Here is a 72,089-nt window from a genome sequence, read left to right on the forward strand (position 1 = left end):
TTCGTGGGTAAAACACCACTTCTTCAGATGCATGGAGGAAAAATTACAGATGCAGGCATTATATACCAATGCATGAAGAGAAGGGAGTTACCTCACAAGTGGAGAACTAGTGTTGACAGGGCCAATTTGATCAGGGTGGATAAAGACCACTCCCAATAATAGATGAGGAGGTGTCAATTCCAGGAGAGACAAAGCTGCTTTTGTAATGAGCCAGCCACTCCCAGTCCCTATTCAAGCCCAAATTAATGATGTTAAATTTGCAAATGAATTTTAGTTCTGCTGTTTGTCTTTGAAGTGTGTTTCTGAAGTTTTTTTGTTCAAGTATAGCTACTTTCAAATCTGTTATTGAATGTCCAGGAAGATTGAAGTGTTCTCCTACTAGCTTTTGTATGTTACCATTCCTGATGTCCGATTTGTGTCCATTTATTCTTTTACATAGGGACTGTCCGGTTTGACCAATGTACATGGCAGAGGGGCATTGTTGGCACATATCACATTAGTAGATGTGCAGGTGAATGAGCCTCTGATGGTGTGGCTGATGTGGTTGGGTCCTCTGATGGTGCCACTAGAGTAGATATGGGACAGAGTAGGCAACGAGGGATTGGTTCCTGGGTTAGTGTTTCTGTGGTATGTAGTTGCTGGTGAGTATTTGCTTCAGGATTGGGGCTATCTGTAAGCGAGGACTGCCTCCCAAGGTCTGTGAGAGTGAGGGATCGTTTTCCAGGATAGGTTGAAGATCGTTGATAATGTGCTGGAGAGGTTTTAGCTGGGGGCTGTACGTGATGGCCAGTGGTGTTCTGTTATTTTCCTTGGTGGGCCCGTCTTCTAGTAGGTGACTTCTTGGTACCCGTCTCGCTCTGTCAATCTGTTTCCTCACTTCCCCAGGTGGGTATTATAGTTTTAAGAATGCTTGATGAAGATCTTGTGGGTGTTTGGAGAAAATTCGATTGTATCTTAGGGCTTGGCTGTGGACAATGGATTGTGTGATGTGTCCTGGATGGAAGCTGGAGGCATGTAGGTAAGTATAGAGGTCAGTAGGTTTTCAGTATAGGGTGGTATGTGACCATCACTTATTTTCACTGTAGTGTCCAGGAAGTGGATCTCTTCTGTGGACTGGTCCAGGCTGAGTTTGATGGTGGGGTGGAAATTGTTGAAATCCTGGTGGAATTCTTCAAGGGCCTCCTTCCGGTGGGTTCATATGATGAACATGACATGGAGTCATGGGAAGGAGGCCCTTGAAGAGTTCCACCTGTGACAGATTGTAACCCCCTTCTGGATGAAACCTGACGTACTGGGATTTCACTGAGCCTGTCTGCTCCACTAGCCTGGGCTCCCTCTCCCTGTTTTGCTGAATTAGGCTCTCCGGCCTCTGGCAGCGCGCACGCACGCACACACACAGGAAGGGATGCGCCAACTATAGAATCACACAGAGTCTGCAAATAGCTCTCTATGAGAAGACTCAGCTAGAAAATCGCCCAGCACTCAAGTGCAGCTCCCCTCTGGAAAGCACTCTCAAAATAACATTGTCTTCCAATGTAGAAAAATCTATAATATGTAAGCTCATAAATTTGCCCCTTCCCTCAATGTGGAGGAAGATAAGCACAACTTCTTTCCCCTCAGTTAGAAATTGTACAAACTGGGTTTAATAATAAACAAAAACAAGTTTATTAACTATAAAAGGCAGATTTTAAGTGATTATAAGGGATAGCAAACAGAACAAGGAGATTACCAAGCAAATAAAGCAAAACACACATACTAAGCTTAAGATCTTAAAGAAACAGGTTTTAAGAAGTAATTTCTCACCCTTGTTTTAGGAAAGTTGCAGAGTTTCTGTAGCTTAGAGTTCCAGTTATTTCTTTTTACATACTAGACTCCTGTCTTAGTCTGGACTCAGCCCTTGCCTTTCCCACCACCCAGTTCCTTTGTTCTTCCAGGTACTTTCAGCAGTCTTTCTTCTTGATCAGGAAAGCAATGGAGAAGAGTCCTATTTGCCTTACTCCCCAGCCTTAAATAAGATTTACATAAGGTGGGAATCTTTTGTTTCCTGGTCTTGACCTCCCCCTACATTTAGTGGGAAATTACTTAGAAGTCCATGATGGTGTTTGTTTCCAGGTGACAGGACCACCTGACCTAGTAGTGTCACAGCTACATCCCAGGACACTTCTCAGGAAGGAGAGAGATTAGTATCTTCAAAGTCTTATTGTTTCTTCCTAATAGTCCATCAAGGCTGATGGCCTGTTGTCTGATCGGTGTCTCTGAAATACAGACACAGTTGTAATTGTTACATAGTTAATATTCCTAACTCCAGATACAGAAATGATATATGCATACAAATTGGACAATCACATTCAGTAAATCATAACCTTTCCAATGATACCTTACATCTTGCATAAAATATATCTTAGTTATGCCATATCCATCACAGCACCATCCTAACGTACCTCCCTTTGCCAGGGACAGGGCAGCCTACAACTGTTTCACACTGTGCTTCTGCTGGGGCAATTCTTCCCAGTTAATGGGCTTTTAAGGTCCCTATAAAATCCACCCCCAAATCCATTTCCTAATCTTTAATGCTTAGTGCCATAAATAGGTATAGTGCTTTGCGAAAATAAAAAGACAGGCGGGGATGCTTAGGAAGAGTTTTAACATGCAACTCAACATACATATATGACTTGAAGTGGGAAACAAGCGATACCAACATATTAATATATTGAACTATACCTAAGAGGTTAAATGTAATAAATATTGCTGTGATAAGTATGATCTCCCTTGTAAATAATCAGTCTCATATATTGCAGCACCACATGAAGCCTCAGAGCAGTAGCAAGTAAACTTGGTTTGAATGTGGCTTTGAATAGCTGCAGCGTTTCTGTTTTGATGAGTGGTACTCTGAATAATGCTCCAGTCTGAAGTATACAACTTTGAATAAATACAGTTTGTTGCAGCTTTTAATGGACACAACTATGTAGTCACAGCCTCAGAAGATGATGCTATTCACAGCTTTGTATTCCTGGACTGCAGTTGTTTATAAAGGCAGCAGGCTTCTGGTATTTTGTTTCTCTGGAGACCAGGAAGCCTCAGACCATATGTTCTGCTCCTAGGAAAGCATGGTTCCCTTCTTCACTCTCCTCCTTAAACTACTGTTTTCTGTCGTTGTGTGTGCTGGTGTCCCACCCAAGCCCTGGCTGCATTTCGGTAGTGGGTGATGTGATCACTGCTATAGTTTCTATATCAGTTTATTTAGTTTGTATAATTCTGTAGAAATCTGTTAAAGTGAAAGTAGCTATCAAAATGTATGTTTTGCTGTACACTTCAGTCCTCTGTGTCAGTAAATAACTAGGGTTTACACATGCATTATAAGACACTGCTAAATAGATGTATATAGAAATGATGGTAGATGTGTAGGAGTCTAGAATAGTGAAATGTTAGCATAGTGATAGTCTATCATTATGAATTCTTATTTTCAGATCACATATAATTTGCTATAGAAATGTCTTCCTCACTGAAAAAGTGCCATGTTTGGTGCCAATTTGGGAGAAAATATAGAAATATGGGAATGACATACTGGATCAAATTGATTATCCCTCCAGACCAGTGTCCTCTCTCAGAAGGTAACCAGTACCAGGTGCTTCAGCAGAAGGTGCAAGAACCCTCATAGTGAAAAATTATAAAATCTCACTGTGTGAGAGGTTTCTTCCTAACCCTAAGCAAAAAAGTTGGCTTATGACCTGAAGCCCCAGGATTATATACCTTTATTTATTTATCTAATGTTAATGTGGACATTCTAATTATCCATAACAATGTCAACTGTTTTTAATCTTGCTGTTAGTTCCTAAGATTAACTACATAATATGAGTTCAAGTTATGCAGTTGATAATCCACCATCTAGGCCAGCAGGAGCTGGGAGTGCCTTGATACACACTGGGGGCTTGGCCCTGCCCCTCCTGTAGTCAATGCAAGCCTTACCATTTACTTCAATGGGAGCAGGTCTGTAAAGATGTCTGGGCCTTCATGTGGAAGGGAATGTGCTTCATTTGCCTTCACCAGAGGGTCTGTGGATACAGGAAGCCTGAGTGTGTGGGAAGAAGAAAATAGATAAGGGGATATCAGTGGATCTCCCGCCCCCAGCACCAACAATAAGAGAGGGATAGGTCAGAGTGTGCATAAAAACTGATTTGAAAGCCATTACAAAAATTCATTTGTTCATCCATAGATAAGCCTGTAGTCCCTTTTATTTCTTTCCCTAGCCATAACAGCAGTTTTCATGATGGTTTGTTTTCTCCCTCATGACTGCCTAGCTGTCAGATGAACAATTACATTGTTTACTGGAGTCCATTATTACCCCATTGTCTCTCTGTGCTGACCTGCAATTATCTACCAACCACAGCAGCAGTGAGGAACACCCAAAATGAGACTTTTGAAACTGAAACTGATCCACAGTTAACAGCTAGAAACAGAAATCCCATAGCAGAAAAAACAACCAACTGCTTCCTATCTCACATGAAGAAAAATAAAACCCAAATGCCAGGAGCTTGTGCCACTAACAGGAACAAGAAGCTAATGTGCATAATAATGAATGCTTAATTCCTTCCTCATTGTCTTTCAAAGAAGCTGAGAACAAAAGTAGCTTTATATCTGTCAAGCACATTACAGAAAGCAGTAACAGCAGCCTGGTATTATCCTCTCCTCAAGAGATTTAACTAGTAAATTGGCCACTAGAAAGGCTAGATTTTTGGAAGACAGGAGGATAGAAAATAGCAGACTAATGTTAAATCATTAGTAAAAAATAAAAGTGGTATTGTTTAATGAGGGACATCAATGATTGCCACCATTTAATAGCTGGGGTTATTCCATATAGATAAGAACACTTACCACTGTATATTTTAAAGAGTTAAAGCACAGACAGGTCTCTTATATTTATTGAAGTTGGGATTTGGTTATAATGACCTTACCAATTGAAGGAAAGTTGGCAATGCTTTCTTGACAATGCCATTATATGTGTTTGTATTTTCTTTTGCTGAGCCCATTATGAATTTTGATGATGCCTCAAACCCGATTCAGTGCTGTTTATTAATTGAGCTGGGAATACCTTCGTTCCCAGTGCAGCAGATATCTAGCTCATCAGCATTAATTATATACTTATTTTAAGTAGGATTTAACTGTCACTGCTCATTTTAAATAGCTGCTTCTCTAATGTATTGTATTCAGTGGTTGCACTTAAGTTTCTTTCATTTAAAAAAAAATTCCCAGCTGGAGAAATATTTCCTGTACTTAGAATGAGAAAAACTGATCAAAGAGTTTCTCTTTCAAAACAGCAGAGACTTTTTATGCAATCACTGTATATGTAAATAAAGAAAATATTGCAGTAGTATTCTTTTCTACAACTAAGGACAACCAATGAACAGATTCAACAAAATCTTTGCTTTTAAATTAAAATTAATTCCTTCCACCTAGAATCCGTTAACTAACCACCTTGACTTTAAGGCCTACCATTTTATAAGCAGAGAGCATAATGATACCTAGAGTTCAAGTGTTTCTGTTCTAAAGGGCTGCATCATCAAGGTGACTACTGAATGGTCATGGTATTGGTGCACTAAATAGTCAGGATATTGCAAGCAGTTTGTCATGTACATCTTGAGTTATAGTATATGGAACTAAAGTAAGAGTGGATCAAGTAAAACTGGAAACAAGCTCCATTGGAATTCTTCAGACTTTGGTTGTGGGAATAATCCCTGCAGATTTCTATTGTCTCCATCTGTGGTTCCATTTACCCTAATAGAACTACTGCCCCAAATTAGGAGCCCCATCTCAAGTCTCATCTATGCTAATGTGAAGGATGAACATGAAGTAATCTGGAGAGTGTGCCAATTGGTTATATCTGCCTTTCGATCAGGCCACTAGTTGGCAGACTACAGTCTAATATTGATTTATGTAAGTAGCTATTTCCTCAGCCCTGAGTACCTTCTCTTTGGGGAGTTCTGACTAGTGATGTTACAGATGTGGATACATTTTCATTCTTTAAATCAAAACTAAAGACAATTTATCTTTGCTGTAAAACTCTAACTACACTCAGTAGACTATTATTGAATTATTACACTGCTTTGTTACAGCCCCTTGATGTCTTCTCTGAGAAAATATTATCTTCATTGAAGTTGTTGTTAGTTGATGAAAACCCAAACCTTTGCATTAATGGAAATAAGTATTTTAGAAATCTTTAGCAGCCTAACATGAAGTATTTATCTCTGCAACATACCTATCCACCCATAACAAATGCTCTGAACGCCATATTAGCTAGACACCATATACATACATTAGGAAACACCAATCTATCATTAACATTAAAATCTCTCCCCCTCCATCATTTCAAATAACTTCTTGAGTTAAATAAGCCTACAAGACTGGCATTACAGGGGGAATTACGCTGGTCTCCATTCTAGTTTTATTATATAGGGTTTGTTCAAGGCAAATCTCGACTTTTAGGTTGTTCATGTTATTGTGTGTGTGTCTGTGTAAATAACATTCAGGTAACTACTCTACTTTTATTTTCTTTCCCCAAGTTTCTTTGAGGTGTTTATTGTACTTCCATGACTGCACAATCCTCTTTGTGGACTCTATGCTAGGGGAAATGGGTATTCGGATTTGCAGAAAGAGGTTATGGGAATAGTGACTTCATTTCCAAGAGCATCCATCCCCACTCATTGGATTGCACCACAAAGCAAATATGGAGAGCTCTTCTGCAACTTCTTTCCAAGACTACTCTAAGGATGGTCTAGCCATAGGAGAGACTATGATATGGGGAGTAAGAGGCTACTATGCATTGTCTCATAGAACAGCAGTTCTCAACTGAATCGGGTTGATTTTTTTCCTCTTTTTCTGTGTGCTGGGAGAGGGAAATGGTCTGGCTGCTTTTTTTTTTTTTTTTACACTAAAATTCAGCATATTTTCTTGAAAACAAATGTGTTTTTAGTGGCATTGTTTTTAACAAATCATTTCGTAACTAGCTGTATTCTTGACCTTCATCATACTGTGACCCACATCCCATTTGGCAACATAGGAAGGACAGAGAGGTCACACACATCCAACATTGGCCTTAAGAGTATAATATAATATTTTAATAATGGAGAACAGTAAGAACATTTTAGATGACTTGACAGTGTCCCCCTTTTTAAAACTGGCCATTGTTTTTTTATGAAGAGTTCTAAAACTAGAAATCAAAACTTGAGTATCTGCAAAATGACAGCCATGAGTCAAAGTAATAGTAACCAATGTGAAAGAAAACAGAAAATAAAGTGGTATTGATTTAGAAATAGCCCTATTATTCTTAACTTTCCATTTTGGCAACTAAGCTTTCTAGATGCTTTCACAGCACACCTATAAGGTTAAGAAATTATCAGTGTTTTTAAACTTACATATGCAGTAATGCTCACATTGTAAAAAAGAAGTGAAGAAACAAAGAACTTTAAGTAGGCATTTTCATTCTGTTCATAGCAATTATTCTTGCTGTCAGTAGGTGTAAAATGTAATACCACAGGAAAGTGCCAGGAGCCAAATGTATTCCAACACAAAACAACGTACAATACATGCAAATTAAACATTGCTTGAAAATAGTTCCCGGTAGCTACTGGCCTACAGAAACTTACCAGAAACCATAGGCTGTACAACTGCAGAACCTGTTTTTGGTAGTCATCTTTAACTAGACCCCCACAACTGTGAGCTTCAGATCTTTTGCTGATATTTGCTGTGATGGTGGGGAGCAGACAGAGAGATGGCCTTTGAGGCAGCTGAAAAGGAAATTCAAATGTACTTACAATAGTGAAGAGCAACCACATTTATTATCTGCCTAACAAAAAATTATTGGGATCCATCATAGAACAGTGGTGAAGAGTCTTATTAATTTATTCCCTGTTTATTGACGAGATGGCTGCTACATTGGTTTTAATTACTTAAACAGTGCCCAAAACAAGTGATAGAATTTGTCTCTATCATTATAATAAATAAAATAAGCCTTCTAAAGTATGGTCAACTTAGGATCTTGCAACTGATAGCACATGCCAAAACAGCAGCCTGTCGTGTACAATTAGTAGCAAGATCAAGGCTTGAGTGTACAAGTCAATTTCAAAATGTCTTAGATTTGAGTGGCTGGCTAATTTGGAGGTAAAAACAATAATATGTATTTAAAATCAGTTTGGTTTAAAAGCTCCTCTCCTCTTCCATTTGAGCTGATGGGAAATAAAAGGAAAAGATGACACATAAAAGGAATTTTTAAATGTTTTTTCAATTTATTTTCTCTCAAGAAAAGCTTCTTTTGTTACCGCCATGTCTAATCTGCACTAAGCAAAACATATAAAATATATAGTATTTCTACATCAGTTCCACTTCCCTCAAGCACTCTGGACTGGTGAAGTTCATTGTGAAGGGGACGCACTCGGAAGCATATTTGTTCCCACTTCCTCACTTTGCCCTTTATTGTGGGCAATGTTAAGAATTTAGAACATTTTCTTCTTAAAAAAGGTATGTTATAACCTGAATTTTTTCCTGCTGTCCCCCACAAAAGAAACCTTTGAAGTACAATAATAGGAGAAAATACATTTTTGCTTATTATGTTCACCTTTTTCCAGAAACGATTACAAGTCAGGGGAGGGGAAAAAACAGTAGAGGGCACTAACAGGCTGCTCTGAGTGTGCAACAGAACACTTCTCATGCTGAATCAATGCTAAATAGATGAGAGGATCTTGTTCATTCCCCCCACCCCCGCTCCCTATTTGACTTTTGCAAATGAGAGAAGGGTAAGAGATGGGGATGGGTTATGAGATTTCAATACACATCACTGTGCAAAGTCAAGTTTAGCAGGAGAAAGCACAGGTAAATCTCAACCTAAGTGAAGTCAGTATTAGAAAAAAAAATTAGCTCTCTGGTACATATCAAGTTATTAAATTAACTGAGGTCATAAAGTTAGGTGGTTTATATTTGACTTAATCACATACAATTCTATTAATTAATTAATGGCAGTTTTCTTGTTATGCTATAAAAGAGTAGTAATCCTCAGTACTAAGTAATGCTTGGAGAAAATGGGCACGTCAATGATCAGACTTGGCTGCTGCTGCTTCCTGCAGTCCCCTTTGGCCTGAAGCGGCGAACCGTGGCCAGTGGAAGCTGTGATCGGCCGAACCTGCGGACGTGGGGGCCAAAGTTTGCAAATCCCTGGATGGGAGCATGTGGAGCCAAAGGAAAAGTCTGATATGGGATACCATGCCATCCAATCGTCACCCTTCTTGGCAATCTCATCAGAGAAATCAAGGAATGAATATACATGGAGATCTCACAGCGATGCTTTAAAGTCTAGGTTAAAAAAAAAACCACTGATAGAAGAAAGTGGTTATTTCTGTTGACCATGCTATAGATTTTATGTGAATCTGGAACTTTCATTTTCCAATGTAGCAAGTTTATTAATTTTAAAAGAGCAGAGATAGGATGGAGGAAGAGTTGATTCCATAACCCAACACTATTTCTTGTATTTAAGCCATCTTGATTTTTGATAGCCAGCAACTGCCATAGGTTGTAGAAAGATCCACAGCCAGGTGCTCCAGGAGGACTGTGATGTTATCTTTATTATTGTTCCAGCTGACCTAGCTCTTTGTTGTGATTAAGTTGTCCAATCAAATGAGACCTTTTTTAATGGTTTGTGATTTAGCCAAGAAGAGATCATGGATTTTACATGTCTGTTTATTTGCAATTGTTCAGCTAACAGTTTGTGCAAATGATGTTAGGACTGTTTGTGAACTGCTCGCTGTGATCTTTCGCTACATAATTGGCCAGCTCGGTCACACTGTATACCTTCTGGTCCTTGATAGGATCAACTAAACTTTAAAAACTGGAAGAATTCTCTTTGTTGTTTGTAAAAGTTATCAGTGAACATACATAGGCATTAGACAAAATTATTGTGCAAATACTAGAGATCTTCTCAAAATGGCAAAGGGATGTTGTTGTTTTTCCAGGGCACCTTTTCTGCATGTGGTCTCCCAACACATTCATTCCTTAGTTCCTCTGCTGAGATTTGCAAGAAGGGTGCTAATCAAATGGCATGATATCCCAGGTAAGTCTTTTCCTTCACCTACTCTGATCACTGCCATGCTCATTTTCTCAATTAAGAGAATGTTTACTTGAACTGATATTTGAGACTTTTTTTGCTTCCTGAAGACAGTCTTGCAAACAACTTCCCCTTACCTGAATATTCATGAATACTAGTAAAGTGAACTAAAAAGAATGTTCAAATTCTGTATTTTACTCAGAGTTAGAAATGGTGTGAGGATTGTTACATTATGTTACATCATTTCTAAGTTTTGCTGAGATACAGACAGCTACGACAAATTCTTCACATGCCAATGACGCAGAGGATATTTCCTTCCCTCCCTGCCTCATTTAAGGTCTTTTACTCTCACTGTAGTATCTCAGTTTGACAAGTTTCTGTTAGCTACTCCTATTGATTATAGAACCAATCACCATCCTGCAAACACACACTCTGTGTAAGCATATCTCTACTCATGAGAGTTAGTCATATTGATTTCAAGAGGGACTATTCAGGTGATTATGTAGATGTGCAGTGTTTGTAGAATAGATGCCTTAAAATACACAGTTCAGAAATTTCCAAACAGATAAAATATACTAAATAAGTCACCACCTGCCTGATTCCCATAGATGAGTTCTATGCTCCACTGATTTCCCAAGGTGGATATGATAACTGCAGAGAATGCTGGGGCCATCACACTGAAAGGAAGGCAGTGATCCATGCCTTTGTTGTAGCTAAAAGAATGAACAAAATAACAAAAGAAAGAAAGAAATAGTTTCAAGTCTGAGTGTCTCTTGCACTGTTGACAGTGTATTTGGTGCATTCTGTATATTATTCTAGAGTTAATGGAGTTTTCTGAATCCTATTTGCAAATCATCTTTATGAGAGAGAGACTACAGGACCCTGAGTGTAGTTAGATGACTAGGACAAACCAATATGGCATACAGACAGCATTTTAATGCTTGGATATCACGCTTTCTGAAGCTCCTAGACACCTGCTGGTGGTTCAGCATTTTAAAACAGAAAGGAAAAAAATGTATTTTTTTCTCTGGCAAGAGGTTACTGCTGCTGTTCACCTGGGTAGCAATTTGTCCATTTGCATCAGTAGATAATTAACTTTGGGAAATGGCTTCCTCAGTGTTCTCTCCCCTTGATATTCAAAGCAAAACATTTAATTTTAAATTGCAAAACAGCAACGACGACTGTGATGGGGACAATTATGATACCCTATACAGTTAAACTCTGTTTATATTAAAGAAGAATGATTGGGCCACATTCATCACCATTGTAGCCGAAGGAGCAGGGAAGTAGAGGAGAAAAGTCTACAACAAATTCTGCATAGTTTAGAGAATAAGGACAGTGCCACATTCTCTCCCCGATAAGCTGGACTAACAGAGACACGTAAAAGCCAGAGGATGCATCTCAGAGCTGTGAACTCAAGGATCTGCAGAGAAATTGGGTACCAATCACACTAATCTTGGAGCATCCAGGTAGAGTATCTGTCCTTCTGCACTGGTGGTTGGGATTCCCTCCAAGACTTTTTCCACTTGGCTTATCCAGAACATCTTGTCCAGTTCTGGGAGAACACTTCATCCTGTTCTCTGGGACCCAAAATACTCAGCTTGACTCCAGAACATCATTCAGATTACTTTATTAGCCACGTAAGACCTCTTTGCCCATGCTGGCCAGGCCCATACACAAAGGGATTGGGTACAGGGTGATACCACAATTCCAATCCATGTCACACATTTATACACATCTTTCCTAGCTACAAACATCTATGCTATGCAGATTGGGTACAGCAAACTTATCAGCGAAGAGTGTTTGTGATTACTTTGTTTACACTAAGGACGCCTACAATAGTTTAGCTAGTTTCTGCCTCCCTTAGTTACTATGAACATTTTCACAATAGTTAGTTGTTTCAGCAATTACTTGTTTAGGTTAGTTCATTAGTTACTTGTTCAGGCATGTCCTGTCTTAACTTTGCCCTGCTCATGTTAGTTAAGCCAGCCTTACATTGATCTCCAGACCCCTCTCTTCACTGGCAGCACGATTTATGAATTAGCTATACACCCGACTCCCCCAGTATGTCTATACATTATTTCCGACCTCGAAGGGAGGCAGAAGCTTCAAAGAAGGGGTCAGTTTCTGCATCTAGTAACTAACAAGTTTTCCCCATCAATTAGAATGTGTTGGGGAAGGATGCTGGCCAGCTTTTCCCCTAAAATCACTCATATTACGGTGCTGATTGCCAAAGGAGAGTATGCCAGAGGTTAGTAAGGCAGAAGGATGCCATGCTGTGACCCATTCCAGGTACAATCTATGGCCTCATTTTGGCATGACTGAAGAGTTTTTCTCTGTTCCCTCCATATCATAAAGCCAATATAATGGCTCTGGTTTTGAATGAAACAGTTGTACAATAAAAATCACATGTGTATTTATCCTCTGCCCCTGCTAATTACATTTATGTTTTATATTTTCTACTCATTTCTATTTGTGCTACTAACTCCAAGCTTACGCAAATCAATGGGAGCTTTTCCATTGTGTCTTATATGCCCTATATCACTATACAATCTGAAAACCTGCCAAATATTTTAAAAAATAAATAATCTTTCTTCTGAAGCTATAGCTTGTATAGTTTATACAAGCTATAGCTTGTATAGACATAGCTTGTTTAGTTTATTCAGCTTCATTTTTTTGTCTGCATGCATATAGTTTATTGAAGAAAGCAAAATGGAAGCAAATGTTTTAATTCCTCCTCTTTCCAGGTAGCAAATGGGACCCCAGAATAGCACCTTTTTCTATCTCCTTTTTGATAAAATAAACTGATTGAACCCTAAGTCTCTGACTAAGGCATTTTCTCTGTCCCTCAAATAATTTTTGTGGCTCTTTTCTGAATTTTTTCCAATTGTTCAATATAATTTTTTAAAATGAGGATACCAGAAATGTACACAGTATCCCAGCATAGTTCTCACTAACGCCATATACAGAGGCCAAATCACATCCCTACACCCCTTGAGTTATCCCTTTTGCCACAGCATCACACTGGAAACTCATGCTGAATTGTTCATCCGCTGTGACCCTTACATCCATTTCACAGTCACTGGTTTCCAAAATACAGTTCCCCATTCTGTAGGTATGGCCTGCATTCCTTGTTCTTTGATGTATAGCTTTGCATTTGGCTGTACTTAAACACATTCTGTTTCAACAGACCCAGGTTACCAATTGATCCAGATTGCTCTATGTGACTGCCTTATCCTCATCATTATTTACCACTCCATCAATCTTTGTGTCATCCAGAGATGTTATCAGCAGTGATTTTCCAGATCATTTAGGAAAATTGTTGACAGTTGGGCCAATTTCTGATGACTGAAGAATCTCACTAGAAACACCCCCATTTTATGATGATTCCCTATTGATTACTACTTTTTTGAAAATGGTCAGTTATTCAGTTCTTTCTCCATTTAGTATGTGCTCTATTGATATGGTATAGTGCTTTTATTTGCTAAATCTGAACATACTGTACTAAGTCAAACATCTTACAAAAGTCTAAGTATATTACATCTTTACAATTACCTTTATCATACAAGCTTGTAATCTTAAAGAATGAAATTAGGTTTGTTTTACAAGATCTATTTTCCATAAACCATATTGACTAGTGTCACTGTGCCTCAGTGGGAAAGTTAAGGAAAAGTTAGCACATGTGACTCCATTTTGGTTTGGGGCCCACCATTGTTTAAATGCCAGCACATCATACACCAGGAGGAGTGATCCTTAGATACTGAATCCCTGTGAAAATCCTCCTCCTTGTCTCCAGCCTGCCTTGACTCCCAGTATCTGGTTTTCGTTAGTCTCTAACTCCCTGTCTCTTGGCCTTGATGTGAGGCCTCCCATCCTGATAATAAAAGTTACTGATGCATGGCTTTAGGACCATGCTGTGTAATTAACATACTGGTATAGCACGAGGAATGCACCAAGCAGGGATAGGTGGTAGATAAGACAAGGGTTTGTTTATTGGCTAAGGTTTCTGATGCACGAGGGCAACATGCTTTGCTAAAAAGTATATAACCTTTGTATAATCTGTATTCAGGGTCCCCTCCTGGCTAGCAGGGGGGCACCCCGCTCGAGCGTAATAAACTTAGTGTCTTTTGGGAACTCTGCAGTTGTGGACTTTGTTTCTGTGCCTCAGCCTAGATTTGAACTGTGCGTGACCTACGAGGTATAATTCGCAGCACTGGTGTGCGTGTCCTACCAGGTGTAATTCGCAGCAGGTCACAGCTGAGGAAGCAGATTCAGGACAGACTGCTGAGAGATAGGGCAGACTCACACCAAACTGGTGGTTATTCTATTATTAGATATTCCAAGCCAGAAACAAAAATAAACTTCTGTCTAACCACACTTGTTAACAAGAAGTCCAAACTGCAGTCTCCTTAGGCATCCCAGCCCTTGTTTCACCACCCAGATGCTACACTTTATGATTAATGGTTACTGAAAATCAATTTCATCACATATAAGGTCTTTTAATCCCAAGAACTCAGCTACATAGCTAATATCATAACTTCTGATATAAAAATGATATATGTATATAAACAAGATAAATCATACTCAGCAAATCATAACTTTTCCACTGACATCTTACATGATATACTTTGTAAAAGATTTGTTGCAATTGTCTGACAGTGGCAATATTGATGATATAAATTGTCGTGTTTCAATCATACAGCATCACAACTAGCATTAAGTATATTCCTATCCTTTAGTTCTTTATCAATTGAATCCTGTATCTTCTTTTCCATTATTTTGCTCAGGACTGATGTCAGGCTAACTGGCCTATAGTTACCTGCATCATCCCACTTGTCCTTTCTGAATACAGGCTGAACATTAGCACTCTTCTAGTCATCTGGAGTTTCCCAGACATTCCAAGGTTTATTAATAATTAATATTGAGCCAGAGATCTCTTCAACCAACTCTTTTAGGACTCTTGGATGCAAGTTACCCTGGCCTGGTGCTTTAAAAAAAAATTATCCCTACAAGATGATGTCTAGGATCTCAGTTACTAATGAACTGCAAAACACTTCATTATCCTCATATGATAAAAGTATGTCCTCCTGCTTCTTGCCAAATACAGAAGACAAATATTTATTAACTACTTCTGCCCTCTCTGCATCTTTAACCGTTTTCCATCTCCTTTTAGTAACAGGACTATCACATTGTTCCTAATATATTTCAAATTTCTTGTTATTGTATTTAAGTCTTAAATATCTTAGAACCTAAATCTTACTGGCATTCAATGGGACAGACTCCTAAATTGTTTAGGTGCTTTTGCAAATTTTATCCATAATCATTATAGTAGTGTGTTGGATTGGAGGCCAAAAGGCAAAGACAATTCCCCTGCTGTAGAAAAATAAGTTAATGAATCAGAAACCATATCATTCAGGAAAAAAAATGGTCTTGTCTATGAATTGTACAGTAAGGAATGGAAGCAGAACATTGCACATATGATATGTTTCCCATAACAAAGAAAAGTGTCAGATAAGAATAGGATTTCACTCAATACGTATCCATTTTGGGGAAAGAAATTGTAACAGTGAGAAATACAAAAATCAGCTGAGGAATTATGGATACTCACTGATGATATGATTTAAAGTCTCTGGCCAAACACTGGAAGAAATAGATTCTCTCCCAGACAAGAGAGAAGAAAGCTATCTACCCATCTCCAATGTAAATTAAGTAGTATGGAATCAGAATAATGCATAGAAATATACATATGAATCAGGAGGAGGATGGACACTGCACTCCTAAGAAGCCTTCCTGCATCTTGAAAGAGGGCCAACACATTTTGGGAAGACAGCACAGCATTTACACCCCATTAGGCTAGAGGCTTTGCCTGGGCTTCCTTTTCAAAGAATATATTCCAAAGCTTTACTGGACGATAAAAAGAAAGGGAAGGACACCCTATGATTGTCCATCACTTGCGGGCTACACGGGGCCAAAGTTTGTGAGATCACAGAACACTGGGTCCTTCAGCCAACAGGATTAAAGTCTCTAGAAACTGAATATAGGTGAGAAAAGTGCTTAGGGAAAAAGAGAACTTTCTGAAGTTTTAGTCTTAGAAGCGTATGTTATTTTTGTCTATCCTTACTCCTTGTACTTGGGATCACTTAAACTGATCACTTTTCGGTTTGTTTAACAAACTAGTTTTATTTTTACTATAAACCAGTTCAGTGCTGTGATTGAAATAAGAGTGTTTGTCGAACACCCATTAAATTAATGAGCTGCAGAGTACTGACTCTTTAAAGGAGCAACAAACGTAACTTCTGAGAGTGCTCCAGGAGAAGGCCAGACACTACAGATGCAGGTGGTTTTGGGGAAACTCAGGAATGGGGGCAGGTGTTGGGGTCACCGCAAAAAGTAATGGTTGGTGGAAGCTAGGCTGTGATCTTCATGCTTGTATGTTGGCTGCTGCTATCAAAACTGTGAGCCACAGCAGCATAGCATTTAAGGCACCCGGAGCTGCAGGACTGGTGGTGACACAACCCTTTACTGGTCTGGATGGAGCCCCAAAGCATCACAGGTCCCTAATCCAATTAATGCTAATGGCAGTTATCCATATTAAGTCCCCCACATAGTGGTGAGAAACCTGAACTTTAAGTTTATTGCACCACCCACCACACACATGCCTGAATTATAATTACAAACAATATATACAATGGAAGTGCCTAGAGATCTCCACCAAGATCAGCACCCCACTCTGCTGGGCATTACCTATACAAGTAATACAATTCAAATAGACAAGACAGACAAATGATGAGAAAAAAGGAAGTACTATTATCCCCATTTTACAAATGGGGGACTGAGGCAAAAGTTCAACATGAAATATGTAGCAGAGCTGGAAACTAAACTCATTTCTCGAGTCCCCGTCTAGTTCCTTAACCAAAAATCACTGTCTTTCTGTGTTCTTCTGTACTATACAGGGATAATATAATGTATATGTGTGTGCACGCACTTACACAAAGTAGTCATATACACATACACTATGATTTTAACATGTATAACTTGAACCTCACATTTAATTTTTCATGTTTAGTAAATTTGTATTAAACACCTCTTCTTTTGAGAATGTGACAGGCTTGCAAACCCAAGTGATATTAAAAACTAAGTATATGGTGAAATATAGCATTCAATTACACTCTTGGATAAATCAAATTAACAACAGATAAGTTAACTTATTAATAGATAACATTCATATAAAAACTATGGGAATGTGGGTATTAAATGTACAATAACAGCAGAATGTCACTGCAATAATGAGAGTGACCATTTTCTAAATCTCAGTTAATAGCTTTCTCTTCATACGTGTTTTAGGACTAGGTATCATTGGTCTAACTGACCAGTCCTTTGCCCAAACTCCAGAGCTCCCTGTGTCCTGTATTGACTTCTAGAGATTAAAATTCAAGGATTCATTCATTAAGTCTTTTCCTCCAAGGGATAGAAGCAATTTTTATAATCTCCCAAAGGAGTTCAGTGATGATATTTTGTCAATCTGTGATAAGGAAGGGCTAAACTGCTTTCCTCATTGCTGCTTTTCAGAGTATATCTGTTTAAAGTACACAGTAATAGCCCAAGGGTTATAGATCTCAAACCAGGAGGAAATGAGGCCAAGGGCATATCCATCATTTATGAACTGAAGGCAGAGAGCTACAAGAATAGTGCTTATATCTTTAGAGTTTGCAGGAAAAAGTAAAAGATCAGGTTCAAGATTTTGGTTTCTAATTGTGTAGTGAAATTCAAATAAATATGAAACAGCAAAAGGCACAGCAGTTTTGAAGGAGAAAGATAGCTCCTAAATAATATTTTTGTTCAGGTGATTCAGATGGAGTCAATACGAAAAAGCCTAGTAAACTTAACTTCAACAGAAGCAACATCTTCACTCCCATATATAATTAGAATGATCTCTTCTGTTCTCTATTGCTAATCAGCACCTACTTTGGGAAAGGTACCATTAATTCTTGGGTAATTTAAAATTTTCATGTTTACCTATTTTATTACTTCAACAAATAAACAAAATTAATCTTATTTAGCCTCCATATAGCCAGAACCCTTACATTATAATGTGTTGCCTATTACAATCACACTGATGACACTTTAACAAAGATATTATGCTAGGAACTAGTATGTTTACCCCGATTGAATGATAATTTCAAATGTAAATAACACTTAGTTTAAGGTGGGTGGGAAATCTGCTACCCCAAAAAACAGCAATATAGAATCATCACTCAGAGAAGTTTCACATTTAACCTTGGCTTTTTAGATAATTTTTTAACCTGGTCTCTTTCTTTGAATCTACAACAATTTGCAGGTGATCTAAATGTCTTATCTACTACCTGAACAAGAGCTCTGCATAAATTCAAAAGTTCGTCTTTTTCACCAACAGAAGTTGGTCCAATAAAAAAATATTACCTCACCCACCTTGTCTCTCTATTACCTAATATTCTAACTACAGTGGCACCTAAGGGCTCTGGTTGGGGCTCCATGATGCTAGGTGCTTTACAGACATTAGCAATAAAAGATATATTTATTTTCCCAAAGATTGATTGTGTCTACATACTGTGCCAAAATTTTGGACATAAGACGAGAGACCAGGAATGAGTCGGGTTGAAAAATCAGGCATTTTACATCAGAAGCTACCATGATAGAAGTAATACCGAGAAATCTCTAGTAAAATTTGAGCAAAGTTCATAATTCTGCATACAGAACACTGGACCCTATGAGCCAAATGTCCCCTTTGCAATGAACAGGCCCAGAAAGTACTACGGCCCACATCTTGCCGCAGGATCCACTAGCACAAACCCTACCACCTGTATTTAGTTCCATTGAAGTCAATGGGATTATAGCAGCAGATCCTGAATGTCAACAACTCACTTAAGAATTGGCCTTTATGTGGGAATGCCTATCATGCCGTTCAGATATGAGGAAAAAAAAAATCTATTTGCAGCAGCCAGGTATGGAGATTACTAGAAACACCCACTGTGAGGTGAAACAACAACAACAACAACAAAACCACCGCTGTGGATGTGGTGCTGAAAAAGATACAGAGCACAGTACTATTATTACATGTATGGCAGTGCTTGCAATGGCCCTGTAGTATGGAAATGTGTAGCAACCTTTTCTGAGTCCCAGACAGAGCTAGTCAGGAAATAGGGATTTTCCCCCAAGGAACATTGTCAAAAATATTTAGCTCAAAATGGAAAATTTCTATCAGGAAAATCAAAATAAAGTATTATATTAAATTGATTTTTAAAGGTAATTTTTCTTAGATGACCTAGCTTTAAAGCAGTCTCGCCTTCCAAATGTATATTCTTCTGTGACATCAAGAATAACTAATCTAATGCATAAGCTTTCAGTTTTCTGTGATACTAAACTCTGTGAAGAGGTCTTCTAAAGAGATCATGAGGTTTTGTAAGTGGAAGAACACCAGTAAAGTTTCACAAGTATAAACATGGCTTTCATTCCATAGTTTTGGGAGGAATATGGACTTTACATATTTTAACATCAAGTAGGGAGATAATCAGTCTAGGAATTTTTCTTCTTTTTGTGGTAAACAGAATACAAACCCTGCTGAGAGTATTTGAGGGCTCAGATGATGGATCACAATGCCGTAGCTCTGTTATGGTTGTATTATGCAAATACCTTTTATACAGTCTTTTAAAAATGTATGACAAATATGTAATTGAGGATTTACTGTATATAAAGACAGATTCTTGACTTAATGCAACCCAATGCCTTCTCCAAAGCTTTTTGCATTTATGATGCAAATATATGTTAATGAAATGCTCATTGCACTGTGTGCGCTAATTTAGTGTTTGTGAATGGTGCAAGATTGAAAGTGCTGGACTGAAGTCCTCTACTTATCCATTTTTGCATGTGCATGCGTGCACACACACACAGGTAAGTACGTACTGGCAACGGTATTGCAAGCCTCAGCCATGTAACTAATCCCTGTTCTTGGTGACCTTGTTTAAGTCTGAGCTGTTCTACTTCAGGCCCACCTAATTTGGATTCATGGCCAGGAGAGATATTCTGCACAGTGAACCAACTAATCAAACCTAGACTGCACAGCCCAGACACCAGACCCAAGCATTGACCATTGTGAGGAGCTGTCAACATACTTCACTGATAAGATCAACTAATTATGATGGCACTTACTGGGAAAGAAAATTCCACCTCTGACCAGTTTATATTATCTGCCCCACTGCCTCTGACTGAGTATGGGCCCATCACACACACTGAAGCTGAAGAAACTGAAAAATATTAGAGCCACACCACGCAAAACTGTCCTTCCCGGCTGGTAAAAGCCAGTGAAAAACAATTATGCATACTGCTAATGGACTACTAACTATTCACTAGAACAGGTCAGAAAAAGTCTGACAAAACTTTCTTTCGTTGAAATTTCTCTGTTCATTGAAATTGAAAGATTTTGTGGAGATGGTTGGATATTTGGGCAAAATAATTAAGAAAATTACCACCAAACTCCAACATGTGACAATACTCAACATTGTGTATGCCTGGCAATCAGGGTCTACAACACAGTCACTAGTAGCACAAAAAGAGGATCTTCCCATGACCATGGGTAATATCTTCATGCTCAGACTGACGGACCTCTACAGCCTTTGAGCAAATGGACTACTAACATTACCCATCACATAGCAAAAGTAGAATGCACAGCATTACAATGCCTCCAATCAGTCCTCTCCAGCAGAACTGACAGAGTGGTGATGGCTAACTGCTCCTCTTCTCCAATGGCCTTCACTTGCAGGGTCCCACAGCATCCATACTATGACTACTATATCATGCAGGCATTGAAGAGAAGTGAGACACCATAGACTAAAAACAATATGCCAATGACACTGAACTGTACATTTCATACTCAACTGATGCTATCATCCCACTTCTAAAATGTCAGAATGCGTACAGGAACTAAGCTCTTGGATGAAAAGCAGCTGGCTCAAGCTGAACCCAGGCAAAACTGAAGTGGAGCTGGTCAGAAAAGGAAAAGATTTCTAAGAGCTGGCTGGCCATTCAGCCTCCATTTGTCAAAAGTGGTGCAAAACCTTTATCTTCCATTTAACTCCTCACTAAGCTTAGGTGACCAGAGAGCATCAGTTTCCAAAAAATGGCTTTTTTCACCTCCAGTTTGCTAGGAAACTTTGTCTCTTCCTCCTGACCAAGGACCTGGACACAGTAATTATGTGTTTGTCATGGGCAGGCTGGATTAGTGTAACTCACTGTACAGATAAGGTATAGGTTCCAGCTGGTACAGAATGCATCTGCCTGTCTTCTCCATGGTTCAAGCTATCATGAGCATATCAGGCCTGTGCTTCCACTGTCTCCCCCATCAGCCTCTGATGGCAGTTTAATAGCCTTGGTCCAAATTCTCAGGGAAATTAATGGATCAATCCCCAAATACATCAAAGACTAAATATCAATTCATGAGCCATTGAGAGAACTGCTCTCCTGTGGCACAGGATAGACCAAAAAGCTCAGGATGAAGCATCAGAGAGGTGGGAACAAAGCTTTCGTAGTCCCAGGGATACAGCTATGGAACAATCTTCTAGAGGAGGTGGAAGAATCCGGAGTCTGGGCAACTTTAGGAAACATTGCAAGACCTTTTTCTTTGGGAAAGCCTCTCCAGCAGAGGGACACTCACAATACAAACACCCCCTTCTATCCCCAAACTCCTACCAACCCAGTCCTCATTACCCCCAAAAAGCTACCCCAAGAAGAGTTTTTACTCTGACTGTGGAAAAATACCCAAGACGCAATGAAGTCCACTAGAGATTACACTATTGCTAATGATTTTACATGGAAGATGCTGAGATATTATAGTGAATGTCAGAAGTATAAAACCATAAGATAGAAACATATTGTTTGTGGCTACATTTAACTGAATATTTGAGATAAAGGTTAGGAAATTATTTTAATTAACTATTACTATACCCTGGACTTAGTGCCCCAACCCTCCCAAACTCCTAGTTGCTTGGACACATTTCCTCCAGAATACATCTGGCTGTGGGGAGCTCTGGTTTTCTAGTTACACCCCTAAGGGATGATGATGTGACAGAAAAGCAAGTAAACACACGCCACTTGCTTAGCAAAGGAATTTCTTATACCCACATTTTACTCTTAAAAAGCAAAAGTGTTACAGATCTATGCAATCCGATGAATCTAATCCCAGATTTGATCCGAGTCCTTTAGGCAATTGAAACCTTCCGTGCTTCTTGTTCTGACCATCCTGCTTCTGGCAGCGGAGTGGTTCCCTTGGTTTGGAGAGCTTTTCTTTTTTTAAAACAGCCTCTATCTTTTTTTTGGGGGGGAAGGAGGCTTGGGGGGGGTCATCTGCTTCTGCTGAGGAATTTCCAGGCTCCAAGCCCTCATCTGCTTCTGGGCAGAGAGCAAAAGTTGATGACCCTGCAGAGACAAAACCCATTTTTTCCACTGGGTAGAACCATTCAATGTTGGTGGCCCTTGATTGCTCCATCACAGCTTCCCAGATGCACTCTGTCCATGGGCTGCCAAGCTCCTACTGCACAATGAATGCCCAAAGCCACACTAAAGGTTACATTAAAAATGGAGGTTGAAGTACAACACAACATTCACAAAACAAAATGGGAGTTTTAAGCTGAGACAGACATAGTCCCCAAACTGTTATACCATTGTCTATTAATTATTCCCTTGGCTCATTCCATTCACCATCATCAGCTGCTTATTACTGATGCAAAGTACCTTATAATGATATCTTTACTGACTGCATAGAAGAACTCTGATTGGTATTGTGGTCATTCTGCCAGAGACCTCAAGGAGGGGATGGCAAAACAGATGCATGAGTCCTGCATACTGGACCACAAAGAGCAATATCCAGTCTTCAAGACATGAGTGATATACAGTGTCATTGGGCCACACGTAGTTTGGGCTTGCAACTTTCAAAATACTGTTCGGAGAATGTGGATGTACACATATAAGTTGCTTTGGAGCCTGCAGTTTCTAATGCAGACTGTGTTTTTCCCATGTAAAGCCAAATTCTTTCTTGACCTCAGTTCTCATCAACAGGAATAGCATCTACACATGTGAAGTTAGTAATTGACTCAAAGCTGGTCTTAGTCCATATCCTGGTATAACAGATATTATTGCTAGTCAATATTTATGAATCCTGTCCTGGACTCAAGAGGCAAAAAGAGGGTAATGTTAAACTAAAATGCATGAAAATAGACTAGAGCTGGTTGATACTTCATAAACAGTGTTCGTGGACATTTGGTCAAATTCTGAAAAAAAATTCTTTGGCTATTCACAAATGTGAACAGCCATGTGAAACAGTCAAATACCCATATTCACATGGAAGCCAAGATATTTGTGAATGAAGATGAATATTTATTATTGACTGCTATTTTAAAAGTTACAATCATCCAATCAAGGAGAAGAAACAATACTGTGTGACTTAGGTGACCAATCACACACTATGAATCAAGAATAATCAAAGTGAACTGTTCTCAAACAGTTTCCATAAATTGTTACCAAAGAATTATGAAGAGTGAATGTTTGATTTTTACAGAGTTAGCAAATTATTCAAATAGAAAAATGAGATAATCTGGTAGCAAAGAATAATCTGAACAGTTCTAAGGGAGACCTAGAGTACAGGCTGATCACTGTTCATCTTTGGCAAAAGTATATTTATGGAAATTTTATCTGCCTGCAGATGGGTGTACACAGATCCACCAAGACCAAGAGAGCAGAGTTGGTGTTGCCCTTTTAGGAATAAATTCTGAACAGACTTACCTCATGTACAGTATTACAGGAGAGCTGGTAAAATATTTTAATTAAAAGTATGCCCTATTCTTTTTGACTAGCTTTATAGAATGGAGTTGCTTAGATGTCAGACACATAGGGCAGAATTTGACCCTTTTGTTTACCCCTGTGCAATCCCCATTGTAGTTACTGGGATTCTGTGGGTGAACAAAGGGATGAAGCTGGCCCATAATGGGCAGAGTACTTCACCTTTTTCTAGTTTTGTTAGTAATAAAAAAATAAAAGTTCAGTACTGAGCCTTTAATATTTTTGTGGCTCAGATATTTAGGAAATGTTATATATAATCTTCAAAGGGATTGTGCATGTGTTTGTTTGCAAATTATGCCCCACATATGCAAATATATTGCAGCATAAAGAAATTGAAAAGCATGCTATTTACAATTTTTAAAATAATTGAATATTGGTGTAAACTTCCATGCTGATAGCACTGGCAATTGAAATCCTCTATTCCTTGAATGGATAATCATAAGCTACAACTGTGCAAAATGCCTCAACCTTGATTTTGTGGGACCACTTCTAAGGGAAAGGATAAGTTACATCTCCAGTCACTAGTCTTCCTTTCAACAAGGATGCCGATTAGTACCAACTGTGATTCAGACATTTGTCAGCTGAGTCTACCATGCTGTGGCTAATACCTTTCAGTCACAACCAACCTGAGCTGGATATAAACAGATGAAAGGCTCCATATTCTATTACTGATCCCCTGAGTCACCCTCTCTGAAAAGCAATTTGCCATGTACTAAATTGAAAGTATCATCTGATTTGCTGAGACATCAAAACTTCATTTCATAATACCACAAATTTCTTCAGTGACAGCTGTGATGAACTGGTTGCTACACTGTTACATTGCCTTAGAGAGGTGAAAGAAGAAAAGGGGAAAACGAGAAACAAGAAGAGGGTCAGTAAGCCAAGAGCTAAAGGAATATTCAGAGTAAGAAACATTTGTTTTTAAATTTCAGTTTACTGACCCATCTATGAAAAGCAAATATTTAACATGACAGACCCAAGATGCAACTGGTGAATCCTTCTGTGCCCTGTTAGAGTCTTCACATGAGCTTACTTACCCTTAGCCATCTGTTAAATGTAATTGTAGCTGAAAACCATGTTTTTTTCTGACTCTGGTCCTAATATTCCCTTTTCCTGTACAAAACAGAGGGGAACAAACGTGTGAATCCAGGGGGGTTGGGAGGGCTCAGTTTGTTGGACACTGGTCCTAAATTGTCATTATGCCTTTATAGTCAGTGCTCTGGGCACACATACATTTAATAGACACATTTTTAAAACCTGACAAAGTAAATAAAATAGATATGTGAAATAAATACATTTGATTGGATTTCTAAATCATTCATTACCATTAAAGTAGCATTTAAAGACCCTTAAACACGGTGCAAATACAGAGTAAGAGATGGCCAATCTCTTACTCTGTATTTGAGAGAAGCATCTAACGTAAAAAGATAAAACAGACAAATGCTGGGCAAAAGGAAGTATCATTGTCCCCATTTTACAGATTTGGAACTGAGGCACGGAGAGATTATATGATTTACTCAAGGTTCCATTGGGAGTCTGCATCACACCTAGAGTGCTAATCCAGTACCTTGATCTCAAGACCATTCCCCATCTGCTTCCAATACCGTGGACGCACACGTATGTGTGTGTATAATTAAACCACCATTCAGTGAGTCCAAACAGACTTCCCAAATTCTTCCAGACCAACCCATGAACTTCCAATAGCTCAGCCCTGACCTCCAGTATAAGCCCAAGTGAACAATTAGGCCTTGCAATGTGACCTGAAGGTCAACAAGCTCAGGTCCTGTGGAACCAAGACATGAAATAAGGCAGATGACTTCATTGAAAACAGCTTGCTTGTAGACATCTGGAAATTAAAGTAAGGGGGTGCTAGCTCTATCACCTTAAATGAACAACAGTCACAGTAGCACACCGGGAGAGAAACAGCACGGGAAAGTACACGGAAAGCAGAGATGATAACTGCCTGGGTACGGTGTTCTGAGCTCACAGCTCTCCACATAGCACTCACTCTTTGTGAAAAATGCACACTTGGGACTTTGTGAAAATATGGGAGGCATGGCTAGCTGAAGCAGAGGCAGACCTGGCAAGGAGCAGCCCGAGTCTCTACCCTTGGATAAGGTAGAAAGGTGCAAACATAACAGAGGAAATAGTTGCAGCATGGACAACAAACAAGGTGTGCTGCCAGAGTGAGGGACAGAAGAGAGCATGGGAAGGTTGGCACTCCGCAGAGATACCCCAAAATCCTCAGGATTGGGATTAGGATTGGAATTCTTCATGGATCCTCAATCTGTGCGTTGTCAGATATCCCCTAAATCCCTCCTGCCCGATACCCTCAGAAAGGTAAATGGTTCATGTTCTCCACCCTATCAACCTGTCATTTTCAACATAAAACACCTCAGAGAGGGATGAAGTATGTGAAGAGAAATGTTTGTCCCCATATGTTATGTTTATTATGAAACCTACATTCTTGACAGTGCAGGACTAGATTGTAATTTTACAGTCTACCCGGAGAAAGGGATGGGGCATTGCTAAGGTGCCCCAGTAACAGAGCAGAAAACTAACTGTGACAGAGTCCCAGTTCCTTCCCTGATCCCCCCAGAGAGAAATATTACTTCACCCTTTTCATGGAGCTTCTGGGACCCAGCTGTACACTCAGCCAGCTGCCCTGGCTAGTGAATACAGAGGGAGTCAGAGCTACTCCCACTTCCCACCTCCTCCAAACCCTCTGTACCCACTTGCTCACAATTGGTAGAAGGAGGTGAGTAGCCCGTGCTCTCCACACCACAATCTCAGCAGGAAAAAAGGGGGTAAGAACTGTGACAATCTAGACCATAACATCTTTGTAGATGAGTATCCCTGTTCACTGAGTGCACACCACCTTATAATGTTTCAGGGCTGCTTATCCCAAATACCACATTTCCCCTACTTTTACTGTCGCCTGTGCTTTTTAAAATCAACATCCTCAGAAAGTTCTCAGAATTTTAATGCAACATTATGCTGGCTAGATAATTACCTCTGACAGTTAGTGTAAAATAGACTCAGAGTAATTTCCCTGCATTGGTTCTGCTTCATAAATTTCACTGGCAACAATCGGGAACACATTCTTCTACAAGTGCCTCTGGAGGGAGACACAGCCCAAAAAGTAGCTGGTGTCTGACAGAAAAAAAAGATATCCTTGGAGTTCCCAGAACACATTAATACTGCTTTAAAACATGAACTAAAATATACAAACTATGTTTTAGTCTAGCAGGACATGGCTGCAGTTGAATTTTGCAGTATTCCTTTAACCCTTCATTTACCTTGCATTTCAGTGCAAATATTTTGTTGAAAGTGAAACAAAATGAATTTTAAAAAAAATCCAGGGTTAATCAACTACATTTTTATTAATACAACCAACCTTAAGCTACAAGAGCTTTAGATGCTGCATTACATAATCCCACATTAGAAGTAGGGATACAGATGTTTTAAAAAATAAAAAGGCAGCTCATTTAATGCATCCAGTGAAATCTGATCACTGGTTCTGAATTACTACAAACCAAAGCAAGAATAAAATCCAGGGCAGAAGGCTATTGACGACATTCTCACACTATGTAGTAACATTGCAAATATAGGGCCTCATCCTGCTCTCCCTGAAATTAATGGGAGTTTTGCCAAGGACTTCACTGGAAAAAGGATAGAGCCACTGGCAACTGTACAGAAACCCAAACCATAAAACTACACCATTAAAAAGGGGGAGGAAGGTGGATTTTTTTTCCATTTTCTATCTACTTTATCAAAACCTAGTCTTTACTTTAAAAAATGTTGATTTTGCAATTGGTTGGAATCAGTATCCCCAGCTCCTGGTCACTCTTTGTTCCTGAGGAAGGAACATTTGAAGCACCTGGAACAAGTCTGGTATTTTAAGCAATATAATTAGACACTATCAAGTACTGCATCTGAACTCTGTTTTATTCCAAAATACTGGCCTGCAGCCATTCCTAATTATTTTATCACCAAACATTTGACTTAATATCTTCCTCTTCACTTTCTTATTACGAACCACTGTACAGTGGTGACTCAACTGATCTACCCCATAATGTCTCTTTGCAGGTGAGTGCTACAAGTCTCTGTAGAGTTGTTGTACTTTCTAAAGGAGCTGCTGTGTAGGTAGTCTATACAGCAGTCTCTGTGAAATGCCACACAGTCTTTCAAGGGAACACATTAAGAAAGTTTGGCTACCACTATCCAGGTGTAACATGGGAATGCACTATGTAACTAACTCTCAAATGCAAAGGGCCAAATTTAACCATGATGTAATTTCACTGGAGCCAATGAAGATATGGGTTTGGCCCAATGATTTAAGAAAGCTCCTGTATACACATCCAAAACAGTTTCTCACAAATACAAATGCTATGCTCACCCATTTGTTCACATATAATATTCTTCACACACCATGACCTCTTCTTGTCTCTGAGCTCTGTCAAGAACAGATGATCAGGCACAATCATGGGTAAACATCTATAACTTGGTAACGAAGACACTGGTTGCCAAAAATGCTCTAAAATTTCTTTTTCTGCCTGGCATCTGAATCTCCGGCTAGATTCCCTCCTACTTTCTCTGGATCTTGTCGTGTTTCTCTAACAGTCTGTGGGCATGTAGATGGTCAGACCTCTTCTGGATTGTTTTCATTTCCATCTGGGGCAGTTTGCATTGTAAGAAATATGATAAACCTCACTACATGAGACCAGTGTCCTGTGATAAAATATCATGGGATCTAGTGCTTTTGTCATCTTTCATAGCAGCAAAGGGATGTCACAGAACGGACTGTCAGCTTCAAAACACTGTCCTTTGATCATATGCATACCCTTTGCAGATCGTGCAATACAAATTCTCACAGGGACATGGGACTCCCCCCCCCTCCTCCATGCAGCATCATTAACTTCATCTCAAAGTTTGGTTATTCAGACATATGAGAGTTCACTTTTTAGATGATACCACTGGATAGGTTTCCTAACACAATTAGAGGCTTCCAATCCATGCATGTCACTCACTGTGAACATGACTATGGATTTTTCTCTCTCTCTCTCTCTCACTCACACTTACTTTTTAGGGGGTAGAAGCTGAGTTACTGCAGTAGCAAGAGCCATATTAGGCAAGAGATAAGATTAACAGATGAAAGAGACAGCAACGTTTTCCTCAACAGAAGGGATACGGAGTACCTGAGCACAGTAAAAAATGAATAGGTGAGCATAGCATTTGTGCCTGTGAGATGTGTATTCAGTAGCTATCTTAAATCACTGGGCCAAATCCATATCTGCTGTAACTCCATTGGTTCCAGTGAAATTACATCATGGTTAAATTTGGCCCTTTGCATTTGAGAGTTACTTACACAGGGCATTCACATGTTACATCTGGATATTAGCTGCCAAAATTACTTAATGAGTTCCATTGAAACACTGTGCAGCATTTCACAGTGACTGCTGTATAGAGTAGCTACATGGCAGCTCCTTTAGAAAGTATGACTACTTTACAGAGACTTGTAAGTACTCACCTTAAGGTTATAAAGTGAGTTTCTACAGCAGTTTTTTAATACTGATGAACACACTGTGACACACAGGCCCATTGGTGCAAGCTGGTTCATTACTCTGTGTCAGCAACTCCTAACAGGCCTAACAAACTCATTACACCTAAAACACTGCTGTTATAGTATTTATCTATAAAGAATGCCATGTGAAGTCTTAAATGAAAGCCAGGATCATGCTGGTCATTAACATCATTGCAAGATCTATGTATGTCTGTTATTTAAGGAGCTGCATGTACCTACCGAAAATGTGTTTTAGAAACTGAGTCCCAAGCAGAGCTGACAAACAGGTTTCTTCTGGACAGGAGAAAGTAATGTATGCATCTGTCAAATGTAGATTAATCATTGTAAGACAAAAACAATTGGACCCCTATTTATATATGAGTCAACAAGGGGGTGGGAAGTCAACAGGCAGAGAGGAACAGCTGGATGTGTGTGTGGGGAGGGGGAGCTTTGTCTAGACGTGCACTTGAAAGGTTTACTGTGCTATAACTGGGGGACAAGACAGACACTTTGTCTTCCATTACTGAGGAACAGTGGATCCCAGCCAGGTGGGTTGATGATGCTGGGAGTTTACTTTAGGTGCAAAATACTTTAGAAAAGATTTTGGCCTATTAAAGTTAGACTCTAAGAAACATTACTTTGTTTCCACTTATTGTCCTTTCTCGCTACTTCTTTTATTATAAACTTATGATTGTTTCACTATTAATATATTTCAATACTGTAATTTTATGAAAGACCTGATCCTGAGTTGTGCCAGTTAAGCTATGTACATACAGTCCTTTTGGGGAGAGCTTACCTGATAATTTCTGTCAGGGCTGGTCTACACTTGAAAGTTAGGTCAGCTAAACTACATCACTGAAGACTGTGAAAAACAGCATGCTCCCGTGAGGTTAATTAAACCAACCTAAGCACTAGGGTAGAGACCACTAAGTCAATTTAGCTACCACTTCTTGGAGAATTGGATTGACTACAGCAACAGAAGGAGTGAAGTTTTGGAATAGCCTTCCAAGGGAAGCAGTGGGGGCAAAAGATCTATCTGTCTTTAAGTTTATCCTCGATAAGTTTATGGAGGAGATGGTATGATGGGATAACATGGTTTTGGTAATTAAATATTCATGGTACATAGGCCTAATGACCTGTGATGGGATGTTAGATGGGGTGGGATCTGAGTTACCCAGGAAAGAATTTTCTGTAGTATCTGGCTGGTGAATCTTGCCCATATGCTCAGGGTTTAGGAATTTTTCTCCAGGCCAGATTGGAAGAGGCCCTACAGGTTTTTCACCTTCCTCTGTAGCATGGGGCATGGGTCACTTGCTGGAGGATTCTCTGCTCCTTGAAGTCTTTAAACCACGATTTGAGGACTTCAATAGCTCAGACATAGGTGAGGTTTTTCGCAGGAGTGGGTGGGTGAAATTCTGTGGCCTGCGTTGTGCAGGAGGTCAGACTAGATGATCATAATGGTCCCTTCTGACCTTAGTATCTATGAATCTATAACCCCCTCTGTCACTGTAGTAAGTATCTACACTACAACATTGCAGCTGTGTCACAGTAGCTTTTGTAGTGTAGACACACCCACAGTGTCCAGCGAAAGAATGCTGAATACTGCAGGGAGCACCCTGAGGACCCTGGAGTTGGTGTGTGTCTATCATCAGCCTGCACAGAGAGACTGAGGTTTGCAGGTCTCTGAAAGTTACTGCTTATGTGTGGCCAGAGACTATTGGTTTCAGGGAGTTGGGCTACAGAAGGCAGCAGTAAGACTGCTTCATGCTAAGGGTAGGTAGTGGTGAGGTGCCTCACAGCCTGAGGTGTCCCTGGGAAGCATCACATATGTACTTGCAACTTCAATGTGCAAAGTAAATTGGCTGCTCTCAATCCTGGGCCACACTGGACAATTGTTCAAAGAACACCCCCGCCACACTCTCACCTTTCTCAAGGTACTTTTGCCCAATTAATAATCTCTACTGCAGTGAGGCACTGTATTAAAATAATAAGCAGCATAGCAAAATGGAGGTACATTAGCAAAGATGTGTAAGGAAGCTTTCATGGTATCTCTTAGTAGCCACTGCTAACACATTCTCAGTTTCCTGAGTGTCTTAAAATCAACCCGAAATGTCATTTTAAAGGAAAAAGTACCTTATTACTGAAGTGTGCTTGGGAAGCCGGTACACTCCTAACCTAGAAGGCTATAATGATCACATAATAGAATAACATGACAGAGTACATCTCAGAACACATCTCACTCATTCAGAAATGAAAGGTTTTCTTGTGGAATTTATCTGACTTGTTTTATTCCTTTTTTCATTCATGCAATGGTTCCCCACAGAATAAAAAAATTTAAACAATACAGACTGTTACTGAAACATATAATGATTCTTATAGCACATATATGGTACAATATTATAAATAGAACTCAAAATATTTACCCAAAGTCTATTGCTAAGGGACTAAACCCACCCAATGTCTAATGTTAGGTCCAATGCTCAGATGTGGCTGAGCTGTGCTTGGTATAGGACCTGGGGAAAGGGGTATGAAAATGGCAGATGGATATCTTTATTTTGGTTCAGTGCTGGAGCATTCCAAATCCAAATCAGTCACAGCTAGTGCAAGTTAGAGCTGCTCTAAGACTGCTCTAATTTGTGCCTGGCTCCATCAGCGAGCCAGAGGCCATTTTGGAATCTGGGGACCGTTGGAGTGCACTTGCTTTCTGGTCACAGCTCAGTTTCTAACACACTTGTAAACCGAGGCTGGGGGCTGGTATTGAGTTGGCTAGAACATCCCTTTGTTTCCCAGGAATTTTCCTATGGTGGGGTAATTTCCTACCAATTCTTAAACTTCTACTGCGGTAGCAATGCAGGTGGAATGTGGGCATAAACTATTCAGCCAGCCAACCCCTACTTTGAACTTTCCTTGCAAAGTGACAATCACCTGCAAAGTGATGATCCCCACACTCATTTGAGCAACAGAAGGTGGGGAATACATTTTCAGGTACCTGTAATATCTGCTTTGTTGGTTCTACCTACCATAAGGCAGAGGGGAGAAATTCTTCATTCTTTCTTATACACTTATTTACACTTGTGTAAGGAATTAATAAAATATTACCATTTTGGGGCTGATAATATTTTTTACAAACACTTCACAAAAGTGTAAATGGTTTCACATGGTGCATACAAGGTGTTTTGGTCACACACAAAACAGATAAAATTTCTAAGAACAAGGGGCTTCACTGTCCCGCACTTTGTGCAGCCATTTACACTTGTGCAAAGTGGATTTAAAACTTAGACCAAGTCTGAGTGGTAGCACCTTACATTCAGTTTGCACAAATTCTTCATAGGTGTAAGCAGATGAAAAGCAGCAAATTAGTAGGTCCCAGAAATACAAAGAGAACCTGATTCGGATCTCATTTATAATAGCTTTAAACTGGTGGAATTCCACTGGTTCTGATTTTCAGCTGTTTTTGTACTGCTTTCAGTATAGGTCAGTTGGTGACCAGTTTTGCCCCAGTTAAAGTTAGTGCAGCTCAAAGGCCGTTGTAATTGATGCTCAACTTCCCACAGCCCTGAATATCCAGTCCAGCAGTTGGCAGTAGCTAGAATGAGAAGTTCCTTGGCCACCCCATCTATACTGGGGACAAAGTGGGTCACTGGTACAGAGCACACTGTACACCAGATCTATGCCACCTGCTATCCCTGATGCTGGGCAAATGCACAGATAGCCAGTTAATCTGGCATTAAAACTTCCAGAGAATCATAAAGTAGCATACATAACTTTGAATTGGATCCATTGACTTCAGATAAGTTGCTTATGACTGTGACATAAGTAAGGTCAAAATGAGGCTCAGTCTTGAATGCTATTAGTTTTGATTCATCATAGTAAAGTAGTACTTGCTTGGGTCCATCACTTTGCCCTTAAATCAGAGGATGTGTGTGTGAAAGCCTATTAACTTCAGGTTAACGAATTTCTCAGAATTTGGCTAACAAATACATTTTCATACTTCCTTTCAGTTGCACAGGAGTTCTGCCTGATACATGGCCAGATCAGAAATCTACCTTGTAATAAAAGGGGCAACCAAGCAAGGCTGCATGGAAAAGCCATGAGAAAAGTGACAGTAAAAGGGATGCATCCCATGGCTTGTTTTATGACTAGCATTTGGTTCTTCATTCTGCCCCTGTGCGCTGACATTTGTGATCATTCTATCCTCCAGTTCTGAGTTTCCAAGCCTTGGGCCTGCTGCCGAGAAAACTCCCTCCTCCCATTATCAGGAATGACAGTCTCTCAGAGCCTTAGAAATGCAGTTGTTGAGGCAGATCACTATCTTGGAGGAAAAAAAGTAGGTAAAGAACTACTTCCATGGTGGGGCTTCATGATTAAAACCAGATTTTGAATTTGGGTGGCCAGTTTAGTCAGCAGATTAGCAGGGTGATGTGCTCTTAGCAACTGATATGGTTGAGAAGGTAGGCCAACTACGAAGCAGTATGATTGAGTATGACCATTTATATAATTGACATTGCCCTGTTATACCATTGCAACAAATCTTGTATAAAGAATATGCCATCTAAGGTGTCAATGGAAAAGTATGATTATACTGTTTACATGCACATATCATCTTTGTGTCTAAAGTTATGAATACTAGCCATGGAATTGTATCTTATACGTGTATTGTATCCCTGGGTAACACCCACCAGCTAAGATTTACTTCAAGACCAGACAGCAATGTGTTGATGACCCATCAAGGACACTTAGATCTCACAATGGGCCATAGAAGATACTCATTCACCCAGAAAGCTCTTCCTGTGGATGCCTCAGTAAGAATATGGGCAATGGCTGCCCCTGTGAGTCATCAGACTATGTAAGGATATGCGATCTGCTCATGTGACCCCAAACTCCATCTTGAGCCAGTAAATTTCCAGGCACATAGAAGAGAATATAAAAGACCCCACAGATGTCTCCATTTTCCCTCTTTCCTACCCTGATTCTTTGGACTGTGGATTTACAACTAAAAGGAGCATTTTCAACTATGGACTGAGGACCTTCCAATCTTTTGGAAGTTACCAGAGAGATGTTACAAGCCAGCAGTATATTCTATCACTGCTACAAACCTGATATAAGGACTTCTTCTTTTCTTTTATTATTAAACCTTTAAATTTTAGTTACTAAAGAATTGGCATTAGTGTGATTATTGGGTAAGATCTAAGTTATATATTGACCTTGTTTAGTCACTGATCTCTTGGGATTAAAAGGACCCTATGTTCGATTCAATTCAATTGGTTTTCACTAACCGCTTATCAGAGAGTCCAGTGTCTGGGTGGAATGCCTAAGGAGACTGCATTTTTGACTTCCTGTTGACCAGTGTGGTGAGACTGTTTACTTTTCTTACTGGCTTGGTATAATCTAATGATAGAATAACCACCAGTTTGGGGTGTGTCTGCCCTATTTCTCAGCAGCTTGTCCTGAATTTGGCATGCTCAGCTGTGACCCACTAATGCACGGGGACACTGGGGGTGTTATTTTTTAAGGTACACTGAATGGATGCAGGATTTAATTGGTGAAATTCTATGGCCTGTGTGATGCGGGAGGTCAGGCTGCAATGACCACAATGGTCCTTTCTGCCTTAAAAGTCTGTGACATCTATACACATTACATTTCATTGGCTTATTTTACGTTTCCTGAACACTGGAGCTCACCTTTCCTTAGGTCTGGTCAATCCTACAGAGTTAGGTCGACATAAGGCAGCTTATGTCAACCTAACTCTAAGCGGTTACACTTAAATGTAGCTCCCACCGACATAACTCAGTTACTATACCAACTTAACTCCACCTCCATGAGAGGCGGAGTTGTGGGGTCCATGTAGTTAGGTTGATGCAGTGTCAGTGTCACCACTGCGTTGCTTACATCGACCACTGCTGCCTTTCAGAAGCTGTCCCACAATGCCTCACATTGACAGCTAACGCAGTGCAAGCACTCCTGATGAGGACTTGCACCATTGAACAAGGAGCTTAGAATGGAGATGCAAAAGCCATTCAATTACTGTGGTGGTTGTACGTCACCGTAACTTAGGTCAACTTAATTTTGTAGTGTAGACCTTGTCCTTGTAACTTAAAAGACTGAAGTGGTTGGTCTGGTCCTTTCCTATGACGTTAACAACATCAGTAAGAAAAGTGACAATCTTTTCCCTTAATTCTCCCTCCCTTGTTCTCCCACCCCGTTTCTGGTAATAGAATGCTTTTTCATTAAGTAACACCATTTAGAAGAGAATTCATCAGGGTGGAGGGGAAGCAGCTGCTTATTCTGGGTTGCATCACCACCACTAATGCAACTGTTTCACACCATTTCTCACACACAGCTGCAAATGCCCTGATATCCTAAAGAGAAGCACTAGAGAGGAAGAGAAAAACGCCACTCTTCCTCTAACAATCTGTGCTCTCTAGTGCCAATGACTAATTGAAACCTCCAGGAACATTTAACACAGCTAAAGTTCCCCTAATGTTTAGCTCATTATGGGGGGGAAATAGATGCAGAAACTTAACCTCTTTGTGCCTGATTTGTTGCCAGAGCAAAAGGAAGCAAAACAGTGGCAAATGTGATAGGGAGGGATGAGCTGGAGCAATGTGGAGAAAAGCACATGAATTCAACCACAGCTGCAGGGAGCAGCAGGAAGTGCGAATGTAGAAGAATGGGAGGAGCTGTGAGGTAGTGGATTGGTTGGCATGCTGTTATCAGGTGCCATTATATACCTGGCCAAAAGGAGCTATGCCAGCAGTCATACACCGAGAGGAAGTTGTATGCTATTGATAAGGGAAGAGAAAAAGAGGTAGTTCTATCGGAAAAAAGCAGCAGAACCAGCCAAGAGTACGTACTGTTTTCAATCAAATAATTTAATTGCTTTGAGAGAGTGGAACTCTTTTCAATGGCTCCATGACTAGACAAGTCACTGCATCACAGTGCATCAGAAATTAAAGGATAAATCCAACATCTTGCCTGTTATAAGGAAAACTAATATTGGTTTTGGTTTTGTAAAAGCAACAAAAGAAAACCACACGTGGTTTAGTATGCATGCTTCAAACCTCTTATTTGCAAGAATAAAAGAGGACACTTTTCACAAAATAAATGATTTACAAAATACTCATGGTCATCCTTCAGATTTGCAAACATCCTTCTTTCATACAAGAAAAAAAATCACCTCCCCAGTGAAATACTGTTATCTCAGCCAAATCTCTTTGGGTTTTGTAAAGTTTTCAATCAATTGCAAAACCAAAATAAGGTTTTATAGATTGATAGATTCCAAGGACCACTGTGATCATCTAATCTGACTTCCTGTATAATACAGGCCATAGAACTTTCCCCAGGCCATAGAACTTTCCCAACATAATATCTAGAGTATTTCTTTTAGAAAAAAAAATCCAGTTTTGATTTAAGAATTGCCAGAGAATTAAGGATCTACTACAACCCTTGGGTAAGTTGTTCCAGTGGTTAATAACCCTGATTGCCAAAAATCTAGTTCTTATTTCCAGTCTGAATTTGTCTAACTTCAACTTCCAGCCACTGGATCATGATATACCTTTCTCTGCTAGATTAAAGAGCCCATTTTAAAATATTTCTTCCTCATGTTAATACTTATAGACTGTAATCAAGTCACTGCTTAAACTTTTTTTGTTATGCTAAATAGATTGAGTTTGAGTCTATCACTAAGTCATGTTTTTAATCCTGTAGTTATTCTTGTGGCTCTTCTCTGAACTCTCTCCAATTTATCAACATTCTTTTTGAATTGCAGGAACCAGACCTGGACAAAATGTTCCAGCAGCAATCCCACCAGTGCCAGATAGAGAGGTAAAAATAATGACTTTGCTCCTACTCAAGATTCCTCTGTTCATGCATCCCAGGATTGCATTAGATCTTTCAGCCACAGCTATGCACGAGGAGCTCATGTTCTGCTGATTATCCATCACCACCTCCAAATCTTTTTCAGAGTCTCCATTTCCCAAGACAGAATCCCCCATTCAGCGAGTATGCCCTATGTAGCATAGGGCCAAGAACTGATCCCTGTGGAAACCCACCGAAAACACACACTCTTGATGACAATTCCCTGTTTACAGTTACATTCTGAGCCAGTCAGCCAACTTTTAATCCACTTAATGCATACTGTTCTAATTTTTAATCAAAATGTTGTGCAGTGCCAAGTCAAATGCTTTACAGAAGCTTAAGTATATAACACTGTTACCTTTATCAACCAAACTTGTTACCTCACCAAAAAAAAGATATCCAATTAGTTTGACAGGATCTATTTTCCATAAACCCATGTTGATTTGCATTAGTTACACTACCTTCCTATAATTCTTTATTAATTGAGTCTCCCACTTTATTATCTTGCCTGTGATTGATATTGAGTTGACAGACCTATAATTACCTGGGTCATCCCATTTACACTATTTAAAAGTTGGTACAACATTAGCTTTCTTCCAATCTTCTGGAACTTCCCCAGTACTCCAAGACTTATTGAAAATCAACATTAACAGTCCAGAGAGATCCTCAACCAGCTCTTTTAAAATTATTGGATTCAAGTTATCTGGATCTTCTGATTTAAGACTCACTAATATTAATAGCTTCAGTTTAACATCCTCCAGAGATACCGGTGGAATAGAAAGAGTGTTATCACCATGAGATATCATCTGTTTTTTCCTCTAAAAACAGAACACAAATGTTTCTGCCTGTTCTGTATTATTAATCTTTCTACCTTTTCCATCTAGTAATGGACCAATATCATTGTCAGGATTCTGTTGGTTCCTAATATATTTTTTAAAAACTCCTCCTTACTGTCCTTAACTCTGCTGGACACAAATTTCTCCTTGTGTTCTTTTGCTTCCCTTAGCAGTTTTCTACTATCCCTAATTTCCATCTATTCATTCCTATCAACTTCCCCTTTGTTCTATTTGTTTATATATATATATGTTTTACAGCTACTTTCACTTCCCCTCTAAAACATGTTTTTAAACCAGCATAGCCTTCTTCCTTGATTGTAGATTTCTGAGTATCTAGGAAGGTGTTCTTACATGATTCCCAATTACCATTAACATTTTTCTGATTAAATGTGAAATATATGCATAGGAAACAATGTTACCAATGATTGAAGGAGATTACAATGGAACATTGTGGTTAAAAACAGGAATGAATTGCCTCGGGAGGTTGTGGAATCTCTATTGTTGGAGATTTTTAAGAGCAGGTGAGACAAATACCTGTCAGGGATGGTGTAAAGGATATTTAGTGCTGCCATGAGTGTAGGGGACTAGACTTCTTGAGGTCCCTTCCAGTCCTACGAGTCTATGATTTGCACAATCCAGTAAAAAGCCCTTATTTGAATACCATACTTCATTGTAGAAATGGGCCTTTTGGAAAGATATGGGCTATGAAGTTGAAAGATGTGTCTCAGTAGTAAATATTGTCACTTTTGTGACAATACAATCAAATTCCATCCGGCACACAACTGTAGAATACCTGCCATCCACAAATACCAGTGCCTGCAAATACCTATCTGCAATTGTTCTTGCAAAAAATCTTGAACAAGCAAGTACTCTTCAAAGCAAAGAATTTTTTTAGATGCTTAAAAGTAAAATGGTCTTTTTTTTACTGTAAAAAATAAAATAAAACCTAAATACTTATTTTTCAGTGGTATGCATGGTTACTTTATTTTTTGACATATTATGCACCGTAACTTGGTAACATTCATGTAATGTGACCGATATCAGTGTAAATAACATGCCACTGGAAGGATAAGTCAGCACGGGTCTGTTGGAAAAATTAATTAATTTACATAATTGAAGGTGTTTATTTAGGCCTATTTGTCTGCCACATAAAGGATCAGAGGGTTAGGGTCCTGGGCTCAAAATTAAATAGCTTATATAGGAACCAGTGTAAAAAGCACAGTATCTAGCTTACTGAGAGTTCCTTAGGTTAGATCTTCACTGAAAAGGTAACTTGAGTTATCTACGCTTAAGTTAGTCTTACGTGAATGAGAAAGGCCACACTGAAATATCACTCGAACTTCACAGAGCGATTGTACCAACACTACCAGCTGATGAGCTGTGCTAACTTGAGCTGTAGCTTATACCCCAGGGTGGGCCAGCAACTCTATTTAAAAGCACCACTGCATATCAGTTAAGGGTTTGTGTGTGAGTACAAGATTCAATTCAGGGTCAATATTATAATTCAAGTCAACTCTCCCAAGCTCTTAGTGCTGCCTTGTTCATCTGTTGCAAAGTGACATCTTGTTTGTCAACTTTTTTGGAGGCATTGCTCCCTCTCACTCATTGCTATGAGGGGCCACATGTGGCTATAATTTCTGTTCGAGCAACAACATTTACAGAGTTATCATGGTTTGAACATTTTATGCATCACAACTTTAAAGGTTCTGCACACCAGATTGTTATTCTGAGTAGAATTAACATTACAGTAGGAAGTATAGGCCTGACAAAAACAGGACCCCATTGTGTTAGGCAGTATAGAAACAGTGAAAAAATCTTTGCCCCAAAGAGTTTATAATCTAAACAGACAAATGGGAAGGAGACACAGTGGCATAGCAACTTGTCCATGGTATCACAGCAGAGAATAGAAACCAGGTCTTCTGACTCCCAAGTACAGTGCTCTAATTGCTGCTAGACCATACTGTGTCAACTAGCAGTTCAATGAACTGTTAGGTACAACTGACAATTTTTCTTCTGCCCTTGGTCTTTCCTGTAACCATCTCCTGTCTCAAATGCTTCCTACTAGGATGTAATGCAGTATTCACTGTGTGTGCGTATGCAGTACTAATACACCTGAAAGTACAACTCTCAAGGTATTTTATTCTTTCTAAATCATTACTCACATCTACTATTTAGCACATAAAATCCCGCTAGTCTGTTCTTATCCTGCTGTCATTCAATCCCACACACATCAACTGACAGATGAAATCCTCACTCACTTCCGTTACACTGGAAAGGGAGTTACTGGCAGTTACTGTGAGAGGAAAGAAACATGAAGAATGAAGTTTTCTAAGGGAAGAGTGAGAATTTCCAACCTAAAACAGACACAGAGAGTAAAAACGAGTCCAGGTTAGCAGGTTTGAAAAGGAGTCAGGCTGGCCAAAAACAACAATTCTGGTTCACAAAAAATTCCAGAGTTTTGGAATTTTTGTTTTGTTCTAATGCAGAAGGAAAATGAGACCTTTAGATCATTTTCATAAGAAAATACCACCCCTGCAGAAAGAGACCCACCCCAAACTGCCCAGTGGTTAGGATCAAGTCTCCTGTGCTGACAGATTTGGAGTAGGGACTTGAACTTGGATCTCCCACATCCCACAAGAGTGCCCTGAACACCTGGCTGTTCTGGAGTCTCTTCTCTTCCATCCCCCTCCAAATTCCATCTGGGACCTGAGAAACCAAACACATTTCTTAAAACCAGTATAATTCCATGATGTCCCTAGCCTCTGATGGCGTACCTAGCCTTTGTTGGTCAGAAGCTGGGAATAGGCGACAGGGGATGTATCACTTGATGATTACCTGTTCTATTCATTCCCTCTGGGGCACCTGGCATTGGCCACTGTCAGTAGACAGGATACTGGGCTAGATGGACCTTTGGTCTGATCCAGTATGTTCATTCTTATGTAAACATTTAGGTTTTGACAAAACAACATTTTACAACAGAAAAAGGTTTCTTTGATTTTTTCCCCCAGCTCTAGTGAAGGCCGTCCCAATACTGCTGAGGCACTTGCAAAGTGACACAATGCAACTGAGTATAAGGGTAACATATTCAAGAGGGATTTATTGAATGGTAACATTTTCAAAAGCAATTTAGGTACTTGGATGTCTAAGTCTTATGGAAATTCACTGGGACTAAGTCACCTTTGAAAATAGGATTTGAGCACTTTTGAAGATTTTACCCCTAGACTTTTTTTTTTTTTAAAGGTACATTTTTTGTGTGGGTGTATTGAAACATAATACTTACCACTTAGTCAAACATATTTTTGTCCAGATTTTCAACTGGCGTAAATTGGCAAAGCTAATTTTGACCTCAATGGTGACACCAGCTGATAAGCTGGCCAGTGGTTACAGCAGTTCACAGACACTATGGTTTTATGAAAACCACAATGCTCTTTGCAGGTCGATGTCTACTGAGATTGATAATAATGAGAATGTTTAGGGTTATTACTGCCTCTAAATAATACATCTGTTACACCTAACAAATGGCTTCACTGTAGGCAAATACCTATTTATTATCATACCTGAAACATAAATTAGACGGTAACTTATTTGCTTGCTCCAAAAAAAGAGCAGCTAAGTCAAATAAGATGAATGAGATTTCTGATTTACCTATTTTGTTGAGGGACAGACAGATATATCATCACAATTAATGTGTCTGTTACTAATTAAAAGCAATGTTCACAATGATCATTTGTGATGTAATTTTATATTCATGTGGTTCAATGGGCAGACCGGGGCGGGGGGAGAGCAGGATTTCAAATCCAAGAGTTAATTTCACTTTCTCCTTTTCTTCACTCTCCTCTTTGTTTTATGATTTCTACCAGCATCATTACCACTAGCTGTTTCTCATGTGTTGTTACTTATACGCCAATTCAGTTTCTTTTGTACAGCGCTTTTTCATATAAACCCTATCCTAAATGGTTTTACGTAATAATTTAGTTCACTAACCGCAGCAACTATACAGTGTGAATGAAAGAAAACAGTGGATTAAAGGCACTTTAGAGTGAATGAATGGCAGACGGCCAATAACAAAAGGAAAAAGCAATTAGACATGGGCTATGGAGAAAAGACATGTTTTAAGATAAGATGCTTCAGACTATATCACCAAAGAAAATAGTACATAATAATGGAGCAGATATTCAGCTCATATAAATCGTAAATGACTTCACTGGAGCTATGACCATATATATCAGCTCAGGAGCTGCCGCTAAATTAGACTATCCCCCTGTAAAACAAAATCTTCCGTGTAAGTGTGTGCATTCAGAGCTTGATTATAGGGACTCTGACACCAAGGCAACAAGGGCTGTATTAGAACCTAATCAGAACAGAACCTTATTTAGTATTTTCCCTAGTTAGTCTTTGGGTTTTTCTTAGATGAGGAGGTCAGAAGCAGAGAAGCTGCAGGGAGAGTACTGACATTCATCAGGACACTTAAGAATGGGATGGAAGGTGTTGTGGCCATAAATTAATACCTATGTCCAGTGTTAAGGCCTTGGGGAGACAGGAAGGAAGGGAGGGAAGGTTATCTTCCAGGAAATGTCCCAACAGACTGATTTTTCTGAAGAGTGTGAAGGCAAACAGATTTCATTTGAGACTGCTGTGACCTAAGGACATCTTGATGGCAACTGACAAAAGGGTACATGAGAATTTCATTGCAGAAGTCCCCTGGGTCTGGTATCTACTCATCCTCCAAAGAATGTCATAATATCTCTAATGAAAGCTTGAGTCATACTGGTCATTATGGGACGTGTGTGTGGAAAATATGTGAAGAGTTATGGTATATATACTAAAAAATATGTTCTCTAGGTCTGAGAGTTAAGTCATGGAAAGGTGATCCACATACACTCTTGTCAGGCAGAAGGGCAGGGCGCTTATCTCACTCTGGCTAGTCATGTGCAAATTGAGTATTGTATGGTTCACAATGAACGCTCATTTAGAGTTTGAGCAAAATGCTAAATCAATAGACTCTGGGGGCTGGAGGAGAAAAACAAAAATGGGTTAGTCCTGTTTAGGACTAAGACAATTTGAAACCATTTCTGGAGTGCAGATGAACACCTAGTTATTCCTTCAATCTGTGAGGACAAGCCACCAGGAGGCTTGATTTTATGAGAAGGGATCTCAGCCAATGTGCCCTCTAATTTTTTTTCATCCATGTACGGAATGAATTTTTCAGCATCAATATCGAGGTAATGTGTGGATGTGCGCCTCCAGTAGAAACAAAACACTAGATATAATATATATATATATATATATATATATATATATATATATATTTACAGTTACCATAAGTATGGAAGAAGAAGAAATAATATTAAAGCAAGGGACAATTAACAAGGTGCACTGCTTAAGACGTTTATTTCGTATGAACCCTAACCCTAACCACTGCCCCAATAAATGCAAAAATGTTTCCTTTTAGGTAATGCTGGTCTGAAGTGTCTGGATTCTCAAAATACACACTAATGATGGTGCATCCTCAAATGCTAGGGCTAAAAGTGAAGGGAAACGGCACTTTATACCAACAATTAAAGACATATTTAATTGTAATGTAAGGGATTTACAGTTTCTAATTTTACTGATAACAGAAATATAAAAATAAAGACATTTTTACATTTTGATTACTGAGTTTTGAATTGTTTTACTGCAAATTCTACATATTTTCAACATTCAGACCGGCAACTAATGCCAGCCATTTCTCATCATTAAAATATTTTTAGCAACCTTCTTCCCCTCTTCCCACCCTCCAACAGGCCAATACCATTCACTCGACTATAAAACAGCAACATTTTTATAAATACTTTAGAAGTTTGATATCACTGTATTTTAAACTTTTAGGCAAAATTGTATATACTTTAAACACAAGCCATGCAAAAGAAATAAGCTAGTTAGAGAATGTTACTTAGAAAGCTTCAATTTTTAAAGCAAAATGGGGGAGAGGCAGGCATCTCTCCTATCCCACCGCAGCCCTGGGGCTGGGTGGGGGGGGAGTCTTCTCCCCACTGTAGACCTGCACACCCCAAGCTCCCCCATCACCAGCCTCCCACCTCACCCCACTGCCTCCCACCTACCCTCTATTCCCCACCTCTGGCTATGCCCTTGTGTGCGCACCTGCACAGCTGTAGCAATCAGGTGCATGCCCCTTGATGACCTCCTGTGCGGTCACACAGGTGTGCACCTTAGAGGGAACGCAGATCTCAGCCATCTGGTTGAAAATGCTGGGAACAGGACTTGGGGTATCTTGTAGGAGACCGTGGAATACCTTGTGCTTTACAGTTAGACTCCAGAAAGCATGTTATGATTTTGTTTTATATGTAACCCTTAGTTGCTAATAGTCTTACTTTCTATCACTTGAATCTCTGTTCTTTGGTAATAAACTTATTCCTGTTTTCATTATATCTCTATATACATCTGAGTACTGTGTGTTATGTAAAGTGGGGATCCTGAGTTGAACCTTGCAAATTTGGGTGTGCTGTTCACTTTTTGGAGTAGTGAATCTGAGTTCTATGAGTGTTCAGAGAACAGTGGCTGGGAGCACCAGAGCAATGCTCGGAGTACTTGGGGGTTGGTGTGCGCCCATTGCTAACCTGTACAGAGATAGCAAGGCTTGTGGACGCCTGGAAGGTAGTGCTTACATTGCCCGAGGCTGGTGGTTTCACAGAGCTGATCCACATTTCAATTTTGTCCGAATGAATCACTTTGATTTTGACTATTTAACACTTTTGATTATTTTTAAAGTAAAATAAAAGGATATTTTGAATTAAAGAGACATTTCAAACCAAAAATCAAAACACTTAATTTCAACATATTCAAACAGAATGTATTGCTGTTTTTTGCAATTGTTTGGTTTGAAAACAATTTGGCAAAACCAACGCAAATTGGCAAAATGTTTCAGTCACTCAATCTACATTTTCCACTGAGAAAAGTTTCAGCCTCGCTCTGCTCACCACCCTTGTCCATCCCCAGATTTCCTTCCCACTTTTAGTATTGTTTTGCAGTGAAAGGTATCTGGATGCTGACAGTCTCGTCATATCACTAATTACAGGCACATGAAAGGGGCAGGTGGTATGGAGCAGGCTTCTCTACATGGCTTTGCCAATTAATCTCTATCCTGACTCATAAACCCCCTGATTCCTGGGCCTCTGTTGAGCAGAAAGTCCACTCTGTTAAACTGTGTGGGGATTATTGCAGGGTAGCCCAAAATCCACTGTATCACCAAACTCCTTTTTAGTTGTGAACTTCAAATTGTGTTCTCTTGTAATGTCAAGAAATAGTAGTTTTAGTCTAAAAATGATGCAAAATTGTGGAAGTCACAATAACACAGTTACCATCTTTCCTTGACAAGCAGCGTGTCACAGGATGGGCTGGCCATTTAAGGACACTTAGATCCAGTCCCACCTGTGCCTCATTTTCTGCTTCCTGGGTAATGGGTTTGGGCCAGTGGTTGAGTCAGGTGATCAGGCCTTCCATGATGATAACCCATAAGTAGAGCAAAGAGACATGCAAAGCAGTTACTGTAACAGATGTTGCTCTAGGGGGGAAAAATAGGTGGTCTCTCCAGAGAGAGCCAGGGTCCGGAATGGGACAAGCGGAGCTCTCCTTTACAGGAAAATGGGGGAGCCAAGAAGAAACTGAGGCTTAGAGTTCTGAAACCAAAGGGATAAGGAGGCCCTGTGGAAGGGTATCTCTAGAAAGAAATAGCTTGGACAGGATAAAGATGATAGGCACTGATGATAAGGAGATGATGTTCATCCTTGCTTTTGGGACCAGCCTGGAACTTCTGGGTGGCAGTGGGATGAAGTCTGCCCTCTACCGCCCTGCACCAACAGGACAAATGAATTGCTGAACCCAGGAGGGAAGTAGTGAATGGCTGGAGCCAGAAAGGGTCTTCAGAGGAACTATGGTGAGGGGGAAAACATTCTGTGGCCCTGTGAGAGTGCATCTTCAACAAACAGGGGAAGACGCAGCATGAGGTTGCTGGATGTCTGTTTTGTTGGATTTTGTTTACCCCTCAAAATGGGGGATGGACTTTATGATTTGACTGGACAGTTAAAATGGGGAAAATGAAGCAACAGCAGGATTCAATGCCGGACTAGGTAAGCCCCTGTAACAATGCTCATTTTCACACACTACTGTCTCCCAGGGAAAATGGCCCACTTTACAAAAAAAAAAAAGTTCAATTTTGATTAAAGAAATTCACATATCTTGGCAATCATTTCTATGAAAATGGCCCATTTTCAAGTTTATGACAACCATATGTAAAGCCTTAATTATGCAGGAAGATTAAAATTAATTACGTGAAATTCATTCTTCTAATGTAAATAACTTTCTTTAACTTCAGTTTCATTTTTTTTCCTTGATGTAATTTTCAGCAAAAAGAAGGGGAGGGGAGGACACCAAATCTGTGCAGAGGACGGGTGAATTTGAGAGTGAAATAAATGACATCCCTCAGAATTAGGGCTGTTGGAAAGACACAAGTGTATCAGCTCTGGAGAGAGAAGGCAACCCAAAAAATTCCAGGATTTTGTCTTCTTTCCTGGCCTCCAGAGCTCTTTGATTTTCTTAACCTTCCTTGCCTCCTCTCACATATACATTCTACTAAATCCTACTTAAACTTTCCCAACTCTCCAAGTTTTCCACATACTCTAAACTTTGGTTTATATCATAATGGAAATGCTGCCAGACCACTGTTCCACTGTTTCATTTCTTGGAAAAGTTGAACTATTAGATTTATATGCCCTGATTCAGCGAAGCACTTAAAGCACATCCTTTAGTCCCATTGCCTTCAGAGTTAAGCAATGCTTCACATAAATTTAAATGCTTTGCCAAATAGGGATAGACATAACCATGTGCTTAAATGTTTTGTTGAATCAAGGCAATAAGCACTACATGCATTTGCTACACCATTGTCTTTCTGAACGATGTATTCTGTGTATGAGTAATTGATAGAGAGTAGATTTGTATAAAACAAATTAAGAGCCAGTTTTTCATACATCTTAGGTGCACCCATTTGTGTATGAAATTCAAGACCAATCTGTGCATGAAATTACAAGCTTGTTGTCATAAATATAAAGGGAAGGGTAAACCCCTTTGAAATCCCTCCTGGCCAGGGGAAAGCTCCTCTCACCTGTAAAGGGTTAAGAAGCTAAAGGTAACCTCGCTGGCACCTGACCAAAATGACCAATGAGGAGACAAGATACTTTCAAAAGCTGGGAGGAGGGAGAAAAACAAAGGGGTTTGTGTGTCTGTCTGTAGTCGTCTTGGCCGGGGACAGAACAGGAATGGAGTCTTAGAACTTTTAGTAAGTAATCTAGCTAGGTATGTGTTAGATTATGATTTCTTTAAATGGCTGAGAAAAGAATTGTGCTGAATAGAATAACTATTTCTGTCTGTGTATCTTTTTTGTAACTTAAGGTTTTGCCTAGAGGGGTTCTCTATGTTTTTGAATCTAATTACCCTGTAAGATATCTACCATCCTGATTTTACAGGGGGGATTTCTTTATTTCTATTTACTTCTATTTTTTATTAAAAGTCTTCTTGTAAAACACTGAATGCTTTTCATTGTTCTCAGATCCAAGGGTTTGGGTCTGTGGTCACCTATGCAAATTGGTGAGGCTTTTTATCCAACATTTCCCAGGAAAGGGGGAGTGCAAGTGTTGGGAGGATTGTTCATTGTTCTTAAGATCCAAGGGTCTGGGTCTGTAGTCACCTAGGCGAATTGGTGAGGCTTTTTACCAAACCTTGTCCAGGAAGTAGGGTGCAAGGTTTTGGGAAGTATTTTGGGGGGAAGGACGCGTCCAAACAGCTCTTCCCCAGTAACCAGTATTAGTTTGGTGGTGGTAGCGGCCATTCCAAGGATAACGGGGGTAATATTTTGTACCTTGGGGAAGTTTTGACCTAAGCTGGTAAAGATAAGCTTAGGAGGTTTTTCATGCAGGTCCCCACATCTGTACCCTAGAGTTCAGAGTGGGGGAGGAACCTTGACACTTGTAATGACTGAATATAAATCACCATAATTCCATGTTTCAGTTAACATGATACATCAATTACATGACATTAAAAAGGGGGACAAAATAATAGTTAACATTCTTACTATACATTTATCTATGATCAAGTGCAATATCAAAAATGTGTAAAAATTATGCTTCATGCCAACAATATTGAAACGATGGTTTGCAGGATTTTCACTTGCACTATATTGTGATTTTTCACATGTGAATATTGGCATTCCATGAATGTACAAATCTTGCAATGGTGATGGAATATTTATATAAAATTACCTTCAGTGAAAATGCCTCTACATTTTAATTGTCATGTTCTTGTTTGCATAAAGGTTATATTAATCAGCAGAACAGCTTAATGAAATTTTTTGTGTTTTGGGGCAATGAATGAGGACATGAAGGCACTGAGGTTTTAAATAACTTTCCCAAAGTCCCTCAGCAATGTGATGGGAGAACTAGAAACAGAACTCAGGAGTCCCAACTCCCAGGACTACTACTCTAACCATTAGACAGCTTTCTTGTACTACCTCATGACAACATACCCAGTCCTTCAAAGTAACGATGAAAGAGAAAAGAGGGTTCTGGACATCTGACCCTTATTTCTAAGGCACAGAACCAGTTTTAGCTGAGTGAGGAATTGTTCTGCTTATTTCAGGAGGAATCAGATGCTTTAATATAAAACAAATATTTTGTTAGAAAAAAGGGTTTTTTAAAATTTTGTTTATATCAACGTGTAAGACAGTTTCTACTGTTAGTCAACTACATACTATGAAGTAGCTGGTAACTGCCATAGTTTTTTCTGTACTGTAAAGGAAGAATAATTTAACCGGGGCATTTCTCTGTTATGAAAAATAAACTCATTTAGAACAACTCTTCACTTCAGTTCCTCAGGCTAACTCTTCTTTTTGTTTTCCTTGGGCCAGATTTTCTAAAGCTATTTCAGCCCCCCAACCCCCATTGGAGAATTTTGCCAGTATGTTTTATTTTATTATTTAACATTGTTGTAATGAGCTGCCAGAAAGATTCCATCGGAAGCAGCCAGTGCCATACGCTGGCAATGTTTCTAAAGTGTCCTATTCTATCATAGCCACATTATGTGTTACAAACTGGTTCTACATTTTTATTTCCCCAACATTTCTGTTTACCAAGCACCACGAATAGAAATATAGGGCCAGATTCTATGCTGTGGTTTTCAAAAAGCACAACACTGATGAGGCAGCATATTGGTGCAGCTAATATGCCACTTTTAGACCTTGCTAGTTCTGGATTGCTATTGGGCCCAGTATAGCGGACACAAGTTAGAGCATCCTGAAGGTGCAGAGCTGGACTGTTTTGCACTCTAGCCATCACCACCACTATTGTCTAATTTAGACCAGCAGTCATCTACCTACGCACTATGCAGCATGGCAACTCAGAGCTGACTATGTTGGTCTTACAACAACCCAATACTGGGCAAATTCCCAGAGGTGGCATTATGTCCTCTTTAAGTCTTCAGAATATCATGAAGGAGCCATAGCCTCCTTTCTAATCAGACTACTCCTTCCAGAGTTATCTCATGATAGGTCTAGTGTTTGTGGCATCACAGTAATGCTTCTAAGATGAACATTTACATTTCATCAGCATTTACAAAAGGAGAGAGATCACTTGATCATTACCTGTTAGGTTCACTCCCTCTGGGACATCTGGCACTGGCCACTGTTGGCAGACAGGATACTGGGCTGGATGGACCCAGTATGGCCATTCTCATGTTCTTAACTCTGGGGACTTTATTTCAGAGAAACATAAGGAAGATTAATTACCCCCAACGTTTCAGAGGTTCAGTTTAGATTCTCATCTGACATTCTTAGTCTCACAGCCCCTTTCTAAGTTCAAAAAATTATGTCTTTTTCACAGTTTTTCTGCTTCAATTTAGAACCAGGATGTCAAGAAGCAAAGGAAAAAAATATACAAACAAAAGTTAACTAAACCAAACTTTTCTGATCAAAATAAGCTCAAAGTTCTGTGGTTCAAGTTTATTTATCCATGACTGGGGCATCATTAAATGAATTAAGACAAATGTTCTCATTAGCAAGGAAAACGCTTCTAATAGCACAATAATGTTATCATGCTTAAGGTTGTTAGGAAATAGAGATAAAATACAGTACCTGAATGTTCTCTGGTGGTTGGGAAAATATATGTTTAGAGCTTGCTGGAGTGTGAGAATGGTTCTTTTAATTCCTACATGGAATATACATGTATTACCAATTTCTTGCCTTAGCAGAAACCAGCAGGATAATGGCATTTCTAGTTCTAAATGAAAAATCATAGATCAATTTGCAAATTAAACAATGCTTAGTGCCCATACCCTAAAACAAACCACCTCTAATTCTTTCGATATTCAACCTAAACCAAACCACTCAAAATTTAATAAGTGAAATATTTGTATTTTCCTAGGAGACCTACATTTCGATACCAAACAAGACTGTATAAAAAAAGAGCATAAATCCAGCAGTTTATTCACAATCTTCAGAATGGACAGTTCCTGAATTAAACATCCAAAAGCTCCCCTCCTATTGTAAAGTCTGTTGGTCAGAAGGGATCTTAGCTAATTTTACATGATTTTATCAACATCTTTTCTATAGTTCAAGGTTTTAACTCATTGTCTTCAGGACTGGGACTTTTAATAAAGTACAATCTGAAACATAACTAGAATAACCAATATAGAATAACCAAAATCAGAGCAATACCACTGTACAATGTTACACTGTATTTGCTCTGATTTCCCCAGTGAATCTCATTTCAGTGTTCAGAGATTTTAAATTAGAGTACTGGTGATTATTCCAATGTACAACAATAATTAGCAGGGGGACTCTACAGATGGCATACACCAAATTAGAAGCATGAGATGTCACGTTTCACATTAATAGTAGACATTTTGTTCCCCTTATTGTTCATCACAGACTATTTACAGGGAAATCAGGCTCTTTGATTCTTAATAGTTCATCTTCCACAGCTGCTTATTCCTCACTTGAAGCCATAATCCTGTTTTTCAGTCCTATAAAATGCATAGTCTGACTGGATGCCTTAAGTAGTCTTTTCTAGACTTCAATATTGAGGATCCCATTGAGACAATTATTTCTCAGATATATCCACAAAAAAACCTGTGAATACAGCATGGGCATGGGGTGGAAACTGGTCATTGGTCACCCCACTCTAATTATGATACAAATATTCTTCCCTGGCCTCTTCAACAGCGGTCCTGGGCTTGTTTACACTTGTAGAGCTGCTCTCCCATCGGTGTAGGTACTCCACCTCCATGAGAGACCATAGCTATGTCTACAGGAAAAGCCTTCCCATTAATATAGCACTGTCCACACTGGAAGTTAGATCAGTCACTTAAGGATTTTCCGCACATCCCTGAGTGATGTAGCTATATGGACATAAGTTTGCAGTGTGGACCAGGGATGAGTGGCTGTGGGTTTTAAAATGTAGTGTGGCCATACCCTGAGGTGCTTCCCATATGGGATCAAACTTTCCACGGGTGTCTTCATTGGCATCAGTACCTGATGCATAAGATGATGGTGAGAAAAGCTATGTTTTTAAAAATGACCGCTCTGCACATGAAGCGGGGGGCTGTGTTGGGCTTGGCAGAGGATGTGTCCCTTTTAAGGGAGGCCACAGAGCCAGTAAATTACCTGCAACATGCAGTCAGCACCATTCCAAGTACATATTCCAGTACATTGGAATAATCCTCCCACAGGTTACCGGAAGAGGAGAAAACTATTTATGGCCAGCTAGGTATGTGGGGAGGCAGCCATGCTAATTGCTGGTGCCTTCTTGTGACAGATGCTTATTGTTCTGTAAGGAAGGGATACAGTGATCAGAAAAAATGGATTGGGAAAGGAGGTATTCTTTAAAGGGGCAGAAATGTGGCGGGGGAGAGTGTTTGGGGCTCCTAAGATTGGTTCAGCAAGGAGCCAACCCACACTTCCTTTACAGCCCCCCTTTACCCTCATTCAAAGGGAGGGATGGTGAGGTCCAAACTATGGGCTGGCCAGGGACCAGGATGCGTGTGGGTTGAGTCTCTACAGGCACATACATTCGCTTGCTGGCAGGTACATGTAAACGATTATGGAATGACCTGCACTGCAAAATTTTATCTGCCAGGTACTCCCAGACATTTAGGAATACATTTGCATCCTAATTAAACCACATCCAGTGTCTCCCGTCCTTCCAGCATAGCCGGACAAAGTGTGTTAACGTACACATCTTAATTAAAACTGTCAAATGCCACTTAGCACTTACTATAGACAAAAATAGTTTAGATCCTCAAATGAAGTCTTGTGTACATTAAAAAGTTTTATCAAACCCATTTTTAAGTCCCCTTATACTCTTATTTCAGTTTAAGATGCTCTGCTTCTAAACGTAGGTAGGGTTAAATCTGTACAACTTGCTTGTACAGAAAAAACCTTGTTTTATGACCTCTTTCCATCACCCAGATGGCACAAAGAAGCAGTAATCTGACTACAAACAGTCAGCATAGAATGCTCCTGTTGGAGGGGAACTCCCACCAGGCATAGCCATGTCACTGCTGTGTCCTGTAGCCGCTGCCCCTTCCCCCCCGCCCCCACCTGCTTAGGGTTAGAACATGCCGAGGAAATGATTTGTCACCAGGGGCATTGCTAGAGCCTACTCCCACTGCCATATTGTCCATTGAAGGACTATGCTAATGGCATAATTTAGAGCAGCCTGGCGGCTGTTCTAAGTATCGCTGGGGTTAGGAGTGGCATAGATGGTCCCTGAAGAACAGGGAACAGTAATCAGCTTTTTGAAACTCCCCACTTTCCTGAGCCCAGAGAAGATCTAACACAGGAGAAAATCTGGCCCAGGCATGTTTAAAAACCTATTACATGGTCACAGTTAAACACCAGGTGTTAAACACCAGCAAATATGCTTTTTAAACATGACTGACTTTGTCTAAGTAATGTTTAACAACATTCATTCACACATTTTCCTAACACAACTCATTTTTCCATACAGACAAATCCAAAGTGAGCTACAAGAGGCTGGTTCATCAGACTTTGTTCACTGCAGCTCTAATAAATTGGTAACCATAATAAACAGTATTATAAGCTCCTTCTTTATGTTCTGTGTTTGTACAGCACCTAGCACAATGGATTCCTGGACCGTGCCTAAGGATTCTAGGCTTTACAGTAATACAAACGATCATGACTTCTGTATTAATATATATAATATTCAGTATTGTATTTGCATTTAATAACACTGCTCTTGCCTCTTAAATGCCATTTAAATACCTAGACATACCCTACAAACGTAAGACGCTAGTAGGAAAAGGAAAAATACTTCAGCTCTTTACTTAAATAATCTAAATTAATTATGTGACAGCTAGATTTATCTGGGCATATCACTAATTAAACCTCAGAAAGTTTTCTTTTTTCCAAAAAAATCAAGTAAATGACTATTTAATATTTTCACAATTGTTTTATTAACCTCTAAATTAAATGATTTTGATGATATACTTATTGTAAATTAATTTATTAGCTAAGAACCAGCTCCTAACTAGTTCCACGCACTTTTTGGTAATGAATAGACTCAGATACATCATCCTGATTTTCCCATTAGGTTGGTCTTTTAGTTTTCATCTAATTTTCCCTGCAGATTAACTGTGGGGGAACGTGACCATCCAAGATTATACATTTGGGAGTTGCTAAACTTAGATTTGTACTGAGAAATCTTCGTGATTCTATTTTCTTTACTTCTGTGTACTAAGATATGGGCCTTCTTTATGGTGTTCTGTTTGTTTGGACTCTGCAGTAACCTGATAAGAAATATTAATTTGTGAAGTTAAACAAGACAATTTATGCACACTGCCATTCCCCTCACCCTGTGATGCTTCAATATGCTGCATTTATCAATTGGGGAAACTTTACATTGTTCACTAATTGGATTTTTACTTAGGATGAAATTCACCTTGGCACAGGAGACCAGCAAAAATGCACGATGTCAGTCCTCAAACTACATTCTAAAAGAGACTTAAATGTTGCATAGGCCTTGTTTTGGCTCTCTGCACAGAGGCAAATTTCACTCTCAACCATTCAAATGACAGCAGGTTGCCAGAGGAAAAAAAATTGTGCTGAATGAAATTTCTCAAGTCCCTTACAAAAGGGGCCTACTTACTTGATCACTCTCCAGTGATTTTTTAAACTTGATGCTTGCTGACTGGTGACACCGAGGGAGGGATCCCTTCACTCCACTAACCTGGAGGCTACAGTATGTCATTTCCTGCTGGTTCCAGTCATGTATCTGACTTTACCTGGACTATACCTCTCCACATTTCTCTAAATGTCCACCACTGAATGCCTCATCAAGGCTTTGAAAGCCCAAACTACTCCACTGGACAGATCTTAAAAAAAACCTACTGCTGTCCTTTTTTCTATTTAGATTTAGCGACCACAGAATTGAAGTGGGCATCCCAGAGGGCTGGTACTTTTGTTTTCTTCAATACCAGTATAAGTTTCAGTTCAGGGCCCAATTCTGCTCCTATTAGGCCAAATTTAAAGGAGATTAATTAGATCGAGAGGCAGCCCAAGTCAATGTAACTAACACCTTCTCTTGCCCCTTCACGTGTTGTATATTACACCACCTTAGACTTTCCCAGATGCCCCTGCCTATTTAGATTCACACCAAATTACCAGGTTTCAACCCCTCAGACAGAGACAAACACCTACAAGATCTCTATCAAGCATTCTTACAACTACAGTACCCACCTGCTGAAGTGAAGAAACAGATTGATAGAGCCAGAAGAGTTCCCAGAAGTCACCTACTACAGGACAGGCCTAACAAAGAAAATAACAGAACGCCACTAGCCGTCACCTTCAGCCCCAAACTAAAACCCCTCAAACGCATTATTAAGGATCTACAACCTATCCTGAAGGATGACCCAACACTCTCACAAATCTTGGGAGACAGGCCAGTCCTTGCCTACAGACAGCCCCGCAACCTGAAGCAAATACTCACCAACAACCACATACCACACAACAGAACCACTAACCCAGGAACCTATCCTTGCAACAAAGCCCGTTGCCAACTGTGCCCACATATCTATTCAGGGGACACCATCACAGGGCCTAATAACATCAGCCACACTATCAGAGGCTCGTTCACCTGCACATCCACCAATGTGATATATGCCATCATGTGCCAGCAACGCCCCTCTGCCATGTACATTGGTCAAACTGGACAGTCTCTACGTAAAAGAATAAATGGACACAAATCAGATGTCAAGAATTAGAACATTCATAAACCAGTCGGAGAACACTTCAATCTCTCTGGTCACGCAATTACAGACATGAAGGTCGCTATCTTACAACAAAAAAACTTCAAATCCAGACTCCAGCGAGAAACTGCTGAATTGGAATTCATTTGCAAATTGGATACTATTAATTTAGGCTTAAATAGAGACTGGGAGTGGCTAAGTCATTATGCAAGGTAGCCTATTTCCCCTTGTTTTTTCCTACCCCTCCCCCCCCCCAGACATTTTGGTTAAACTTGGATTCATGCTGGAAATGGCCCACCTTGATTATCATGCACATTGTAAGGAGAGTGGTCACTTTGGATAAGCTATTACCAGCAGAAGAGTGAGTTTGTGTGTGTGGTTTTTTTTTTGGGGGGGGGGGTGAGAAAACCTGGATTTGTGCTGGAAATGGCCCACCTTGATTATCATGCACATTGCAAGGAGAGTGATCACTTTAGATAAGCTATTACCAGCAGGAGAGTGGGGTGGGAGGAGGTATTGTTTCATGGTCTCTGTGTATATAATGTCTTCTGCAGTTTCCACAGTATGCATCCGATGAAGTGAGCTGTACCTCACGAAAGCTTATGTTCAAATAAATTGGTTAGTCTCTAAGGTGCCACAAGTACTCCTTTTCTTTTTACCAAATTACCAATGTCTGATTTACATATACCATTGAATTTGGCCTACAGAGTCTAAGAGAGTCTAACCTGGCATAACCCTGACACTGATAGGTGCCAGAAGAACAGATTATAGAAAGAAAAGCAGCCGGCAGAAGGGTGTAAACATATGTAAGTAAAAGTAGATCATAGGTAAATTTTTCAAAACACTTAGGAATTTACATTCAATTTTCAACAGAGACTTGGATACTTAGGAGCTTAAGTCTCATTGAAAGTCAGTAGGACTGAAGAGCGGAAGTGTCTAAGTCATTTTTGAAAATATTACTCCAAATCTTTATTTCATTTACACCTTATTTCATCTCCTCAATGTGTAATTTACACTAATTTAGAGTCCCTTATACATTGGTGAGTGTGTGCATAAAGAAGTCTTCTTAAGTGTAAGGGAATCAAACAATCTTAAAAATGTTTAACTGAATCAAATTTACACCATCTCCCTTCCACATCACATTTTGAATTTGGCTTATTCACTTCAAGAACAGCACTGAGCCCTTATTCTTTACTGCATGGGGGTATTTTAATTCTTGTCCTGAGATTCTGTGACAGATTAGTGACATATATCGATGTAATCACCAGCTCAACCTTTTCTCTTAAGGAAAATAGAGGAAGGAAGAGTAAGAAGAACTTTTCATCAAGTATTGATACTCTGTAGGACAGTGGTTTTCAACCAGGGGCACACATACCTCCGGGGGTACACAGAAGTCTTCCAGTAGATCAACTTATCTAGATATTTGCCAAGTTTTACAACAGGCTACATAAAAAGCACTAGCAAAGTCAGTACAAACTAAAATTTCATCCAGACAGTGACTTGTTTATACTGCTCTACATACTATACACTGAAAGTAAGAACAATATTTATATTCCAATCTATTTATTTTATAATGATATGGTAAAAATGAGAAAGTAAGCAATTTTTCAATAATAGTGCCCTGTGACACTTCTGTAGTTTTATGTCTGATTTTGCAAGCAAGTTGTTTTTAAGGGAAGTGTAACTTAACTAGGGGATATGCAAGCCAAATCAGACTCCTGCAAGGTGTACAGTAGTCTGGAAATGTTGAGAGCCACTGCTGTCGGAGATTACATGTAGTTGATTTTTTCAAGTGTATATCTCAGAAACCCAAATCATCAGACTCAAATTTGAACATTTGGCAGAAAGGATGGCTTTTACATACCTATATTTAGGAAACACTAAAGCTATTGACTTAAAAGGACAGATTCAGTATTTACCATAAATGCCTAGAAATATGCCAAGAATCATGAAACTCACTAGCCTCAGTTTCAGCAGGGAGTAAATTGAAGGAATTTCTCCTCCTTCTCCCTCCCACCCCCCGTCTAAAAAAAGATAGCACTGAGGGTCCCCAAGATGTAGCTTTCTATATCAAACACAGATCACCTTCCACACTTGCATAAATCTATAAAATGTCACAAATTTCAGGAATCTAATGTATCTCTTATACTTGAGATTAAAATTTAGATTTTTTTTACTATGAATGTGATTTGGAATAAAAAAGCAATTATATCATATTTAATGCCAGAAATTTCTGCATTAGATTCAGCAGAGTTGTCATATGATCCATCCCTCTAAAGCTGGAAGAACTACAGTTAGAAATTTACAGTTTAGTTGAAGATCTATATTAGATATAAGAGGTATTATAGCTTTGTTCAGGTGCTCTAGGCCAGACTATTCAGTTTGCAGAGCTGTAGCGATTCCCTGGCAGTAGAATCTGGAGCTCTGCTAGACAGGTGCCTCCTTGTGCAAGTCTCATTGGTTACTGGGCTCCTCCCTGTTAATCCCGGTCTACTGTCCCCATTGTTCCTGGCTAACCAATCACAACCCTCCTTTCCCATTTCAGTCAGAAAAGGAGGAGAGAAGCTGAACTGACAGATGGAAGATTAAGCTACTTGCCAATGGAGGAAATAAAGGCTCCTGATGAGCCATTGGTACGTTACAAATATAGAACGCCCTTTCTCAACTGCCGCACAATATTTAAGTTCTACAGGGACTGATGTAAAGAATCCTAAATCCTTTGTGCGATGTACAGGTTGGAGCCAGCTGCTGTATATTGCTCAGTCGAGCAGTCTTGTTCAGGCAAAAGTTCAATCTGAACAAATGTTTTCCCTAAGTAAAGGTTTAAACAAGTTTTATGATCCCAATCCTTAATGGACAGACACCCATTGACTTCAATGGATTTTGGACCAGGCACACAGCGGATATATCATTTTGGGATATTTCTTAATGAAAAACACTATATAAGTGTCAGGTGGTTTTGTGTGCATGGTATCATCTCCACTCCATCTAAAATTTTGCCAGTTTAAACTATTCTCTGTATTGAAGGTAGGTATTTTTATCTGTGTTTGACATCCAACAAGACCAGCAGCCTTCAAGCCTAAATCTAATGCCACTTCCCTGCCCTTACCTAAAACCCATAACATACAGAAGAAGATTCAATCGTTAGTTTAAAATTAAACCGTTCATCTCAGTTATACCATACCGGTTACTTAGATGTTGTAGAATCAGATTACAGAATTATAGCCATAACTCCTATAGTTAGGTTTGTTTTACAGACTCTCAATGATTGTGAAAGGTCAGATAGTGATGGTAATAATGGCTACTTTAAAAAACCTTCCTCTGTTTTAATGGACTGAAATGTTCAGTGTGACAGAAGAGCTTTCATTCTTATTGAACCTCGTCCATAAGAATCTCAATAAAATTATGTGGAAAAAAATGAATACCAAGCAGATCAGTAATCTCGTTATCAGGACTTTTCATTAAGGGTGTATTTTTACAATTGATACTTCCTCACAGGTATCCTAAATTCAGATATCTACATGGATAGAGACATTCATTGTTTGTATACCATTGTCTAATTTAGATGTAAAAAAATATGGCTTCATATCACAATGGAGACAATGGCTGAAATCTCGGTTGGTGGGGGAGGGTCATTACAATGTAAACCATGTACAATAATTACTGAAAACTTGAAATGTTGTCAAGTAGTTTCTGTACAATTTATTAGGAGTTTCACTCCATTAAAAAAAGAAGGTAGGCAACCAGTGCATAAACTGTCCAGTAAGAATTCGGGGCTCAGAGCACTGAACACATTAGGTGCTTGGTTCATAATGCTTTCATTCTGTAGCATTTAGGTGCCCCAAATGCTATTGAAAACTCAAGGCCAAGATTATCAATTTAGATCATAGGAAGTTTGTTGGTGCTCAGCATTTATAAGAATCTGGACAGTTATTTAAGCTTGTAAATATGGATTTAGGACTTTCACTTTTGAAACTAGGCCAACGTGCCAAACATATAAAGTTGTCTGTGTCCACTAAGTGTTCACTTGTACGGCTTCTCAAGTTTCTTTTTACACTCTTCCATTCAATTACCAACAAGACATGCATGTGATCATTCACCTTAAATATCTGAACTCTCACCATTTCATTTTAGATGTCCTTTAATATGGTTGCTGAATGGTTCACATAGAATGTATAATACAGCGTGCTAATGCCACAAATACACAGTGTTGCAAATACTACAATAACTGTCACATTTTTCATAGTAACCACTACATGCTTAAGTTGTGGTTTTTCTTCGAAAACTGAAATTGTTTCCATGTGGGTTAAAGTCCTGTATATAGGTTTCCGTATAAACACCTAAACTACATTATCTAATTAACGCTTACCTCCAGCCACTAATAGATATCATTAACCAAGAATTGGATAGATGAGATAAACTTCCTGACTCGTAGTGGGGAGGAAAGTCAATAGCATTAAAAATAAATATCTTTCTCTGTCTTAGTTACATACTGAACACATTATTGATCAAAGTCCCAAAGGGTTACTCAACAAAACCACACTATTTATTTTTCTAAGCACAAGGAAAGCTAACAAATTCTCCTGTATCCCTAGCATAGAAACTGACACTGCCTGATTTAGGTCCTGATCAATTTCAGTGGGAGTTGAGGATGCTTAGGACCTCATAGGATCAGTCCCTTACCTTAGTCTAATCAGTTCAAAGACTGTTTCCAGAAAACTCAGGATACATAAACATGTCACACCGTAAAAATCTATCTACCCCACTTCTCTAGCTATAGCAGAAAACGTCATGCTTCTAGATCTGGCATTAGATAATGACATATCTCAAACAAGAAGGACCTGGAGAAAAGTGGCCAGATGAGAAAGAAATCTAATATTCATTAGAAAGAAGTGGCCAGATGAGAAAGAAATCTAATATTCATTATTTTTGTAAACATTTAATTGATGCATATGGAGTCAATCAGCACAGAAATAAACACAGATCGCAAGAGTGGCTTGATATTGGAATCCTCCTGACTGGTCAGTTACTTGGCAAGAATAATTTCCTAGCAACTGTCCAACTTAAAAAAACAACCACAAATCTCAAAACAATCCAGATTGTTTCTTGCTCCAGCGTACGCGTGCCAGGAATTGTCCAGCTTGGAAAGAAACATTTGCTGTACCCTCCTAAATGTGGGAGCAGTGATTGTACTGCCTAGGAATTGATATCAAAACTAAAAATCAAATTAATAAAAATATAGAAATTAACACCTCTGATTGAAGACTGAATCACATCAAGGAGCAATTTAGCAACTCTATGAAATATCTTATGACGTGAACAATTACAAACATTTGATACAGTATGCTTGTTCTTGATAAGTATGCAGGACTAAAGTTTACAACACACCAAACAACGTGTACTTAATTACTGATCTTGATAACTGACATCAAGCCAAAGTAACATACTTCTTCACTGTTTTCTATTTTGTACTATACATGTATTTGATTGACTGAATACTTAAAAAAAAAATCCACTGAATAAGGCATTCAATGGACATTGCTACTACCCGTCCAAAAATAGAGGAACATTATTCACCCAGCCATACAGCTATTTTAATACTGCAAAAACAATTATTTCTCAAATAAATTTGATGAAACCAGAAGTTACAGTATAATATATTCAACAAATAGAATTCAACCAGCTTTCTTGTGTGTTTGAATATTTATCAATACAACAATATAGAGAGTGTATGCTTTTTATTATTAATATGAGCACTGAGAATCCAACTTTTCTCTCCACAGATCAGGTTACTTAATATCAGGAGATTAGTTAATTTATATATATTGCGTTGTAGCTTTACTCTACAAACCACAGAATTGAAATGGCAATTTTCAACAATTTATAACTCAGACAAATCTGAACCGATTTTCACAAACACATCAAGAAATATGTCCCTGACTCAGGATTTACCTCCTGCCAAATGTCCAAGTCCTGCTGGAAACCATAGAGATGCTAGAGCTCTTTAAAAAAAAAAAAAAAGTTACAAAAATGTTTTATAGTGGAATAGGTGAGGCAACCTGAATATTGGGGATGCTGCCCTCCTCTCTTCCCCCATTATAATACCACTTGCCCTTTAACTGATCTGTCAAAAATTTATGATAAAAAATCACTTTTAAAAAATCATCTTGGTTATGGGTCACTAAAAGTCTCACTAACAGTATAGATAGGAGAACTCGGTGCTGCATTCCTCTCAATGAAAATTTTAGCATAGCAAGGTGGAATCAGTCTGACATGACTTGAGCCTGATGATAGTTATGGAGCAGCGTGAGGGCAGCCAGCATCAGCAGCTTTCACGAGCAAGCTCAATCCGTGTGAGCCAGCTCAATACAAGCCAAGCAACAAATCTGGGGAGGACACATAACCCCCCATGTCCACCCCCATGCATCACCTCTGGAATCAGTGAACTAGCCTGGAGTATTGTCCTACTGTCCTGGGGATAGAGGCTCAAAAAGAAAACCTCTCCTCTAGAGTTATGTGCTAATGTAAAGGGAAAGTATGAGTTGCATTTAGCTGAGATTCATCTAGAAGAGAGTGCTGAAACTAAAAGAGGATTTTTCTTGAGAATGATTTAGACTAGGGCATTGTCTCACTCTTCTCAGTCCAGAAGTAAGGTGACAGAGTTTGCTTTTAATTAATGTGAATAAAACCAGTGAAGAAAGGTTAAATCTCTGTAAAAGCAATTTGGCAAAAGGGCCTGTGGTTACAGCTCAGAGAAGAAAAAAAGATTTTTTTTTTTATTTTCCTACTTAAGTTTTTGCAGTTAATATCTTGGCACAGCTCATGTTTAAATTTTTATAGACAGGAAATGTGCATTCATAGATAGTTTTAGGGCCCGACTACATAAGCATTATGACAGAGTTAGAAAACTGTGCTGTAAAACAATGCTCCCTTGACTGTATTTTACCTTTCCTTGGTCTTGCTTGTATGGACAGGACCAGCTGTCACTATGATTTTATCATGTTATTGAATCCTGTTACAGCTCTGTAAAGGCAAGGACTGTCACATAATTTGGTAAAAACATAAATTGGTCCCAGCTACACAACCAATAGCCAAATTGTAACAATACAAGCAAGGACAATTGTGCTATACTGCATAACTGTATAGATTGTATAATCATTTGACATGGTTAAAATGCCTATACAGTTGGTCCCTTAAATTACCAGTATGAGCCAAAGACAATACCTGAGTGTTTTCCAAAGACCAGAACTGTGAACAGATGCCTTCAAAGAAATCAGATATCCAGTAGGGAATTTGGGGGAAAAAACAGTTCCATAAGAGTCACATATTCATACTACAGGACAGAGTGGCCCCTGCTAAAACCTCTTTGTAGTACTCCAGCACAGCAAAGGGGGTTTAAAGCAGCCCTAGGCAGCTGAACCCCCAGCTCTTACCAGGATAAGGTATGGGAATATAAAGACAGCAGAATGCCACCTTTGCACCCCACCCCAGGCATGGCAAGCACTACTCATGCGCTCATGACTGAGCCCAATCAACAGGGTCAGAATTTCACTGAAATTCTGATCTGATTGAAGCCAAATGCATTTTGCCATTGACTTCAATAGGACCAGGATTTCACACAGAGCAACTGTAATCTAGATCAGTGCTTCTCAAGTTACCTGATGTGGGGGATAGGCATTTTTTTTCCCCAATGTGCGTGCAGACCAGCAGACCGATGGCTCTGGTACCGGTACCAGTCTGTGGACCTCCCCTTTAAGTAACATCGCAGGCCTGGTTCTCATGGGAGACTTCAAGCACCCTGATATCTGCTGGGAGAGCAATACAGCAGTGCACAGACAATCCAGGAAGTTTTTGGAAAGTGTAGGGGACAATTTCCTGGTGCAAGTTCTGGAGGAATCAACTTGGGGCAGAGCTCTTCTTGACCTGCTACTCACAAACCGGGAAGAATTAGTAGGGGAAGCAAAAGTGGATGGGAACCTGGGAGGCAGTGACCATGAGATGGTCGAGTTCAGGATCCTGACTCAGGGAAGAAAGGAGAGCAGCAGAATACGGACCCCGGACTTCAGAAAAACAGACTTTGACAACCTCAGAGAACTGATGGGCAGGATCCCCTGGGAGAATAACATGAGGGGGAAAGGAGTCCAGGAGACCTGGCTGTATTTTAAAGAATCCTTATTGAGGTCACAGGGACAAACCATCCCGATGTGTAGAAAGAATAGTAAATATGGCAGGTGACCAGCTTGGCTTAACAGTGAAATCCTTGCTGATCTTAAACACAAAACAGAAGCTTACAAGAAGTGGAAGATTGGACAAATGGCCAGGGAAGAGTATAAAAGTATTGCTCAGGGATGCAGGAGTGAAATCAGGAAGGCCAAATCACACCTGGAGTTGCAGCTAGCAAGAAATGTTAAGAGTAACAAGAAGGGTTTCTTCAGGGATGTTCGCAACAAGAAAAAAGTCAAGGAAAGCGTGGGCCCCTTACTGAATGAGGGAGGCAACCTAGTCACAGAGGATGTGGAAAAAGCTAATGTACTCAATGCTTTTTTTGCCTCTGTCTTCATGAACAAGGTCAGCTCCTAGACTGCTGCACTGGGCAGCACAGCATGGGGAGAAGGTGACCAGCAGAAAGGTGACCTCTGTGCAGAAAGAAGTGGTTCGGGACAATTTAGAAAAGCTAGACGAGCACAAGTCCATGGGGCCAGATACACTGTATCCGAGAGTGCTAAAGGCGTTGGCGGATGTGATTGCAGAGCCATTGGCCATTATCTTTGAAAACTCATGGCAATCGGGGGAGGTCCCGGATGACTGGAAAAAGGCTAATGTAGTGCCCATCTTTAAAAAAGGGAAGGAGGAGGATCCTGGGAACTACAGGCCAGTCAGCCTCACCTCAGTCCCTGGAAAAATCATGGAGCAGGTCCTCAAGGAATCAATTCTGAAGCACTTACACGAGAGGAAAGTGATCAGGAACAGGCAGCATGGATTCACCAAGGGCAAGTCATGCCTGACTAATCTAATTGCCTTCTATGATGAGATAACTGGCTCTGTAGATGAGGGGAAAGCAGTGGACATGTTGTTCCTTGACTTTGGCAAAGCTTTTCACATGGTCTCCCACAGTATTCTTGCCAGTAAGTTAAAGTAGTATGGGCTGGATGGACTATAAGGTGGATAGAAACCTGGTTAGATTGTCGGCTCAGTGGGTAGTGATCAATGGCTCCATGTCTAATTGGCAGCTGGTATCAAGTGGAGTGCCCCAAGGGTCGGTCCTGGGGCCAGTTTTGTTCAATATCTTCATAAATGATCTGGAGGATGGTGTGGATTGCACCCTCTGCAAGTTTGCAGATGACACTAAACTGGGAGGAGAGGTAGATACACTGGGGGGTAGGGATAGGATACAGAGGGACCTAGACAAATTAGAGGATTTCGCCAAAAGAAATCTGATGAGGTTCAACAAGGACAAGTGCAGAGTCCTGCACTTAGGACGGAAGAACCCCATGCACCGCTACAGACTAGGGACCAAATGGCTCGGCAGCAGTTCTGCAGAAAAGGACCTAGGGGTTACAGTGGACGAGAAGCTGGATATGAGTCAACAGTGTGCCCTTGTTGCCAAGAAGGCCAATGGCATTTTGAGCTGTATAAGTAGGAGCATTGCCAGCAGATCGAGGGACGTGATCGTTCCCCTCTATTCAACATTGGTGAGGCCACATCTGGAGTACTGCGTCCAGTTTTGGGCCCCACACTACAAGGAGGATGTGGAAAAATTGGAAAAAGTCTAGCGGAGGGCAACAAAAATGATTAGGGGCCTGGAACACATGAGTTATGAGGAGAGGCTGAGGGAACTGGGGATGTTTAGTCTGCAGGAGAGAAGAATGAGGGGGGATTTGATAGCTGCTTTCAACTACCTGAAAGCGGGTTCCAAAGAGGATGGATCTCGACTGTTCTCAGTGGTGGCAGATGACAGAACAAGGAGTAATGGTCTCAAGTTGCAGTGGAGGAGGTTTAGGTTGGATATTAGGAAAAAAACTTTTTCACTAGGAGGGTGGTGAAACACTGGAATGCGTTACCTAGGGAGGTGGTGGAATCTCCTTCCTTAGAAGTTTTTCAGGTCAGGCTTGATAAAGGCCTGGCTGGGATGATTTAGTTGGGGATTGGTCCTGCTTTGAGCAGGGGGTTGGACTAGATGACCTCCTGAGGTCCCTTCCAACCCTGATATTCTATTATTCTAAGTAGCACCGATCTAGATTTTTCGTCCTACTTTTTAAGAGCCTGATCCAAAGCCCACTGAAGCCAATGGGAGTCTATTGAACTGAGTTCAGTGAGCTTTGGACCAGACTTTAGGGACTTTCCTTGGGGCAGGAGCTGGGTATTACGCCATGATCTGTACAGTGCTGAGCACAATGTCATTATGAAACAAATAAAGGATATTAAATAACAGACACCTTAGCTGTTTGTTGTGTGTGTATGTTTTGGTGAAGGAGTTGAGGTTTGAGGGTTTATAAAACTGACTTTGATTTTGCCAGCAATAAAAAATGAAACAACATTTTAGCTCAAGTATCGGGGGTAGCCATGTTAGTCTGTATTGACAAAAACAACAAGGAGTCCGGTGGCACCTTGAAGACTAACAATTATTTGAGCATAAGCTTTCGTGGGTAAAACCCCCACTTCTTCAGATGCATGGAGTGAAAATTACAGATGCAGACATCAATATACTCACACATGAAGAGAAGGGAGTTACCTCACAAGTGGAGAACCAGTGTTGGCAGGGCCCATTCAGTCAGGGTGGATATAGTCCACTCCCAATAATAGATGAGGAGGTGTCAATTCCAAGAGAGGCAAAGCTGCTTCTGTAATGAGCCAGCCACTCCCAGTCCCTATTCAAGCCCAAGTTAATGGTGTTAAATTTGCAAATGAATTTTAGTTCTGCTGTTTGTCTTTGAAGTCTGTTTCTGAAGTTTTTTTGTTCAAATATGGCTACTTTCAAATCTGCTATAGAATGTCCAGGAAGACTGAAGTGTTCTACTGGCTATTTTAACTGTACTAACCCACAAATGAGCCAGACTGGTTTTCATCTCTGCATTTGTCAGTGCAACCTCGGGCCTTGGTAGGAGCTGGCACCTGATCTGCCAGCATCCCAGTTAGAAATCAGTAGATTTAGCAAAGAGGAAATGCTATTGAATGTTTCCAACCAATGGCTGATACAAATACAAAGAAGTATGAGAACTAAAGTTAAAATCACTACTATTCTGGCCAGTATATCTGAAATCTGAAAGCTATTGGAGATGAAATTCATTTATATGAGCTGCCCATCCTGTTTATGGATCTTCCCCAGTATCTGACTTCCTGGTGATGGGGAGGAAGATAGGAGGGAAAGCAGAATGAAAAGGCAGATTGTTTATTCGAGAAAGTAACTAATGAAATGAGAATTTTGTCCAGATGGATGACATCATGAGGCCCATCAGCCTTAGCAGATGCACTGTCTGTCTACATTAGGTACATATATTGTCTCCATTACTGCAATATCTGAGCACCTGACAGTTTTTAATGGATTTATCCTCACAACCCCTGTGAGGTAGGGAAACGTTCTAGTTCCCATTTTAAAGATAGGAACTAAGGCACAGAGAGACCAAGTAACTTGTCCAAGGTCATCTCGGAAGTCTATGGTGGAGAGGGGAACTGAACCCAGGTCCCAAGTCCTAGCTAGCACCCTAACTACTGGTTTTCCATACTCTTAGGTGTTTCCGATGTGTTGATACTATTTCTGTAAGCATCACTTTTGGAGAAGTACTTGTGGGGTGGAGAATAATATATTATTAATTGGAATTCAGTATCAAGTAAGGTCTCCCCATTTTTCATAAATTAATGTTTATTGTTTATTTTTTTAAAAGACAGATGGATGCACAAGGCTTTCTAATGAACAGGACTCTTACAAAAGTTGGACTTTATTAAGAAATTAATATAATAAAGGTGACATGTAAATGGCAGTGATACAAGCTAATGCACTATATAGTCAGGCCCTGAGTCATGAAAGCACTTTAGTGCATACTTAAAATTAAGTTCCATTGATTTAAATGGGATTTGATTTAGTTATGTTCTGATAGGCATGCTTTTCCTGAATTGGGTCATAATAAGCAATTTAACCATGAATCAACACAACAAAGAAATAAATGTGACATATTCTACCAGTGTTGGATCAAAGCACTGACTTTTCCCATCATCATCATAAAAAGTGTAAAAAATAAAATTTAAATGAAGTCTCCTGTGAGTAAACACTAAAACATAAAATCATCACACTTACCTCAGACTTCAAGGATAAATTACAAGTATGCTGTCTTTAGATTTCATTACCTTAAATAAAAATACTGCAGAATATTTTATGCACTGCTTATTAATAATTCACAAAAATTTACATACATTTATATACAGTGGTTGTTTTTATGCAAGTGAATCTAGGAATACATTTGTATTTACCATTTGTTACTATAAACAATATTTTGTTATAAGTTGGATTCTATTTTGTATAATCATTTTCTAAATTTAACATTTTAGCTCAAAAATACCATTAGAAAACGCCAAATTATATATTTCTATAAACTTTCAGTAATAATATAAACAAATAACAAATAACAGCACTTCTCTGTTATTAATCAAAACAGTCTAAATTCATCGCTGGTGTAACTTCATAATTTACATATGCAGACTTAATAGAATTACAGCCAAGACCAAATTGGCCCAAATTTTTGTTTGTTTGTTTTTTTCCTCCCATATCGCACGATTGAGTGCCTCAGGGGAAGGTGTAAAGCCATTTGGCTCATAAAGTCTCATCTTTCATTAGCACTTCATTTTCATCTAGGATTTGCTCTACTTGTTATTTAAATAACTTACATATCTTGGACTCAACAGAATACTTTCATGCTGAATCAAACCGTAGACTTAGTTTAGTATACATACTTTATTTTTATTTGGAGCCAGGGAATGCTAAAAGAGTGGAGGTTGTTCCCCTCCACACTCCTCATCCCAACTGCTACCAATTCTCTGTGGCTTTCCAATACTATTTGTGGCCACATACTGTACGGAATATTTTATTTCGAATGCAATCTGCTCTCTCATCTCCCTTTCCCTACTAACTTTTCAGGGGATGTGTAATCATTTTAGTTGTGCTTTGTTACTTCCTTTTTCTGTTGGTCACTGTGCACCCTTTTCAGACCATTTTACCTTTTACAAGTACCATGAAAAACATAAGGCAAATGATGAAGGGTTTGGAGGATATGAAATCTGAGGAGAGAGTGAGGAAGCCATATTTATGAAGTGTACACAAGAGAAGATGCAGGGGGAATATGATCACAGTTTATAAATACCTCCAGTGGAAGTTTTGTGTGCTCTTGTGATGTAATTTCCTATGGTAGTAGAAAGGGTCTGAAGGAGGGAGGGAGGATGGGTTTGAAGTGTGAAATTGATGGGTGACAGGTGAACACAGACAGCCAGGAGAAGGGATCTAATGCATACTCAAGGAGTTTCTAGAGAGTGAGGATGCAAACTGAAGCTTCTGTGCTCTTGATAAATATCTGAATATTCAAAAGCTTTACCTGAACACCTAAACCTTTTGAAATTTAACAGTCTTAAGCAGAAATCAAATGTTTTTTTTCTTGAAATGGGGCAAGAACCAACCTGAATCAACTAAGAACTTCCAGTCTTTGAATAAATGTGAATTCTGATAAATCTGAACCAGGCTGGACCTATGCCAGTGTTGCCAATTCTCACATTTTTAACCATGAATCTTACAATAGGTTGATATTTTTCTTAAACCCCCATCTCCTGGAGTCATGTGATTAGACTGGAATTTCACTTAAAAAAGCAAATTTCTAGCCCTCATGACGGTGAAGAAAAAGCTTGAAAATATTAAGCCCAGAGTGCTCAAAAAACAGAAAGTAAATCAAAATAACCCGCAACTTTGCATTTAAAAATCTCATGGTTTTTAAGCCAGCCTTTTGATATGCCTCAGGATTTTTCAATACTTGGGAATGAAAAGGCTGCTATTCATAACCTTAATGTTTAGTTCAGTTCAGGAATTCTAAAAATCTATACTGATCAAAAAAATTCTTTCAAAATGACTTTCCAACAGAATTTCTTTTCTTTTTTTCATGAGAAGTGTCTCTTTTCTGCAGAAACTTTGGGCAATTTGTTGAAAAAATGATTAATTGAAAGCTGAAAATTCCAGCTGACAAATGAAATTTTAATTCAGAAATCCCACTGTAGTGTGTTCTCTGAGTTTTAGTTCTGGTGTTTCATGTCTCCGTTCTCCTCTATAGTCCAGGCTCCCCCACCAGACTATTTCTCATGATGTACCATGTGGCTCAGCATGAGACGGGACTGTGGTATATCATGTGAGATGTAGTCTACCCAGTGATCCCAGTCCTTTGAGAAGAATGGGGATACAAAGCACCTGAAATAAAATTTCCATGAGGCAGTCTAGCAGTGTGTCTGAATTGGAATTGACAGTTTTCAGCTAAAAGTTTTCTTCATTTTTTATTTGGGGGGAAGAGATCAAAATAAAAAAATTCAACCAACTCGGTTATATATGCTACCATTTTCATAAAGGACAAACAAGTAAACACAGATACTTTACAAATCTGAGATTAAATCAGCAGGAAAAATGTAAATAGTGTACATGATGAACAGCAACAGCGAAGGAAATTATGATAATCCCAACATCCTGTGTTCGAATAAAATATTGATTTTATCCTTTAACTGCAGTGAATCACAGTACTGGTGGTACCTCCTGATAAAAGTAACTGCAACAATCGGACTTAAACCTCCAAGTGCAGAATGAAAGTTACAAAAATATTTTAAAAGAAGGTCATCCTGGAAACAGCACAATACTACAACTCCACCCCCAATAGGAATTTATAAAAAAAAAATAGAGAGAGACTAGATAACAGAAACAAAGCAGAACATGAAAACCAGAATGAATTATGAATTAAGAGAAAATAAAATAAGTGTGTCCTTTCACTATGAATATTCACCCATGTGAATTGAGTCCTATACATAATATTAACATAAACAATGAACCTGAGTCAGCAGAAAGAATACGTAGCCTTTGACCATTGGGACATAGAGATTCTGGCTCTGTAGCTGGTTGATCAACTAACCAGAAAATCCATCCTGCCAAAGACAGGCAAAAAACCCCAAGCAACCTGAAAAACAACATTTTTTTAAGGAGTTGTGAAGCTGTGCTTGGGAGAGCACTCTTGTCAAGCCTTACCTTTCTTTTATTCTGCTGCTTCCTTAACTGTACTTGCTCCTTCCCCTAGCCCTTTGCCCTGATACCTAGCTTTGTGGGACTGCACAAACCACAGGAATCCCTAGGTCTAGAGCAGCTGTCATGTACTGCCCCATGGTGGGAATAGACCTCATTTCCTACACTTCCCTAATATGCTCTGCTGCTCATGGGAGATCCCCTTCACTGCGTCTGTTGTGGAGGTGGTGAGCTATGGGTGAGCGCCTCAAATGCAGATCTCCTTGGCCTACTCCATCCCTTTCTCTCTCCAAATGCTTTTGGAGGGAATTAATTCTTGGGACACATGGCTCCATCTCATTCCCCTTCCTGATAACCTAGTTTCATATCTCTTCCAGAGTGAGATTGTATTAGTTTGCCCATTTCCCTCCTGGATGTCTGGGCATCACTCATAGCAATCAGATGGCAAATCCAGCCCTGGAATAACTAAGGCTACAGGAAGCCATTGCTGAGGGTGAGGCAGCTTCTAAGGAATAGCATTTGCCAAAAACTCCCAATGAATTTCCATGGGTCAGTAGCCATGGCTGCTGCTGCTTGCTGCTGAACCAGGGCTGGAAACTGTAATTGAGGTATCATAATCCATTTGAAAAATCTCTGTCAGTCTTGACTGTCAGTCTCAAGTCTAATTTTCACAGAGCTCGGCAAGGGAAGTATCCATCTAGATGAGCTAGAGAAAAATCAAACTAGTTTTACTTCAGTCTGAATATAAATCTTACAGATTTCATTCTCCATGGAATTCAAATTCTGTCTTTTGCTATGCTAATTACCATATTTGCAAGGTTTATTACTCATAAAAGCTTTTTTTTAAAATATATACAGCTATATTCATTTTCTGAATTAATTATATCGAGGATATTAAAAATTTACATAGTTATTTATCACTTACAGTGCAGTAATACCCTGAGGCCCCAATAAGTATCCGAGCTGGGCCATGTACAAATGCAGAGGAAGGCACACACTAAGGCCCCAATCCTGCAAGGTACGTCATGTGGGTAGAGCCCTGTGTTTGCACAAAGACCTAATGATTTACACGATCATGTCTAGAAGACATCTGCAGTGTTATAAACTATATAAATATTATTTCTGAACCAAATTTTGGGTGTATTTTATTTCTGACTTATTTACCATATAAAAATAATATTCAGCCTAGAATCTTTACCTAAGTCATGTACATGAACTAAATTACACAGTGTGGCAATATCCATTTTCCGTAGAACATAACTCCAAATGACTTATTTCTTTTTTAGATGAGGCTGTGTTTTAATTAGAAGGACTTTGAATTAG

This window comes from Lepidochelys kempii, chromosome 1, assembly GCF_965140265.1.
Source record: "Lepidochelys kempii isolate rLepKem1 chromosome 1, rLepKem1.hap2, whole genome shotgun sequence".
In the NCBI taxonomy this organism is placed as follows: Eukaryota; Metazoa; Chordata; order Testudines; family Cheloniidae; genus Lepidochelys; species Lepidochelys kempii.